This window comes from Hypomesus nipponensis, chromosome 27 (assembly GCF_054491055.1).
Source record: "Hypomesus nipponensis isolate SF chromosome 27, ASM5449105v1, whole genome shotgun sequence".
Taxonomy (NCBI): domain Eukaryota; kingdom Metazoa; phylum Chordata; class Actinopteri; order Osmeriformes; family Osmeridae; genus Hypomesus; species Hypomesus nipponensis.
This window is the reverse complement of record NC_140387.1, coordinates 733,442-803,048: the sequence shown is the minus strand read 5'-3', so window position 1 is coordinate 803,048 and position 69,607 is coordinate 733,442. Positions and strand designations below refer to the sequence as shown.

Here is a 69,607-nt window from a genome sequence, read left to right as displayed (position 1 = left end):
TCTGAATGAGTTCGAGTTTTCTTACAGCAAAATAATATTCCATACAGTTCATGTTGTAGTAATAGTTTTGTTTGATTCAATGTTTGTTTGTCAAAAGATGTATATTTGTTATTGTTCATCATTCTATGTTATTGTGACTGGCATCAAAGTATGCTACACGTTTTGCGTTCACATCAAACATTGTAAGAAAAAACGTAATTTCAGTTAAGCAATGTTTTGACGAGCCAAGTTCACGCATGCTTGGTCATTTAATTTGGTGGTGAGGGAAACGAAGCAGAACTGTGTTAAACAACGTCACATTCCTGTGTCTCAAAAACGTGGGGTCTTATGCCAAATCTTTCTCCGTCTCTCTCTCACTCTGTCGCAATCATCTTACATCTCTCTAACCCTCTCTTATGCCGCCTGTTCAAGGCGAGAATGTTGCGCTGTCATGCCTTCTCTCCGTTCTGTATTAAACGTAAGAATGTGCTGTGTCCCTACACGTTTCCGAAATAACTGGTTCAACGGTGCGTGCACCCATCAGTCTGCCTCTATCACCAGATTCGTCACAAATTCAAGCCGCGAAACATTCTACTATGCACGTACTTAGGGGTTGTTCCGAGGCAATAGCTTGATTTCAAAAGATATAGCGAAGAAACACCGGAGTCAGAGAGCTGAATCGACTGTTGTCAGAGATTCTGCTATATTGCAGTCAAGAGGAGCCCTAACAAACTCCAATTCAATTCAGGTTTAGAATGAAGTCTAATTCCCCGTGTGTGGTTCTAGACAGCAGGCTGGTCTTCTGCTATTAAGTTACTTATCAGTTGTTGCCTGGGATCCAAACGAATCTGAAAGGTCACGTTTTATTTGCTCTGCAGAATTCATCTGGACACCTAACACGACTTGTCAGTTGATTTGTTTCACACAACCATCTGGGAAGTCGTCCTTGGAAACAGATGGGAAAAGAGCAGGCATTTTCTATCACGCGCTACAACTCCAACCACTCTGTAGCTGCAAATACTTCATCCTGAAACACTGGTTGTGGCCACAACTGTTAAGACTCACCCATTCATCCAGATTTCCAGCTGATCCAGATCAGTTTGGACCAATCACAACAATCACACATTTCCTGTGTCTGCCCCCAGGACCACCATGCAGCCGGTAAAGTCTCTCCTCCACAGTGGGTACTTCCACCCCACCCTCAGATCCTGGCAGACCTGCGCCTCCCACCTGACTCCCGACAACCTCATCTACCCCATCTTCGTCACGTAAGGCTCCTCTGCTACATTCACTTTGACATGTTCATCACATTTGATTGGTTCAGCAGGTGTATGCTTGAATGCACCATGTAGAAAGTAGAGCAGAAGTTCAGGATCAGAAGTGTGGAGTTCTAACAGTATTTCAGAGTCCTGGCATGGTCTGTATTTACCAGGAACACTGCAGAGGAACCACCTCTCAGTTACCAGACACAGGGCACAATAACTTCAGTTGTTGCAATATTAACACCATTAGTACAATGTTACAAATACACATAACTCTTTGTGCCTACCCAGACACATTGAGCATGTGGGGTCACGTGTAACTGTGCTTTGCTACAAACACAGCCATGAGCTGTGGATGAGCTGTGTTCCCTCTCTCTCCTACACAGGGACAGTCCTGATGCAGTGGAGCCCATTGCCAGTCTGCCGGGACAGGCCAGGTACACGACCACCGTCTGAACAGAGGATCTGCTGTCTGAGCAGCAGCTGATGAGTGTCTACAGTGTGACCTGAGGGTCAGGGTGTTGCCCCCAGATAGACAGTCAACAGGGTGAGGCCTGAGTCAGGCCTGGAAGAAGATAAGCAGAGAATACGTTGGCTCCCTCCCTCCCCTCCCTCCCTCCCCTCACTTCCCTCCCCCTGTCCCATTTCCTCCCTCCACATTAATGGATGCTCACACTGGATGCACACACTGAATTTCCCGCATAACAGCGAGTCAGAGATGAGTGCCATTGACTCCCCTTCATGTGACATGTGATCACATCTCTGACAACAGTGATCGCAACATCAGCTCTCATAACCTGGGCCACAACACCACATCAGCTCTCATAACCTGGGCCACAACACCACATCAGCTCTCATAACCTTCCACAGTCACTGGATTATTTAAAACCTTTTGATCACTAATCACAAAGACGGATTTGAAATCATGACACACCAAGAGTCAGGGGTTTAAAAAGGTCTCTGTGTAACTCTTTCAATGACTGTGAGTGTTCTAGGTCAGATATTAGTAATCACACGCAGAATGTTGCTCACCACAGGTCACATCTTAGGAAGTTATTATAAAACAATTTTTTTTTATAGATAATGAAGATCCACATGAACTACTAATCATTTAAACAAGTGTTTCTAACAGAGGATGTTTCTAAGAGGGAGTGTTTCTAAGAGGGGGTGTTTCTAAGAGTGGGAGTGTTTCTAAGAGGGGGTGTTTCTGTCTGACGTGTGTGAGGTGTCTGTCCTCAGGTACGGGGTGAACAAGCTGGAAAACATGTTAAAGCCGCTCGTAGAGAACGGACTGAAGTGTGTACTGATATTTGGAGTGCCTGCAAGCATTGCAAAGGTAAAACTAGAATAACAATGTTCTTCTGATCACCTTCATCTACTGCTGAACTCTTGATGTTTGTACATCACTTTGAAGCATCTGCTAAATGAATCAAATGTAACATAATCTGATCAGTTTCTGAACAGCGTGAATGTTTTAAAATGTTGACTACATACAGCAGTGTTGAGAGGATTACTGTAAAAGTCAGATGGGTGCAGCTCATTGCTAGAGCAACTGACCGCAGATCGAGTGATTGCAGGTTCAAATTCTCCCGCCTTGGACAAAACTTGACATGACCTTTGACCCCCAGGATGAGAGGGGCTCGGGCGCCGACTGTGACTCGACCCCGGCGGTCCTGGCTGTGAGGAAGCTGCGGTCGCTGTTCCCAGATCTGGTCCTGGCCTGCGACGTCTGCCTGTGCCCCTACACCTCCCACGGACACTGTGGTGAGCCAGCACCCCTCCCTCCACTTCCTCCTCTCCTCTCCACTTCCTCCTCTCCTCTCCCTCACCTCCCAGAGACATTAAGACTTTATCTCTGCTCTCTCGTCTTTCCAAGGAATCTTGCGTGAAGACGGGACTCTGGATAACGCTGCCAGCTGTGAGCGCCTGGCGGAGGTGGCGGTGGCCTACGCCAGGGCGGGTAACTTTACTCTCCCTCCTCTGCCCACACGTCCCCCCTCCTCCCTCCACCACACACCCCCTCCTCTCTCTGCCCACACACACCTCCTCCTCCCTCCACCCAAACAAGGAATACCCGCCCCCATGTCAACACACCGATGACGATGTAAAGTCTGGAACAGTTAACGAACCTCCCCCTAAAACAGCCATACATTCCTTGACTCTAGCGAAACGCTCCTGAAACGGGGCTCTCAAACTTACGATCCTTGATTCTCTACTTTCTGGAAGCTCTGTTTGGAGGAAAGCGTCCACTAAAGGAATACACCTGTAACTAGTGTTGTTGTCCTCCAGGGTGCCACATCATTGCTCCCTCCGACATGATGGACGGACGAGTGGGAGCCATCAAACAGGCGCTGGTGTCCAACGACATGAGCAACAAGGTAGGTTGAGACTGCAGAGAGGACAGTGTCTAGTAACAAGGTAGGTTGAGACTGCAGAGAGGACAGTGTCCAGTAACAAGGTAGGTTGAGACTGCAGAGAGGACAGTGTCCAGTAACAAGGTAGGAGCGGTTTTGTTTAGAGTGCCATCAAGTTCTTACCTGTCTTCTCCTGTTCCTCAGGTGTCTGTGCTGAGCTACAGTGCTAAGTTTGCCTCCTGTTACTACGGGCCCTTCAGGTAAACACCTGCATGCTCCTGGTCCAGACAGCTGTGTTTGTAACACCTGCAGGCTCCTGGTCCAGACAGCTGTGTCTGTAACACCTGCATGCTCCTGGTCCAGACAGCTGTCTCTGTAACACCTGCATGCTCCTGGTCCAGACAGCTGTGTTTGTAACACCTGCAGGCTCCTGGTCCAGACAGCTGTGTCTGTAACACCTGCATGCTCCTGGTCCAGACAGCTGTCTCTGTAACACCTGCATGCTCCTGGTCCAGACAGCTGTCTCTGTAACACCTGCATGCTCCTGGTCCAGACAGCTGTGTCTGTAACACCTGCATGCTCCTGGTCCAGACAGCTGTGTCTGTAACACCTGCATGCTTCTGGTCCAGACAGCTGTGTTTGTAACACCTGCATGCTTCTGGTCCAGACACCTGTGTCTGTATCACCTGTGTGCTGAGCTGAGCTCTGCTGCGTCTGTCCACAGAGATGCAGCTCAGTCCAAGCCAGCGTTTGGAGACAGACGGTGTTACCAGCTGCCCCCTGGTGCTAGAGGCCTGGCACTACGAGCTGTGGTGAGTGTGTGTAGTGAACTCATCATGAGTGTGTGTGTGTGTGTGGCTGTGGACGCTGTGAGCTCATCATGAGTGTGTGTGTGTATGTGTGTGTGTGTCAGGAGCGAGATGTGAAGGAGGGGGCAGACATGCTGATGGTGAAGCCTGGCCTGCCCTACCTGGACATCGTCAGGGAAGTCAAGGACAAGGTCAGTACTCTCTTCTCACCCTGTTACAGTGGCCATGCTGCACCCTGCAGCGTCTGTGAGGTCAACAAGGCTCTGTGTGTGCGTGTGTGTGTGTGTGTGCAGTACCCTCACCACCCCCTGGCAGTGTATAATCTGTGTGTGTGTGTGTGCAGTACCCTCACCACCCCCTGGCAGTGTATAACGTGTCGGGGGAGTTCGCCATGCTGTGGCACGGGGCCGCGGCCGGAGCCTTCGATCTGCGCACCGCTGTGACCGAGGCCATGACCGCCTTCCGCAGAGCAGGTGAGGAGGAGGGGTGCTGGGGGGAGGTGGAGGGTGGTGAAGGGGGGAGATGGAGGAGGGAGGGGTGGAAAGGGGAGGGAGGTGGGGGAAATGGAGGAAGGGGGAATGGGGGGAGATTGAGAGAGAGCCTCCCTACTCTCATCTCCCTCTTAAATGTGATGTTGTGATTTCAGTTCCTATAAAACAGGCCTTTGCTCCTGCCTCTGTTTCAGGTGCTGACATCATCATCACGTACTACACCCCTCAGCTGCTCACCTGGCTGAAAGAGTAACGGAGCCTGTGATTGGACAGAGAGGTGGACCAATGACAGGCTTCCCTTACCGAGCCGTGCTTGGCTGCTCTACATCCACAGGATTCCTAAAGTTCTTTAATCCCTGACTTCATATCTTCATGGGTTGTCTATCTAAGTGCAGCAGTTACAATTTCTCTCCAAAGATGGGAGTATTGCGTTATAAAAAGATCAGCCGCTTTTATAAAATGTGTAAAAGGTTAGTGTTACTTGAACGAATTGAGAATGTACTAATCTGTGAATGGAGTTTTGGGGTCTTCAGGTGTTTCAGTAATGAATGATGTAATCCTGGATGTGGACCTCTGATTGTCATGTTGGCTTCATAACTGATGTGTTCCTGGTCTAAGGTCGGGTTACTTATCAACCCTGCAGAACAAGCATCTCCTGACCATGGCACGTAGAGACAAATCCAAGAAAAGATAATAAATGAAAGTTTATTTCGATTTTGAGTCAGTTACTGCTTTATTTCCCTGGTGATATCTCATAACGTACAGTACTGTGTAGAAGTCTTCGGGACCCAACATTTCTTTAATATTGTACCTATATATTTTTGTGTAACATATTGTGTGTCAGTATAAAAGTATTTGAGTTTTACTTATACTGCAGCTGGCTTCCTCCAGTTATTTTCAGTTGATGTTAACTGAACTCAAACACATTTAGTAATATTCACTAAACACAATCACGTTCTAATTACTAGGTGGAGTGGAGTAAAGTTATCCTTCTGAAGTTTAACTAAGACATAAGTACATTTAACTAAGATGTGCCCTTTTACACCTAAAGGCCGATTTATACTTCTGCGTCTCCGTTAACGGACAGACGCACGCACGGAGTCGGACGGACTGGTTGAATTTATACTACTCCAACGGCTCTGCGTGCTGAAAGCAATTCACAGGCAGAACAGTAGATGACGCTGCACTGCGATGCTACCTAGGTTATCGAAAGGTCGGAGCAGATGAACAAATGAACCATTTCATCAATAAAATAAGCACATTTTCAGCAACTACACTGCCCATTTCTCGTCACATTTTAATTCAGATGCTGATTTACATGTACTGTTTAGCTGAAATAAGAGTTGTAAAAACTTACAATAATGGCGGTCAAAGGATTCTGTTCTCTTGTTGGTCACGGCAACCCCGCCCCTGACGCAAGCGGTTCTTAATACGGACCAATCATAGCCAAGGGGTATCCTTAAAAAGACGCACGGACCGACGGACAGTCAAGGCCGATTTATACTTCTGCGTGATTATAAAATTCTAGCTATACTTTTGGCTAAAAGACTCAAGATGGTGTTGACTTCTATTATTGATGAAACACAATCTGGTTTCATGGCAAAAAGACATATTACAAATAATATTCGGCTGGTTTTGGACATTTTGGATTATTCAGACGTGATTGATGATAATGGTTTTATTTTGTTTTTGGATTTTTACAAGGTCTTCGATACTTTGGAGCATCAGTTTATTTTGCATTCTCTGAGAAAGTTTGGATTTGGTAATTACTTTTCTACGGCTATTAAAACTTTGTATATGCATAGTAATAGTTCTATTCAGTTAACAGGCGGCACATCGCCTAGATTGGAGGTGTCTAGAGGTATACGGCAGGGATGCCCTACCTCCCCCTATCTCTTCCTTTTAGTAGCTCAGCTGTTGGCTGACCATATTAAAGCTAATGCTGTGAAAGGTATTTCTCTACTTGGCAGTGAATTACTATTGACACAGCTGGCAGATGATACCACACTATTTCTGAAGAATCAGTTTCAAATTCCTGCTGCTATAAAAACAATTAAAGACTTTTCAGAGGCGTCTGGTTTACATTTGAATGTTAATAAGTGTGAACTTCTGTCTATCAAGGAGTGCACTTCCTCCTCTCTTTACAATATTCCAGTTAAAGATGAAGTTCTCTATTTGGGTATTGTAGTTACCAAAGACCAATATAAGAGAAGTCATTCCAATTTTTCCCCTGTTATTAAAAAATCTCAAAAAAGATTTAATCAATGGCTATTAAGAGATTTATCATTGAGAGGTAGAGTATTGATTACTAAGGCAGAGGGTCTCTCTCGTTTGACTTATGCAGCTTTGGCCCTGCATCTGGATAATAAGCTACTAAAGGAGATAGACAAAATGATATTCAATTTCATCTGGAAAAATAAGACACATTATATAAGAAAGACTGTTCTTATGGATTCCTATGAAAATGGTGGACTAAATGTATTGGATTTCGGTACTTTAAATAATACTTTTAAAATAAATTGGCTGAAACAGTTTTTTGGAAACCCCTCTTCAGTTTGGAATTTGATACCTCTCCATGTGTTGTCTAATCTTGGTGGCTTAGACTTTTTTCTTGCTTGTGACTATGACATTGACAAAATTCCTGTGAAATTATCTGCGTATCACCGACAAGTTTTTTGGCTTGGTCTCTCATATACAAACACAATTTTTCTCCTCACAACTATTTGATCTGGAATAACAAGAATATTTTATATAAACACAAATCTCTCTTTTTGGAAAATTGGGTCTGTAATAATATCTTGCGGGTAGATCAATTATTTAATGAGAAGGGTCGTCCTTTCACTTATGAGGAGTTTCTTGCTAAATACAGGATTCCAGTCACACCTGGGGATTATGCAAAAGTCTTTGGCGCAATACCCTCTGGTATTTGTATGCTTTTTAAATCTCAGCCAAGGGTTACACTCCAAAATTGTCCCCTTGTGCATAATCCTGTTACAGACTCCCCTATAGGCAAAACCTGCTTTTCCAATACTGGTAGAAATAATAATAGATCTATTAGAACTTTGTTTCAGAGAGATATAACTACGGTGTCTTATGTTATTCCTTACTGGAATCGTTTTGTCAATGATATTGTTTGGAAGAATGTATGGCTTTTACCTAATCTATATTTAGTCACAAATAAAGTGAAGGAAATTTCTTTTAAACTTATCCATAAATGTTATCCAGCAAAAAGCTATATTAAGAAAAGATTTAAGAAAGACATTGATGTTGTTTGCACTTTTTGTAATGAATGTGAAGAAACGGTTGTGCATTTATTCTGGCATTGTCCAATTGTAAAATAATATTGGCAAAATCTTTGTAAGTTTATTACTGAAAGTATTGAGGCTGATTTTTGTTTATTCTGGAAGTATGTATTGTTTGGGCTTTTTGACAGTTCCAGGAAAAACAACTGTGTATATATAATTAATCTTATTATTATTATGGCCAAGTATCATATTCATAGATGCAAATTCATGGGAAGAAAACCTTGCTTTATTGCCTTGAACGGAGAGCTCAGACAGTGTATTTTTTGAATAAAAAATTCTCTTAAACAAAAGGCCATTAAAACAGTAAAAATCTGTAGTAGTTTAAATATATTAATGTAATGGTTTATATCCCCTAGCATGATTTTTTTAGTTATGTTATTTTGTATTAATACATGTTTACTCCGAACGTAAATGATGTTTTTTTTTTTTTACTTTTTGTATCTTGTAAACTGCAATGCATTTGACTTTGTTGAAATTGCTAATAAAAAAAAACGAGGAACGCCCCCTCCGTCAAAAAATGGCCTCTGCGTGTCCACGTAGAGCCCTCGCAGAGCTCTGCGTGCGCCTTCTGATTTTCCTGACTGTCCGTCTGTCCGTGCGTCTTTTTACGGATACCCCTTGGCTATGATTGGCATTCTTGAGGATGAAACAAGTTAAAATCACACCAAGCTGCATCTTTGTGCACCAGAATGTTGCAGAGGCCTCAGCCGGCGAGAAAAACATGGAGGGAAGAATACATCTCCTGGGGAAATTAGATGCTATGGCTGTAACTGCAGCTAAAGAGGAGCAAATTGACTCTGTCACTGGCTTTGGTGATATAATCCAGTTTCATGTAAAACGTCACGTATTCTACTTCAAGAGCCTTCTAGAGGGAGACCCCCCGATGGCCCCTCCCAACCCCTCCTACAGCCAGAACGTTCAGGAGCTGAAGAACAAGGTGCTCTCCACTGCAAAGTGGAAGTCAGGCTGTAGATTTTCCACATTATCTGAAGTAAAACTACGGATCAGGGACCTATGGAATGGTCTTTTGAAGGAGAACTTTGTGTTCAGCTTCAGTAATACATTTGAAATGGTGTACAGTGATTTGGAAAAAAAGGTTTCTGAATGGTCCTGGAAACTGAGAAAACATGCACTGGATAAAGAGAACGAGTTGCTCAATCAACTTCACAGCAACGTCATCGAGGTCGTGAATCACAAAGATCTGATTGTTGATTTTGATCAAGTTTACAATCCCTTGAAAGGTGAAATAGAGACATACTTCACTTAGAAGTGAAAAGGGTGAAAAGGGCCAATTTATGTTGGATTTTAAAAAACACGTAAACCAAGCGTGGTGGAGATCACTGGATTCATTGCATTTGTTCCACAAAAATCCAGTAAACTGTATGAATCAGTGGACACAACAAGTGACAAACAGTGTCAACAGATATATCACTGGGAATGAAGGTGAAGGTAGAGATTTCAGTGATGGTGTTATTCATCAAATATTAAGTAACATAAAAAGCGAGATGTACAATTACGAAAAGTCAAACAAGGTTCAATTCAGTCAGGCCAGTTTTGGAAAGATACATATTATTTTTCTATTGAGTTCTGCACCACATCTGTAAACAGCAATGCTTCATTCAGGTATAAGACTGGTGTTTGGCCCTACAAGAAATACAGAGAAGCTGGTAAACCATATAATCGTTGGAGCATCGCTGCAGATGGTAGCAATCAGAGTTACTGGAAATGGTTCCTTTGTACATTTCAGTCTCAATGGGAGAAGAAGTACGGATTCAAATTTGCTGGTTTAGGTGAAATCCCTCAGAGCTGGAGAGAGATCACCCGAGAATCAGCACTGGAAGAACTCAGGTAACTTTCAAAATACCATACAGAAGAACAAACCATGACCATGAAATATGTCAAACTATTATAACTACTTGTACTAACTACTTGTAATTAATCACGTTCATCATGATTATTATATATTTAATTACTCACTTGTAATTAATCACTTTATTGTCATGATTATCAAACTGTGCTTAAACATTTACATTTATTCGTTTAGCAGACGCTTTTATCCAAAGCCACTTCCAAGAGAAAGCTTTACAAAAGTGCATAGGTCACTGATAATAACAACAAGATAGCCCCAAAAATATTGCGAGTAGCCAAAACATGAAGAACATATTTTGAACAACCAAAATAAGTGCCAATGGGAAGAACCATAAGAGCATGTAGTTAAACAAGTTACAATTAAACAACATTAACCGCTATAAGTGCAAGTGTTCCTGTGGAAAAACAAGCAACAATAAAAACAATATATCACAGCGATTACAAAAATGTAACTCAGTTACCACTAACCACAAGAGCAACAAGTCTCCAAGCAAGAGACATTGTGATCCTTGAGGAAACTAACATCGGGTCAAGCAAACCATTCCTAAGTACCATTAGTACTCCCGGAACAAGTGCGTCTTGAGCCTTTTCTTGAAGGTGGAGAGACAGTCAGTGTCTCTGATGGAGGTGGGGAACTGATTCCACCACTGGGGTTCCAGACAGGAGAAGAGCTTGTGTTGAGACCGGGTGGTCTTGAGCGGTGGGACCATCAGGCGGTTGTCTGAAGAAGACTGTAGGTGGCGGGTGGGGGTGTAAGGCTGGAGGAGAGACTTGATATATTTGGGTTCAGTCCTGTTCACTGCTCGGAAGGTCAGTACCAGGGTCTTGAATCTGATACGGGCCGTGATTGGAAGCCAGTGTAGGGAGATGAGGAGCGGGGTAATGTGGGAGCATCTGGGTAGATTGTAGACCAGGCGGGCCGCCGCGTTCTGAATCCTCTGAAGAGGGCGGGTTGCACATGCTGGGAGACCAGCGAGCAGCGAGTTGCAGTAGTCCAACTTGGAGAAGACAAGAGCTTGGACTAGCAGCTGGGTGGAGTGCTCAGACAGATATCTCTTGATCTTCCAGATGTTGTAGAGGGTGAATCTACACAACCGTGAGACTGCAGCAATGTGGGCCATGAGGGAGAGCTCGTCATCCATGGTAACCCCAAGGTTCCTGGCAGAGGATGAAGGGGTCACCGTCGCAGATCCCAGGGTGATTGACAGATCGTGGGAGATGGAGGGTTTAGCCGGGATGATGAGAAGTTCTGTTTTGGCGAGGTTCAGCTGGAGGTGGTGCTTGGTCATCCAGGCGGAGATGATTAAAGGCCATGAAGGCAGAACATTTGTAGATGTCCACCAGAAAATACTTTTCATATCACAGTTTGCGACATGAAAAGGGTCAGTAAGATGGACTGTAATGGTGTTCAGTTTAAGTTGTGAGATATCTTTAAACCACCGGCAGTCAGGAATAAATGACTGGACATCTATGATAACCAGGAAGACGTGAAGATATGTCAAGGTTGTTGAATAAATGACTCGCAGAAGCTATCTGTTCATGATTTAAGCTGTCGCTAATGTGACATAATAAGGGACCATTACAACTGTAGACAGCCAAGGGTCGCCATGTAACATTATAGTTGAGATGTTATTGTTCCATGGTAATTGGGGTATACATATTGTTGTACTGTGCCTGGTAGCTGAGATGTGGTGACTTAAGTGTGCCTGCTAAATGCAGATCATTCCTTGACTCTGATCACATAAATAATGTTATAACTCTGCACTTCTGAGCCCTGATCTTCTGTACTTTCTATATGAGATGTTTGTATTCTAGCTTTGGATAAGTGTCTGCTAAAGGAATACCCTGTAAATGTTTGGATTTGAAACAAAAAGTAAACCTGTAACTAAACGTTGAGATGTGTGTTTGCTGTGAACAACATACCTTGAAGTCTCAGAGAAGGGAGGCCGATCACATAAAGATGATATTATATTATATAGTTTATATATATGAGGATAATCGTCAAGAGACATAGATGATGTTGGCTATTTTGTATGAATATAGTATGTTGGTCATACATGTAGGAATATGCTACATTAGTTTATGCTACTGCTATATTATCCACAGTGCTGTATGTAATGTGAGGATGTGATAAGAATATTCTTGCTGCCTTGCGTGGGTTTTCAGCCCCTCCTCCTCCCGCGAGGGGAGTTTACAGACGGGGCGTCATGATCGCAGGAGCAGCTGACCTGCGCCGTCTAGTGGCGCACTGCGGGTGGTTCCAGTGGGACGGCCGTCTGAGGAAGGTTCATACTAACGGGAGGTTGTCTGAAGAGGATCCCGTCAGAGACGGTTGAAACTTCACCTCCTATAACACAGGAGAATAAATGACTTACAAAAAGCAGTGTCTAAAACCCATTATAAAATAATCACAATAGTTACAAATAAAAGTAAAAAGCACAAACACTACTTCGCTGGTTACTTATTTGATTTCAAACAGGTAGGCCTATTCGACAGTGTAAAACAGAAAGTCGTTACCCTTCAGCTGATACAGTCATCCTGTCGCTGGTTTGGATTTCCCTGAGGGACTGCAACAGGCGACCATCCTGTCAGCAACGTAGGATAGTGCTGGGGGGCGACAACACTCTTCACTAGCCTCAATAGTTTGATCTTATCCATCAACTCTTCCCTATAAGCAATCTATGATAATATTATCTATCTAAAGGTTGCCAGATCGATTCCCCGCTGGGCAAAATGATGATGTGTCTTTGGGCAAGGCACTTCACCCTACTTGCCTCGGGGGAATGTCCCTGTACTTACTGTAATTCGCTCTGGATAAGAGCGTCTGCTAAATGACTAAATGTAACTGCTCAGCGATGAAGATAGTGTTATGAAGACAAACCCAAAGTACTTTTGTAAGAGTTTAGCGCATGTTTATAAGGTAGGCTGAGACCACACGTCCCTTATCAGGTTAACCGCTTGATTAGAGACACCCAGTTTGCGGTATCTCTCTTATAACATTATTACAGAAGTGTAATAATAGTTTTGCATTAATATATTTGGTTCACAGTCAAAATCATGACGTCCACTGCATATCTATATTAAATAAGCTATGAAAACAATGTTCAGGATAATGGTGTTTTTCTTACCACTGAATATGAGTCAAAGCATGTCTGAGGTCCTCAAGTTTTCAGATTGTATTCTATTTAGTCCAAGGAGTTGAAGAAGGCAATATTTCTTAAGGTGTCTCAACTGCCAAAGAGAGCCGAAAACAACAAAAGTCCTCAGCACCAACTAATGAATTATTAAATTGTCTTCTTGTCTTACCATGAGGATCAGGTAACATAACACCACTTCCTCCAATAGATTTGGTGTCTCGCCGGCTTAAGAAAAGTAGCAATATTGCAATATATTTGACTTTATTGATATGAAAACGGCACCATCGTTTCAATGATTGATTAATTATCTTGACATTCAAGCAAACACAACATCCTCAAGTTTTTACGTCACATTATGAATTGAACGAGTCTCCTGTAATCGACTGTTGGCGTCTGGAGTGACGTCATACCAAGACAGCGGTAGGCGATTGGTTGTTTTCATCTTCGTGCTAACAGTACTAGCTCTAGTAGCTAGCGAACTGCAACTGGTAGATTTGGTTTCTAAAATATTGTCGTCTGACAGGTGAGTCATGATTTAGATTAGCAACAATAAGAGGCTTGTAAAAAGCCTAAATAAAGTAAGACATTCGATAGTCAAATAATTTGCGTGGCAAATCGCTATCGACGAGAGTAACGTCGAATTAGCCTACTGAGAACGATTGACAACTAGATTAGCCAGATGCTTCTATTGACACCTAAAATAGCCCTAGCACTAGTATTGAGGTTTCGCTAAAGTTTTGCCTTTCGAACTCGTTTCTAAAACATAGTTCACTGTACTTACTTAGTTATTTCATCAGCAATTCAAAATGTTATTAAACAGGGATAAGAGAGTGTCATAAATGTGTCTGTGTTGCTTTCAAATAAGTCTGTAGAAGATTAGTTAGCTGGAGCTACATACAGAGACCTTAATGCTACTGGTATTTATCTCACTTCTTAACTGCAGTGCCCACTACCATTAATAACTACCAGTCTCCACGAGACACAACCGTATATACATGATCTACAGTTACTTACAAAATAATTTAGCATTAGAAAGGCTAAAGCATGACTTAAATAAGCAGCGTGTAGTGATGATACCCTGGCATGCACGAGCCCAGCCCCCTCAGCTGTCGTGCTTAATATAGCCGGACCGAGAGGTGTCAGACGGGACCACACAGACCCGGAAACGGAGATAATTTGTTGCTATCCGAATTCCTCAAATGTGGTGTCATATACAGACCTTTCGATATATTTGGCTACGTTTTTACCACATGGCGTAGCTAATGTTCTAAACTACGCCTACCAGTATTCAGACGAGACGAATGGAATTCGCATGTGTTTGATTGAACACACTGAATGAAAGACTAAAACATTTGACCTTATTAATGATTTTTCTGGCGCTTTTATCCAATGTACGTTTGAGAAAGTGCAGAAGGAAATCAATAACCAAGTGTCAGCTTCCAGGTGTGTCCCTGACCCTGGCCCTGTCCCTGTCCCTGATCCTGATCCCGGCCTCACTGGGTACCTGCAGGATGCCAGGATGGAGAACGAGCCAGCCCTGCCTGACAGCCTGGTGCTGGAGATCTTCCTGCATCTCCCCCACAGCGCTGTGCTGAGCGCCGGCCTGGCCTGCAGACAGTGGCTGAACGTGTCCAGAGATGAGTTCCTCTGGAGGGAACTCTTCTACAGCTACTACCGCATCCCTCGCTCCGTACCCAGACACCCAGGTACCTACAACCCAGACACATAACACCCAGACACCTAGAACCCAGATACCGAGATACCTTGAACCCAGACACCTAGAACCCAGATACCGAGATACCTTGAACCCAGACACCTTGAATCCAGCTAGAATCCACACACACCTAAGATCCATTGTTATGTCCCTTTACTGTGCCTGGTTACTCACCGTGTCTCTGTGTCACACTGTGTGTGTGTGTGTGAACAGCGTCCGTGTCGTGGTACCGGGAGTTCAAGCGTCTGTTTGACTGCATCCCCTGTGAGGAGGTGCAGACCCTGAGGGAACACCACGACCAGGTGCTGCACCTGGCCTTCTCTCACAGAGGACACCGCTTCTCCTCCTGCTCCAAGGACTGTACCGTCAAGGTCCGCCCAGCCTTCCTGCTCTCTATATACAGTGTTATATACCCACACAGCCTCCCTGCTCTCTATATACAGTGTTATATACCCACACAGCCTCCCTGCTCTCTATATACAGTGTTATATACCCACACAGCCTCCCTGCTCTCTATATACAGTGTTATATACCCACACAGCCTCCCTGCTCTCTATATACAGTGTTATATACCCACACAGCCTCCCTGCTCTCTGTATACAGTGTTATATACCCACCCAGCCTCCCTGCTCTCTATATACAGTGTTATATACCCACACAGCCTCCCTGCTCTCTATATACAGTGTTATATACCCACACAGCCTCCCTGCTCTCTGTATACAGTGTTATATACCCACCCAGCCTCCCTGCTCTCTATATACAGTGTTATATACCCACACAGCCTCCCTGCTCTCTATATACAGTGTTATATACCCACACAGCCTCCCTGCTCTGTGTATACAGTGTTATATACCCACACAGCCTCCCTGCTCTGTGTATACAGTGTTATATACCCACACAGCCTCCCTGCTCTCTGTATACAGTGTTATATACCCACACAGCCTCCCTGCTCTCTATATACAGTGTTATATACCCACACAGCCTCCCTGCTCTCTATATACAGTGTTATATACCCACACAGCCTCCCTGCTCTCTATATACAGTGTTATATACCCACACAGCCTCCCTGCTCTCTATATACAGTGTTATATACCCACACAGCCTCCCTGCTCTCTATATACAGTGTTATATACCCACACAGCCTCCCTGCTCTCTATATATACAGTGTTATATACCCACACAGCCTCCCTGCTCTCTATATATACAGTGTTATATACCCACGCAACCTAGACAGGAGGTGTACACTATATACTCTCTCTATAGAGTAAATGTTATACCCCACATAGCACAGCTATGATATATACTGTGTAAGTGTATATATAAGTGCAATTACATATAGTCTCTCTCTATACATACATACATATAAATAGTACTACAGACCACCTGTACTTGTTGCTTGTTGCTTGTTACTCAGACAGCACTGTGTGTTTCAGCTGTGGGACACGGAGCGTCCTGATGGGAACATCTCACTGGTCCACAGCTGCAGCATGCGCCAGTTTAACTGGGGCTACACCCAGTTCTCCCAGTTCAACGCAGACGACACCCTGCTGCTGGTGTCGGGGGTCTACCTGGGCCCGCACCACTCCTCCTCGGGGGAGATCGCCGTCCTGAGCCTGGGTAGGACACACACATCTAGACACACACGTCTATACAGACACACACACACACGTCTATACAGACACACACACACATCTATACATACAATACACACAGATAAACACACGCATGTAACAGCACACAAACAGTCTCTCTGTCCTTCTCATTTCTTTCAGAGATGTTCCTCACATGTTTCTGTGTACAAATTAGGTCCGGCTCAATATTTTGTTCAGGAACATTGGACATGTGGTTCAGACATAACATCACCTCAGAGATCTCAGAAACTCGATTTTTCATTGCAGCCAGAAAACTGAAATGTTGTGAGAAACCTGATGCAGAGAGGATCTAAAGCTCTGAGTCATGAATGTTTACATGCTAGCAGTAGCCATCATAATGCTCTGGGTCATGACTGTAAACATGCTAGCAGTAGCCAGCATAATGCTCTGGGTCATGACTGTAAACATGCTAGCAGTAGCCAGCATAATGCTCTGGGTCATGACTGTAAACATGCTAGCAGTAGCCAGCATAATGCTCTGGGTCATGACTGTAAACATGCTAGCAGTAGCCAGCATAATGCTCTGGGTCCTGACTGTAAACATGCTAGCAGCAGCCAGCATAATGCTCTGGGTCCTGACTGTAAACATGCTAGCAGCAGCCAGCATAATGCTCTGGGTAGTACATATACTGTCAGTGTGTGTGTGTGTACATTTGTGTGTGTTGATGTCAGTGTGTGTGTGTGTGTATACACGTGTGTGTGTGTGTGTTCCAGACAACTACACGCTCCTGTCTCGCGTGAGGAACAAGCCGTACGACGTGTTCGGCTGCTGGCTCAACGAGACCCACCTGATCTCAGGGAACCTGCACTGGATAGGAAACATGACCTCCTGCTCGGTGCTCTGGCTCAACAAGGCCTTCCAGGTCCGGCACACAGACAGACACCCACACACACAGACACACACAGACACACACAGACACACACAGACACACACACACACACACACACACACAGATAGACACACAGACCTGTATTCACTAGTTCCACAGAGTGTGCTCTACCACTGAGCTGTGCCCGTCTCCTCTCCTGAACCACAGCTGCTCCTTCTCTCCTTCAGGATATCGAGTCGGAGAACGTGAACGTTGTGAAGCGTCTGTTTAAGATCCAGAACGTCAACGCCAGCACCATCAGAACCGTCATGGTGGCTCACTGCCGTCGCCATGACACCCCAGACCTCCTCCTGGACTACGAGGCCCAGTCCCAGGCCCGCTCCGCCCCCCTGCTGTTCGACGTGGGCACCCCTGACAGCGAGGAGGAGGAGGAGGAGGGCGGGGGGCGTCCCAGGGAGGTGAGGGGGCGACAGGCGTACCCCTCGGCCCCAGGGCTGGAGCATATCATCCAGGTAGGAGGGGGAGGGGGGGGCAATATGAACTGTCATATGGACATTATGTTATGAACGGTAAAAGATAACATAAATACATTAATGTGAATGTGGAAAAGAGTATGTTTTTTCTCTAGCGAATATTAACAAAAACAATCAATGAGAACTGTATGCACGACTGTAACCAATTCCTAAATGTATCTCTTTCTTCCTCATCTCTCTCCCCCCCCCCCCCCCCAGGGCGTGGCTGCCAGGGAGTTGGAGCTGGAGGCCAAGGTGGTCCGGATGATGAGTCGTGCTCGCACCAAGCCCCTGGACCCCTCCCTCATCACCCCCTCTGCCCCCGGGGAGGGGGAGGACAAGACCTACCTGCTGTTCACCACCGGCAGCCTCACCTACTCTCCTCACCAGATAGGTAGACCAGCCTCACCTACTCTCCTCACCAGATAGGTAGACCAGCCTCACCTACTCTCCTCACCAGATAGGTAGACCAGCCTCACCTACTCTCCTCACCAGATAGGTAGACCAGCCTCACCTACTCTCCTCACCAGATAGGTAGACCAGCCTCACCTACTCTCCTCACCAGATAGGTAGACCAGCCTCACCTACTCTCCTCACCAGATAGGTAGACCAGCCTCACCTACTCTCCTCACCAGACAGCTAGGGCATCCTACTGGGTTCTGCAAGAGAGACTCATAGCTGGTTCTGTGTGGTTCTGTGTGGTTCTGTGTGGTTCTGCGTGGTTCTGCGTGGTTCTGCGTGGTTCTGCAGGCATCAAGCGGATCCTGCCAGACCAGATGAGCACGAGTGGTCCTGTTCTGGGCGAGGAACGGAACTCGGACGAGTTCTTCGACTCTCTGGACCACGTGATCGACATCCACGGACACATCATCGGCATGGGCCTGTCTCCAGACCACAGGTACAGTAACTCTGGGCAGGTACAGTAGACCTGGACAGGTACAGTAGACCTGGACAGGTACAGTAACCCTGGACATATGTGGTTGTAGGTGAAGAGGTTATTAAGCGCCAGAGACCGTTTATGATCACACGCGATGGAGGGTTGCTAAGCGCCCGTCTCCCGTTGCCCAGGTACCTGTACGTGAACAGCCGGGCGTGGCCAGCAGGCTGTGTGATCTCCGACCCCATGGCCCCGCCCCCCATCGCCGAGGAGATCGACCTGCACGTCATCGACCTGAAGAGCCTGCGTGAAGAGAGGCGGAGCCTGCGGGCGCACCGGGCCTTCACGCCCAACGACGAGTGCTTCTTCATCTTCCTGGACGTCAGCAGAGACTTCGTGGCCAGGTAGAGGAGCGCCCATCGCTTCACTTTCCTGTTTGTTTAGGAAGATGTGCTGTGTGTATATTAATATCATTTTGTATTCATATCGGCACTTTAAGCCTAAATTCCAGTTTAGTACCCCAAAAACCCAGTTGAAAACCCCTCCATTGACCTCTCCGTCGCCCCCCAGTGGCGCGGAGGACAAACATGGCTACATCTGGGACCGCCACTACAACATCTGCCTGGCGCGCCTGCAGCACGATGACGTGGTGAACTCTGTGGCCTTCAGCCCGGCCGACCAGGAGCTGCTGCTGTCTGCCAGCGACGACTCCACCATCAAGGTGTGGCGCTCGCCTCGCATGGTGCGCCTGGCACAGACGCCCGCACGCCCCCCGAGGCCCCGGAACTTGCTCTCCTGGCTGGGCCGCCAAGGCAGCAGCCAGGCCAACGGGAAGCCTGGACCCAGTTAGACCAGACTGAGAGGGCGGGGGAGAGAGGGGGGCCTGGACCCAGTTAGACCAGACTGAGAGGGCGGGGGAGAGAGGGGGGCCTGGACCCAGTTAGACCAGACTGAGAGGGCGGGGGAGAGAGGGGGGCCTGGACCCAGTTAGACCAGACTGAGAGGGCGGGGGAGAGAGGGGGGCCTGGACCCAGTTAGACCAGACTGAGAGGGCGGGGGAGAGAGGGGGGCCTGGACCCAGTTAGACCAGACTGAGAGGGCGGGGGAGGGGGAGGAGGGAAAGAGAAGATAGAGGGAGGGAAGAGGGATAGTGAGAGAGGTGCTCCTGTCATCTGGTCAATGGGAAAACCTGGACCAAGTTAAATGGTACAGGTTGGAGCGTGGAGGAGGAGGATGGCAGGGGGGCAGTTAGAGGGAGACAGAGAAACAGAAACAGAGGGAGAGACAGACAGAGGGAGAGACAGACAGAGGGAGAGACAGACAGAGGGAGAGACAGACAGAGGGAGAGACAGACAGAGGGAGAGACAGACAGAGGGAGAGACAGACAGAGGGAGAGACAGACAGAGGGAGACAGACAGAGGGAGACAGGGACAGGTGCTTCTCTCAGGTGGGTGACACACTCCAGGAATGATGGTGTTGTGGTCAACAAGTGCCCAGTTTCAGCTACAACTCTTACGACTGTGAGATGTGGTGACTCAGCATTAGGAAAGACATGAGATGTATGTACCCTGTTACAGACACACGGGGGCGCTGTTGCTACACAGTCCTGCTGTTCTCGAGACTGGCTGAAGAGGGCAGAGTGCTGTCTAGGTCTGACACGTGTTCATACACAGTGTGTACCATGAACTGACTAGGATTCACTGGACCCAAGAAGAAGAAATTATGACACGTAATGTGCTCATTTCAAGGACAGTTAAGGAGCCGTGTACAGTAACATATATCACCTTATTTCTTGTGTGTTTTTGTTTTAAGGCTTTCAAACCACTCGTGCACGTAAGCACCAGTGTTTACAGTGTATCTTAGACGTTGTTATATACGTTAGAATGTGTTTGTGGGTCGGTGAGGTCATGATGGGAGGAGCTTTGGAGAGGTCAGAGTTCAGACTGGTCTCTCAGAGAACATCGATCCTTTTCACTTTGTTTCACATCACAGCGTTCTGTCTGGGAGACACAGCTTAAACTGCCATGTTTGTCTGATTCATATTAAACTGGTTTGTCTTAAATACCCAGAACTGTGTGTGGTTATAAGAGGTTTCATAGCCCTTCGTCTGAATATTCCTAAAGTGAAACTAATAAATGTCCAGAAAACTGGTAACCTTGGTGTTTTGAGGAATTGCACAGAAATAGTATAATTTTTTATGATTTGTTAACAATGTGTTTAATTCCATGTGTTGCATCAGTTTCTCACATAATTCTGACATGAAATCACAATAAGGCTGTGGTACTTTGGTTATTTATCAATGAAAGACAATCTTTGTCTCTCTGTTCAGAGCTGCATATTCTGTGTCAATTAAAACAACTTTCCTCCATTTAGAAAAAAAAGAAAAAAAGAAATGACCATTGTTTTGTTTTTTACGGAACACAAGTTTATTTGATCTCTTAAGAGTAATAATGTCTGGCTATAAGATCATATAACAGTAGCATGAGCTAAGCTGATAGCATATTCCTACATGTGTGACCAACATATAATATTCATTCAAAATGGCCGACATCATCTCTGTCTCTTGACGTTTATCCTCATAGATATAAACTATGTAATATAATATCATCTTTCTGTGGTCGGACTCCCTTCTCTGAGACTTCAAGGTATGTTGTTCAGAGCAAACACATGTCTCTACATTTAGTTATAGGTTCACTTTTTGTTCCAAATCCAAACATTGACGTGGTATTCATTTAGCAGACACTTATCCAAAGCTATAGCTTATAGGCTACATAGTTTTTATTGAAAGTAGGCCTAGGCCTACACCAGAAGATCAAGGCTCAGAAGTGCAGAGTTATAACATTATTTATGTGATCAGAGTCAAGGACTGATTTGTATTTACCAGGCACAGTGCAAAGTCACAGTGCAAAAATATTTATATTTCAATTACCATCGAACAATAACATCTCAATTATAATGTTACATGGCGACCCTAGACTGCCTACAGTTGTGACGTTCCTTTTTGTCACATTAAGACAGCTAAAATCATGAACAGCTAGCTTGTGCTAGTCATTTATTCAACAACCTTGACATCTCTTCATGTCTTCCTAGTTAACATAGATGTCCAGACATTTATTTCTGACCACTCGAAAAAGTAATCTCACAATTTAAACTGAATATCATCAACAACAACAATATCCATCTTACTGACTCATTTCAGGCCATAAACTGTGATATGAAAAGTATTTTCTGGTAGATATCCACTAATGTTCTTCCTTCACGGCCTGTATTCACAGTTCAATAATCATGACAAACAAGTGATTCATTACAAGTAGTTATAATAGTGGTATGTATTTCATGGTCATGGTTTGTCCAATACTTTCTGGTTTGTCCAATACTTTCACCTTTGCCAGCAAATGTCAATACTTTTTGCTGTGCTGTGAAAGTCTGTCTGCAACAGCATGGCTGAATGTTGCAAGAAGGGAAGAGAGTCTATTTTGGGATGTCCACCTTCTCCCCACATGATTCCCATAACCACTGCCATGTCCCTGCCCTGGTTACTGGAACACAGGTGGGCGCTGAACACTGAACTGGAACACAGGTGGGCGCTGAACACTGAACTGGAACACAGGTGGGCGCTGAACACTGAACTGGAACACAGGTGGGCGCTGAACACTGAACTGGAACACAGGTGGGCGCTGAACACTGAACTGGAACACAGGTGGGCGCTGAACACTGAACTGGAACACAGGTGGGCGCTGAACACTGAACTGGAACACAGGTGGGCGCTGAACACTGAACTGGAACACAGGTGGGCGCTGAACACTGAACTGGAACACAGGTGGGCGCTGAACACTGAACTGGAACACAGGTGGGCGCTGAACACTGAACTGGAACACAGGTGGGCGCTGAACACTGAACTGGAACACAGGTGGGCGCTGAACACTGAACTGGAACACAGGTGGGCGCTGAACACTGAACTGGAACACCATCAGATGTATTCAGTCACAACAAAGGCACTCACACACACACTTACTTTCTACTGTAACAAGCTTCTGCACCCTTCCACCTCCTTCCCCCTACATGCCCCATCCCTGCACTGTACTCAGGCATGCCCCCCCCCCCCCTGTAATGGCATTTGTTGACATAGTTGCAATATCTATGTTTCTTTAAGCTGTAAAAAGTAAGTTCCTTTGTTATAGACAGTCGAATGTAAGAAACTGAGGCTCTGTGGTGTGGTTTACTCTGTAGAAGGGACACTCAGATTGTCTTAAGGCATTTATGGTGTTTATGATACCTAACTAAGAGCCAGAGGGTCTTAGTTGGGTCTGGGGGTTGGGGAGATTGTTATCTCAGTTGAGCGAGCTGACCTAACCTTTTGGCCAAGGAGATGGCCAAGGCAGACATCCTGTTTGTGTATCATTAACCATCTCCAGAACTGTGGGACACTTGGTATGTCAAACTGTCACTGAGCAGTGCTGGCCAATCACAGAGACTGCTATATTGATGGATTGACCATCAGAAGAATCTTTGTTCTAAGTTTATATTCGGCAGGGTTTTAGGGTAGTTCTTCACCACTCTTATGAACGATCTGTGTGAATAGCACCTCCTTCATTAATGACTGATCAGCAAAGCTTTGTTTACTCTTAAGTTTGCGCAAACTAAATAAATTATATTGAAACCGCATACTTTGCCTATTCAGATGTACACAGTGCCACTTGAATTCTGCCTTTACACCCCCCACATGCACCATCCCTGCACTGCACTCAGACATCCATAATGTCCTCCTTCCTGACAGACTTTCATGCAACATTGACAACTTTCAATAAATGAAACTTGTATTCCTACTGTTTAATGTTAAACATGAATCACGCTGCCATAAAGGAAATCCCTGATGAGCACCATGCATAGAATCACCAAGTCAACATACCATATATCTTTTTAATAATGATCGTAAGCAACTAGTATAACAAGCATAATGTAATGAAAGACATGATAAAACATTCACACATCAATAGAGCCAAATCATATTCACAAGAAAGATTTATACAGGTGTATGCAACAAGATGTCTAAATAAATAAACATTATGCTGCATTACGAGTTATCATCTTACACACCCAAGCTATGTCAAAGTGCTATAGATAATAATAGATTACAACAAATCAAGATGGATAGATATGGTATAAGAACTTATATATATAAAGCCTACTTATAGGGAGTTTTGTTACAAGTGTTAGCTACTTATTACACAAATAGGCTGCATTAATATTCATCATATATTTATTATAATAATAATAATATTTAGCTAGTTATAATATATTAATCATGTGACCACCTCCACACACCTGTATGTGTGTATTATATACACATAGTTGTATAACTGGGTATGTATGCTTCAGTCATATTTATTAATTTACTTGTTTATTTAGCCGGCTAATAGGCATGGTTACTGTAGCACTAACTAGCCTACTGTACAGTAGTCAAAGAAAACTGTACAGTAAACTACTTGACACTATGTAATGCAGGCCAATGCTACTCAAGATACACTCTAAAGTACCCAGGTAGGAGAGTTGGGATGAATATGAAAGTGGAGACACATTGACAGACTTTACCAGAGCCTTTGCGTTTTGTTTGTTTCAAGGAATGACAGTGCCTTGTCTAGCTAGCTAGTTCACTTTGAGCAAATTTCAGGTTACAATGCTATGGGTGATGGGTTGCCGTTTGTTGAAATAACAACTTCCGCGTTGTGACGACGGCGTTGTCTCAACATCGACATATTCAACCTGGAGCCTCGCGGATACCAGGGTACCTAGGCAGCCTTGCCACAGGGCCAGCCCAGGAACCATCCCTCATCCACCGAACGGACGCAGGCTACAGCGTGATCATTCAACATCTTTGCTGATCTCATGCCTGTTACGAGGAGGTGCACAGGCGGGTTGGGTAGCCTACATCATGCATCATTCTCTTGTTCTAGAGCCAGTAAGATTCAGAAGATTATTGAGGGACTGGAAACCACATTCTGTACGTTAACAACCCTAGGCTTTAGAGTGAAGTTGGAAACCGATGGTTATTTGATGTTGAAGTCAGATGGTCTGACTTCAACAGCTGATGTTTGTTTTTATGAGGTGGGCTAAATGTGTTTGATTGTAGAAGCCCCACACTCAACCTTCCTCCTTTTCCGGGCTAAGGACCGGCTATTTTTTTTAGCTGCAGTAATAACTCCTTTACATATTATCTACTTTAAATGATTTAAGACTCAATCACCATTTAAACCTTCATCTTTGTCACTGTTCATCTTGGTTTCTTTCTACCTCTTTTCTGTTTGTTCGTTCCAACCCCAGCTACCGAACTTTCTACATATGGTCCTTCCTTCTCTCCCACCTCCATTCCATCCATCCTACTAACTTCCCATATTCCTTTTAGAAAAATCATATGTTTATCGTTCAGCCACCACATAGCTGTTGTTTAGAGGCTGAAGTCACTGCAATAGAAATGAGTAACAGGTGTCACACTTACAACCATCAATTCATTTTATATTTAATCTAGGCGGAGTTAAAACATAAGAATCCCTCACACTGTCACAGTGCTGGTCTCACTAAGTCTCTAGGGAGGTCTTCATACTAGAAATAATAAAGATACAAGTTCATGGACTTCCTGTTTGTCGTAATGAACTTCAGGCTTGACCTGGTAGTGAATCCTAATCCTAAACGGTTGTTATTAATGAGGGGTTTGCTGATGCGATACCCCCAACTGCCTCGACGACATCCTGAACATTCTTAGAGCTGACACTGAAGACTGTCGCGCCACGTAAACTTCACAAAGTCCATTTAGCCGGCTAAATAAACCATATAATTGATATCTAATAATAACATCAATAATATAATAATAAGAATAATTCTTTAATTGTTGGATCTTTTATCTCCATAGACTCCGCGTCTACAAACCAGTGAGATCGACGATGGCCTTGATGAAGATGGTGTCGTCCCGGAGGTACGAGCTTTTGCCCGTCAGTTTGGCCAGCGGGCAGAAGAGCGGGCAGCCGCTGGCGATGTTCATCTCGCTGACGGGCCGCTGGAAGGACGTGGAGCTGACGTCCGGCCGGAACGCGTCGATGATGTGCTCCCTGTTGTTCTGATCTAGCAACATCAGGGTCACCTGGGAGGCAGCAGAAACACTGTTACACACACACTGATCCTGGACTCTGACCACTGAAACACTGTTAGAACTAAGCTCTTCTGATCCTGGGTCTCCTGCCGTGCTTGTGGTCCTCACCTTCTGACTGAAGGGCCATTTGAGCAGAGCGTCACACTTGCCCCTCATGACCACGAAGAAGAGAGAGAGGTGAGTCCCTCGGCCTGTCCCATCTCCGTTCAGGTACAGCCTCAGACACATCTTGTACCCATATTTACTGGAGTAGAAAGCTGCACAGGAGGAGCGGGGAGGAGAGGGGTGGGGGAGAGGGAGAGGAGGAGAGGGGTGGGGGAGAGGGAGAGGGAGAGGAGGAGAGGGGTGGGGGAGAGGGAAGGAGAGGGAGAGGGAGGTCAATCAAGTCAGACATATAAGGAAACACGGTGAGTCAAACTGAAGACTTGTAGAGGCCATGTGTCACATTTAACCTACAGAGTTCTCAGAGTTCATGTCTGCATCAAAATTCAAAAAGTTCAAACTCCAGGATGTGGAGACCTGTTGAACTAGGTCAGTTCATTTCCTCAACTGTCACAGGAAGGCCTTTGAGAACATGACAGCAGAGAGACCTGCTCTCACCTGGAGAGAACATGACAGCAGAGAGACCGGCTCTCACCTGGAGAGAACATGGCAGGCATCCTCCCGGCTGTGGCGTCCTGCCTGCGCTTGGCGAAGTCGGAGATCTTCCAGACGAACACGCCGTCGTAGGTGCAGTGTTGCAGCTCCCGCAGGATGCGCTCGCTGTCGGCCAGCTGCAGCTCTCTGGTGTTCAGGGTCCTCTCCAGCTGGTGCACCTGGAGGAACAAGTACCTGGTCACCACACCTGGCTCGATGATGTCTCAGTGTTTACAGTGTCACTGTGGACAGGTCGTCAGTAAAGCTTCCAGATGGGAGTTTCCCAGCAGTCTTTTTTAAACCCACTGATTCAACTCAGAGAACAATCAGAAGGATTTAGTGTGTCATTACTGGAGCAGGGAGAGCTTCCTGTGGATCTATACTAACAGGACGTACATCCTCTGTACTGGGAGGTTCTACGCCAGCCTGGGGGGCAGCTTTCAGCCAGGGGGGGGGGGGGGGCAGAGGGGGAGGGTTACCTTGCCGCTCAGGGCCTCGATCTTGTCCTGGTCGAGGCGGTGCTGACGTGAGGCAGCCTCCAGGGACAGGGCGCTTCTCTCCACCTCCCTGTTCAGCACCGTCACTATGTTCTCCAACGCCACCACCTACACAACACAGCTCAGCGGTTAGAGCATCTGACTACAAGACAACAGAATCCCAGGTTCGAATCCAGCTTCAGGGCTCCTTTTCTGCATGTGTTCCCTTCTCTTCCCCTGCCTGCATTTCCTGTCACACTTAGAACTGTCCAAAACAGCATGAAAAATGACAACAAATATTATGTTTTGAAATCATAAAAAGGAAAGGGCCCACAACACAACAACTGTCTGGGCTTTCAGGACAACTTGTTATGTCAGTTCTGTGTATTTTCTCAACTCCAATTTACTTTTACCACGATTGTTATTATTATGACATCTTTTCTCTAAAGAGCAGCAGTGACCCACCTTGGTCTCCAGGCTGACAGAGTGCCCGGCGGAGGCCCCGGCCCCGGCCCCGGCCGAGCCTCCCTCCTCGGGGGCCCGGTAGAGGCCCAGCCCGGAGTCCTCCTGCCACTCTCCCGGCCCCGGGGCCTCAGCACGCGGCCGCAGCAGAGACAGCACCATGGCCAGCAGCAGACGCAGGTGCTCCAGCACACTGCCCTGCTCGTGGTCACCCAGGGTCTTCCCGTTCTCCATCTGGGGGGAGGGGAGAGAGAGGGAGGGAGAGGAGAGAGAGGGAGAGAGAGAGAGAGAGAGGGGGAGGGAGAGGATCACGGTCACATTTGTGCTCATTACCCTGCATCACCACTAGATGTCTCTATTTGGAGACGGCTTCATCCACTTCATGGAGACCATTATTATTATTATTATTATATTTTGGAAACTTGTGGCCAGGGCACATGACTGATGTCTTTATTCAGCTTTGTTGCTATGTTGCTATTATGTCTAACTATAGACCAGACTGCATCAGCCTGTTCATCACAAGACTGTGACACAGATGAGTTATTGTTGAAACATCACTCAGGGTATGAGTATGTGGTGTCACTGTAGACTAAATAACGTAGATAAAAGTAGGTAGCGTTATCTTCCAGGCCAAGGGAACATGACAGCTTCTTATCAGGTTACAGCTCTGTACTGTTTCTTGCTGTGCATCAAGGTTTCTTTATTGGTTATCAAGTTCAACAAACATCAAAATAAGAAACATTATAGTACAAAAATGTTATTAAAATATAGGGACTCCCAAGAGGGTCATGACAAAGTGCTTTTACACACACATGCACACACACACACACACACACACACACACATCCTCAAACACACACCCTTGTGATGACTGTGCAAGGCTTTCCTCTGAGCACTAATCAAGGGTGTAGATTTCATTAAACATGGGTGAGACATGTGAAAACAAACCTACGCCCTGCTCCTAATGCACCATGCCTGGGAGAGTTCAGAAAAGTACCCACCACTGTCTTGCAGCCAACCTCGCTGAAAGGACATCCGCTCTTAGACTTAGCACAGCTCCTGGCATGGTCACTCATCTACAGGGGTCACAGAACAGAAAGTAAAAGGCTAGGACAGCTAAGAAGTGTCTCATAAACACCCCTCATCTCAAAAGTGAAAGAAGATAAGCTACTCAAATAGATACTCAAAGCAGTAAATCTCCTTGAATGTGTAACCATCTATTACAACTAGCTCTATTATACAAGAAATACAACGTTGACTTCTAAAAATGAAAGTGTTGAACCCCACACACCCTGCAAGATAACGTCAGTTTAGCCTTGTATAAAGTATGAACACTCGGGCGCCAGTTGGCTGGCTGATAAGATCAACTATGGTACATTCACAAGTTCAGTAACACATCAGCAATTCAATAATGATATGTTTTTATTGAAGTAGGGCTGGTAGCAGAGCCAAGCCCAATTTAATGGAGGAGGCTGGTAGCAGATCCAGGCCTGGTGCTTGTAGCAGAGCTAGGCCTGGTGCTTGTAGCAGAGCTAGACCTGGTGCTTGTAGCAGAGCTAGGCCTGGTGCATGTAGCAGAGCTAGGCCTGGTGCTTGTAGCAGAGCTAGGCCTGGTGCTTGTAGCAGAGCTAGGCCTGGTGCTTGTAGCAGAGCTAGGCCTGGGGTCCTGAGAGGACGAGAGTGTGAATACTGGGATGCACGGGAATTAATGATGATTTGAAGGGTGCATGCATAGTTACCAGGCATTGAACTCAGGGTGTGGGGGAGAGTCCTAGTGGGTCACGACCGAGCAGCAGTTCGAGCAGATCCCCCGGGAAGCCTGGATAGACCACAGGGAGAAGCAGAGAAGCCTGGATAGATGCAGGGAGAAGCAGAGAAGCCTGGATAGATGCAGGGAGAAGCAGAGAAGCCTGGATAGAGGACAGGGAGAAGCAGAGAAGCCTGGATAGAGGACAGGGAGAAGCAGAGAAGCCTGGATAGACGACAGGGAGAAGCAGAAGCCTGGATAGAGGACAGGGAGAAGCAGAGAAGCCTGGATAGAGGACAGGGAGAAGCAGAGAAGCCTGGATAGACGACAGGGAGAAGCAGAAGCCTGGATAGAGGACAGGGAGAAGCAGAGAAGCCTGGATAGACCACAGGGAGAAGCAGAGAAGCCTGGATAGAGGACAGGGAGAAGCAGAGAAGGCTGGATAGATGACAGGGAGAAGCAGAGAAGCCTGGATAGAGGACAGGGAGAAGCAGAGAAGCCTGGATAGACCACAGGGAGAAGCAGAGAAGGCTGGATAGACCACAGGGAGAAGCAGAGAAGCCTGGATAGAGGACAGGGAGAAGCAGAGAAGCCTGGATAGAAGACAGGGAGAAGCAGAGAAGCCTGGATAGACCACAGGGAGAAGCAGAGAAGCCTGGATAGATGCAGGGAGAAGCAGAGAAGCCTGGATAGATGCAGGGAGAAGCAGAGAAGCCTGGATAGACCACAGGGAGAAGCAGAGAAGCCTGGATAGACCACAGGGAGAAGCAGAGAAGCCTGGATAGAAGACAGGCAGAAGCAGAGAAGCCTGGATAGATGCAGGGAGAAGCAGAGAAGCCTGGATAGATGCAGGGAGAAGCAGAGAAGCCTGGATAGATGCAGGGAGAAGCAGAGAAGCCTGGATAGACCACAGGGAGAAGCAGAGAAGCCTGGATAGAGGACAGGGAGAAGCAGAGAAGCCTGGATAGAGGACAGGGAGAAGCAGAGAAGGCTGGATAGACCACAGGGAGAAGCAGAGAAGCCTGGATAGACCACAGGGAGAAGCAGAGAAGGCTGGATAGAGGACAGGGAGAAGCAGAGAAGCCTGGATAGAGGACAGGGAGAAGCAGAGAAGCCTGGATAGACCACAGGGAGAAGCAGAGAAGGCTGGATAGAGGACAGGGAGAAGCAGAGAAGCCTGGATAGAGGACAGGGAGAAGCAGAGAAGCCTGGATAGACCACAGGGAGAAGCAGAGAAGCCTGGATAGAGGACAGGGAGAAGCAGAGAAGCCTGGATAGAGGACAGGGAGAAGCAGAGAAGCCTGGATAGACCACAGGGAGATGCAGGGAGAAGCAGAGAAGCCTGGATAGACGACAGGGAGAAGCAGAGAAGCCTGGATAGAAGACAGGGAGAAGCAGAGAAGCCTGGATAGAAGACAGGGAGAAGCAGAGAAGCCTGGATAGACCACAGGGAGAAGCAGAGAAGCCTGGATAGATGCAGGGAGAAGCAGAGAAGCCTGGATAGAGGACAGGGAGAAGCAGAGAAGCCTGGATAGAGGACAGGGAGAAGCAGAGAAGCCTGGATAGACCACAGGGAGAAGCAGAGAAGCCTGGATAGAGGACAGGGAGAAGCAGAGAAGGCTGGATAGAAGACAGGGAGAAGCAGAGAAGCCTGGATAGACCACAGGGAGAAGCAGAGAAGCCTGGATAGATGACAGGGAGAAGCAGAGAAGCCTGGATAGACCACAGGGAGAAGCAGAGAAGCCTGGATAGACCACAGGGAGAAGCAGAGAAGCCTGGATAGACGACAGGGAGAAGCAGAGAAGCCTGGATAGATGCAGGGAGAAGCAGAGAAGCCTGGATAGATGCAGGGAGAAGCAGAGAAGCCTGGATAGACCACAGGGAGAAGCAGAGAAGCCTGGATAGAGGACAGGGAGAAGCAGAGAAGCCTGGATAGACGACAGGGAGAAGCAGAGAAGCCTGGATAGATGACAGGGAGAAGCAGAGAAGCCTGGATAGATGACAGGGAGAAGCAGAGAAGCCTGGATAGATGACAGGGAGAAGCAGAGAAGCCTGGATAGACCACAGGGAGAAGCAGAGAAGCCTGGATAGACCACAGGGAGAAGCAGAGAAGCCTGGATAGAGGACAGGGAGAAGCAGAGAAGCCTGGATAGATGCAGGGAGAAGCAGAGAAGCCTGGATAGATGCAGGGAGAAGCAGAGAAGCCTGGATAGACCACAGGGAGAAGCAGAGAAGCCTGGATAGAGGACAGGGAGAAGCAGAGAAGGCTGGATAGACCACAGGGAGAAGCAGAGAAGAACGGGAAGGATGGGAGGGTGAAAACAACATTCTTGCACAAGGACCAGGGAAACAGAACTCGTAATTGAAACCGGTGTGTTTCGGTCGCATTCCTCCGTGCTTTCACTGGGCTGATGCGTGTGAGATGATTGGACTGAAGGAGGAGTTTTGGTGCGCTATCTTCCTCCCGAACTTCAGTTAATCTAACTCCATTTATACAAATTAGGCCTTGACAGGAAGGACAAAGAGCTGCAGTGACGCACAAATCCTTTTCCAGAGGGATCTTCTTTTTCCCGCAGTCTTTGCACTGTATGGGAAACTTAATGCATATCTCATCATGGGCCTAAAGTGCCTGTGGCCTGTGTTCACTAGTTAAGAAAACACAAATACATGAATGTTTTTTCTCTAGAGAATATTACAGCCCATGAGAACTGTAATCACAACTGTAACAAATTCCTAAATATATTACTTTCTTCCTCATAATCTTTCTACCCCCCCTCAGGGCGTGGCTGCCAGGGAGTTGGAGCTGGAGGCCAAGGTGGTCCGGATGATGAGTCGTGCCCGCACCAAGCCCCTGGACCCCTCCCTCATCACCCCCTCTGCCCCCGGGGAGGGGGAGGACAAGACCTACCTGCTGTTCACCACCAGCAGCCTCACCTACTCTCCTCACCAGATAGGTAGACCAGCCTCACCTACTCTCCTCACCAGATAGGTAGACCAGCCTCACCTACTCTCCTCACCAGATAGGTAGACCAGCCTCACCTACTCTCCTCACCAGATAGGTAGACCTGCCTCACCTACTCTCCTCACCAGATAGGTAGAGCAGCCTCACCTACTCTCCTCACCAGATAGGTAGACCAGCCTCACCTACTCTCCTCACCAGATAGGTAGACCAGCCTCACCTACTCTCCTCACCAGATAGGTAGACCAGCCTCACCTACTCCCCTCACCAGATAGGTAGACCAGCCTCACCTACTCTCCTCACCAGATCGGTAGACCAGCCTCACCTACTCTCCTCACCAGATAGGTAGACCAGCCTCACACACCCACACGCACCAGACAGCTAGGGCATCCTACTGGGTTCTGTAAGAGAGACTCATAGCTGGTTCTGTGTGGTTCTGTGTGGTTCTGCGTGGTTCTGCAGGCATCAAGCGGATCCTGCCAGACCAGAGTATATGTAGAATATATATATATATATATATATATATATACAGAGTATATATAGTAGAATATTAGCTATTAGCTGAGTAATGGGTGAAACGGGTGTCAATGTGACTGCATCTGATTGGTTAATAATGTTCTTACGCCAGTATTACATTGTGTTATTGTTTAGACTGATTTAGTAGGCAACTGTGTTTGCCGGTGAGTTTAACAAACTTTATACAATGGTTTTGACAAAATGTGCAACTAATTTTGCTGGCAACAACTGGTTTCTCGTTAGAAATAATATCATTAACTCAACTTGAAAATTCCAGCTAGTCCCAATTTAAATAATAAAGTTGAACAGGCTTTGGCCCTAGCCTGGTCCTAACCAGACCCTCGTACATTTCATTTGTACAGAGGGTCTGGGATCTCTCCATTGAGAAGCGTTAACTTCCTTGAAGGCAGGTCCTCTGTTGAAGTTTAAAACTATTGGATCTGCCCAGAGCCACTCTGATCTGCCATAACCAATCGCAAGCGTTCGCCTTAGCCAACTCCTTCACCACTACTGTAACGGAGCTAGCTGCCGTAGCTGGAAAATCAAACTTTTCCAGAACCCCGTGGGGAGGAGGGCCATAACATCATGGCCACCAACAAAACTCAGCAAGGAATGTTCTTGCTCCGGCTTTAACCTATGGATATTCGGCAGCGTTGCCACAACCGCAGAATAGCTTCGCTCACATCATTCTCCGCCGCCATTACTGAACTACTCAAACTAGTGCAAGACATTAACGTCATCGTTCTCAGCCACTCCCTCTGTTCGCTGATTGGACCTACAAAAAAATTTGTTTCTGAAAACCGACTTCAAAGTCAAACTCCCAGACCTACTACTGAAGCAAAATCAAAATTGAGCGGAAGTACGTAGGAGGGCAGAGCCAGGCTATTTTTGCCCACCACCTACCCGTTATGAACCTCCCTCAGACGGCCGTCCCGAGCGCACCACCCGCAGTGCGCCACTAGAGGGCGCAGTTTAGCTGCTCCTGCGATCATGACGCCCCGTCTGTCAACTCCCCTCGCGGGAGGAGGAGGGGCTGATAACCCACGCAGGGCAGCAAGAATATTCTTATTACATCCCCACATTCCATTTACAGCACTATGAACAAGTCTTAGCACTCAATTGTATTTTTTTCAGTAAAGTAAAAAATGCTTTAAGACAGGAAATATTTATGTTATATTTTTACTATTATTTAGATTCAGAAAAGGGCAATCTGGTTGTTTTCAGCAATTGCACAGAAAAACAAATATATTCTTTGGTGATTTGCAAACAATGTGTTTAATTCCATGTGTTACATCAGTTTCTCACATAAATCTTACATATACAATTTATTACATTACAAGGCTTTGGTTATTTATCCAGGAAGGACAATAATTAAATCTTAAGTATTACCAATAAGGCTGTAGGAAGTTAAACCAGGCTCTCTTTTCAGAGCTGCATAGCCTATTCAGTGTGAATTAACACAAACTTTCCCCCATTTAGAAATAAAAACGTTTTACATAACAAAATGACCATTGTTTCTTTTAAATGGAACACAATTTTCGTTGATTTTCACAAGAGTAATAATGTCTGGATATAAGATAATATTACAGTAGCATAAAATAATCTAGCATATTCCTACCTGTGTGACCAACATATAATATTCATACAAAATGGCCAATATAATCTATGTCTTTTGACATTTATCCTCATACATATAAACTATGTAATATAATATCATCTTTCTGTGGTCGGACTCCCTTCTCTGAGACTTCAAGGTATGTTGTTCACACCAAACACACATCTCTACAGTTAGTTAAAGGTTTACTTTTTGTTCCAAATCCAAACATTTACATGGTATTCATTTAGCAGACACTTATCGAAAGCTAGAATACAAGCTTCCACTCATGGTTAAAAGTAATCTCACAATTTAAACTGAATATCATTACAACAACAACCATCTAACTGTTCTTCTGTATTTGCTGGGACAGTTACTTGAGTTCTTGCAGTGCTGATTCTAGGGTGATAGATTCCCATTCCTTAGGGATGTCATCCTCGCCATCAAACTTTAATCCATTCTTTTCCTCCCATTCAGACTTATATTTACAAAGGAACCATTTCCAGTAACTCTGATTGCTCTCGTCTGCAGTGATGCTCCATTCACTGTATGGTTCACCAGCATCTGCGTAGTTCTTATAGGGACAAACACCAGTAGGACATTTGATTGTAGGCTGACATATGAACAAGGCATTACTGATTACAGCTGTGTTGCAGAAGGCAATTGAAAATCGATCTGTGCCTTCATAATGCATGCCACGTATAGCTTTAGATCGATGAAACATAACACTGTGTTTGCCATCATGGCCAGGGATGGTGTTTGTGCAGATGGCTTTGCAGAATGGGCACTGGGCCCAACATCCTTTGAAATGATCTAACATGTGTTTGGTGACTTGGTTTTTCAAAGTTGCAAAAGACTCTTTTCCTGAATTCTCCTTTTCTTGTTTTTCCATGTTCACTGCCATCTCTTTAATACATGTTGTGATCATGTCTTTGAGTCCTGTCAGGTTCTGTATATCTTCCTTTTCAATGCTTTTCAGATCCTCTCTTTTTATCACCATGTCTTTTTCAAGTTTCTCACAGAAACTGTCAAGCCATGTTTTGGCATTGCCACATTGTGTAACCACTTCTGATGTTACATCTGTATTCACTGTAAGAACCACAGTTTCCAGGTAATGTAGGTTTTCAATAAGCATGTTCTTCATTTTGTCATTTGTACAAAATGTCTCCACGTGTTCTTGGATGAATCTTTCAAAATAGATCTTTGGTTGGTCAATGTATTTCACAAAGTCTTCAAAGATGTTATTTTTGGCAAGATGTTTCAGGATGTGATTCTCCAGACTGGATCTGTTTCCATTAAAGACTGAGTAGTTGCATCTTAATAAATCACTAATCTGAAAACTGGTTTTCAGATTCATTTGCTGTTTGATTGATGGTTCCAGCTGTTTACAGAGGAAATCAGCAAAAATTGTGATGGAGTTTGCTCCTTTGCAATGGTGCTTAAACATCTGAAGGTACTGATCTCGTTTGCTTTTCAAGTATGTTAAAGGATGTATTGTTTCCCTGAATGATGAATGCATTTTCTCAAATGTTGGAACTGCTTTGATACACAGATGAACAGACAGGTCAGTTAGGTATTCTTTTGTGAATTCAACCTTATTGGACTGATTGAAACTGTTTATCTCAATTGTTATGATGCTTAATATTTCATGAATAAAGCCATCATTGAAATCGCTACCTATACCTTCCTTCTCAGTGATATATTTGTTGACACTGTGTGTCACTTGTTGTGTACACTGAATCATGATCTGTTTTAATCTGTCGTCTTTTTTGAACCAACTTTTCACTGTACCCAAAAACGAGTTGCTCAGATGTTTTTTATCATCTAACTTCAACTGGCCCTTTTCATTTAGTATCTTGTCTTTGATGTCCTTTTCTTTTGTAAATTTACCATGTAAGACTACTTCCACAACAGCTCTAACATTAACAGGATCTTTTTGAGTTTTTTCACTTGCCACTTTATTGCTCCAGTCCTTCCAGATTGAGTCAAACTGCTCCTCCATGTTCTTGTCGGTAAGCCTCTTGTTTTTTAGCTTGGATGCCAAGTTTTTGCTTATTTTGAGCAATTCTGCCTCATAGACAGAATTTTTTTGGTCAAGTTCTGATCTGCTTTTCCTCATTGTGATGTCATCTTTGCATTTATTTTGGATGTTTTCAATGAGCTCCTCATTTAGATTTCCCAACCGTTTGTCAATGGTCGCTTTCCATTGTAAAATGATATCTGGGTTTTTGTTTTTCTTGAAGTATGTGTCTATTTCCTCTTTCAAGGGATCGTATACTTGACCCAAATCAACAATCACAGTTTTCTGATCTTTCACGTCCTCAATTCTTTTGTTTTGAAGTTGGTTGTGCAACTTGTTCCCTTCTTCCATGGCATGTTTTCTCAGTTTCCAAGACCAATCACAAAACTTATTTTCCAAATCACTGTACACCATCATTTCGAGTGTATTTCTGAAGCTGAACACAAAGTTTTCCTTCAAAAGACCATTCCATAGGTCACCAATCCGTAGTTTTAGTTTAGATAATGTGGAAAATCTACAGCCTGACCTCCACTGTGCGATGGAGAGCACCTTGTTCTTCAGCTCCTGAACGTTCTGGCTGTAGGAGGGGTTGGGAGGGGCCATCGGGGGGTCTCCCTCTAGAAGGCCCTTGAAGTAGAATATGTGACTTTTTACATCAAACTGGATTATATCACTAAAGCCAGTGACAGAGTCGATTTGCTCCTCTTTTGCTGCAGTTACAGCCATAGCATCTAATTTCCCCAGGAGATTTATTCTTCCCTCCATGTTTTTCTCGCCGGCTGAGGCCTCTGCAACATTCTGGTGCACAAAGATGCAGCTTGGTGTGATTTTAACTTGTTTCATCCTCAAGAATGCCTGGACGCAAATCTGAAGGATGTCGTGCATTTCAGATGGGTTTTCCCCCATGATGTTGATGATGGTGATGTCCCCTATTCCGATAATAAAAGTTGCCAGTTCATTGTCATGACTGAGGGACGTATTAGTGCTGAGCTCTGGTGATCTCAGGCCCTCTGTGTCCACCACCAGAACATACTCATATTTCAGCTGGTCCACTATGGCTGGGTCCACCTTGATTAGCTGCATGAAGGCTCCTCTTGTGCACCTGCCTGCACTCACGGTGAACTGAAGACCAAACATGGCATTCAGTAGTGTGGACTTCCCAGAGCTCTGCAGTCCAAGAACCGACAGCACAAACACCTTCTTGTCTCCAAGTGTTTCAGTAAGACGGTCCAGGACAGCCTGAATCCACAACAGAGGCACGTGGGCCACATCTCCATCCATCAGCTCTAGTGGCAACCCAGACATCAGCATCTCAGCTCCTATTGCAGGAAGAGCCTCTATAAGTTCATTTGTCTCCTTCTGAAGTTTAATTGTAGCCTTGAAAACTTCATACATCTGGCTTATTTCTCTTATGATATGCGGAAGTCCAATTGTGGTAGCATTCATATTGTCAGATATTGTGTTCAGTATTGTTAGCAGCGGATCTGTGTCAGTTGATCCTCCTTTAACCTTGGGGCCACATTTATATGTTTCCCATGTTGAGCGGTACTCATCCTCAAGTCCTGAAAGTGCAGCCATGTTGAATTCGTACAGGAAATTTCTCAGCCACTGCAGTATGTATAATTTTGTCTCTTGTGAATGATTTGGGGATGTTAAACATTTAATAAATGACCTCATAAAATTATTGATCGGTGAAGCTGCCTTAAGTTGATCCTTTCGAATAACGTCCTTCTCACTCTTGATTGTGGCCAACTGACTTTCCAAACGTTTCGCTCCTTCGCATTTCAGACGATACTGATCCTTATCTTTCTGGCACCAATCATGCCACAGCTTTCCTTGGAGAGGTAAAAGTTTCTCCTTGAGACTCGATGATCTTTCCTCCCTCAACAGGGACATCAAAACCTCGGCTTGTTCACAACCATCTCTGCAGGATTCCTTGTCTTCGTCCACTTTAAACTGATGTTTTCTTGCTTCGTCACAAAATAGTTCAATGCTTGTCTTCTTTTTGTACGTGTTGACACAGTGTTGGATGTGTGATATTATTTCTTTGTTCAGCTCAGCCTCATTCCTGTTTTTGGCACCTAATCTCACCCTTGTTGGGTTTTTGGTCGGACATTTTTCCTGTGCGGCGGAAAGGACAATCAGAGGGACAGGAGACTTTGAAAGATTCTGGGAAATGTCTTTGTTTTTATCATCTAAGGGATGTTCTGAAACCAGAACAACATTCACAGTGCTCACTGACTGCATGAATTCAAGTTGCTGTGGATGGTCTCTGGCATCACCATGAAGGTTCAGAAAAGCCACACAATCGTCAAAAATGTCATCTTCCTTCCCCGCTGGACAGTACCAGGCGATCTCCACAACTCCGTCCATGAGGAGACAGTCTCGGGTGCTGCCTTCGGAATGACGATGGAAAAACACACTGTGCTTTTGTTTGCTAATGACACGGTTCAAGATCTGGGACTTGGAAATGGACGACTCTCCCAATCTGATGAAGGATACAACTGGCACTGGTGTATTAAACATGGGTCTGCTCTGGTATTTGCCAGGGCTGTCTGTTTTAGATTTACTTTGCCATGACTTCTTGATGTTCCGAAGAGACCAGAGAGGGAATTCTGTTTCCTGTGTAAAGGGGTTAGGTACCAGCAGGGGCAGGCCAAACTGGCAACTGGAGAGTTTAGAAAATATGTACTGCCTCAAAAAATCATCAGCACAGTGGAAGACAGCCATGTGAACATCCATCGGGTGAATGTGTTGCTCTTCAATGTGTACTTGGATGGTTTCCTCCCAGTTAAAAATATCCTCATTATCATCCTCATCAACAGCATCATGACTCTCTGAGACTGTGACAGTTGGTTCAGGTTTGCAGGACAGAAATCTAGCCCTGTAATCCAACATCATCAGTTTGTACAGATACTGAGAGCTCAGCTCTTTTTCTGTTTTAGGTGGTTTAACATCCTGAGATAAAGCATCGATCACTAGAACATCCCTTTGTTGCATGCGTTTGGGGAGCATGTCGCTTAGACCCAGTTTCTGGAGTAAATTCATACATCTGGTTGTTTTCTCATCATCAACGGCATCTCTTGGTTCCGTCTTCTCATCTTCACGCTTCCTGAGTTTTGCTGGAGGTTCTGGATCTGACATGTTTCCTTTACTACTCTTTGACTTCTTGCCTAAAGAAATAAAAAATACAAGATTACTGACTTTACTTATTGCCTGAAAGACATACTCTGTTTGAACTGCTGCCTTCTATATAGAACAATGAAAGCACGGACAAACAGACTAAAAAACTGTTTTCATCCCAGAGCCATAATCACCCTAAATGCTGCTGTACGTACAAACATTTAAGTGCTATATTTTAAATGTTTATTTGCAATCTTAGGGAGCTGTGCAATAGTGGAATATGATGGATGTGTGTGTGTTTTAAATTATAGGGCCCTATTTTGCACCCAGCGCAATTGACTTAGTCAAGGACGCAAGTGTCATTCCTAGTTTGCACTCGACGCAAAGTCGACTTTTCCCTCCACAGACGCACGTTGGAAAATTAGGGAATGACTTTGCGCTCCAGGGGGCGGTTCAGCGAAAAAAGGAGGCGTGTTCCGGCGCAAACATTCCCTGGTGCTATTTTGCAGTTTCAGTAAAACAATTCCGCCACTGACCAGGAAAAACGTAGTCTAAAGTCAATGGCGTAATATTCAGATGCTATTTTAAGGGCGCAAGCTTGGCCTGTGCGCACTGCTGGCGAAGCCAGGGTCTTCTTCCTGCATCCTGCTCATGTCAATGATTAAAAATATTTTCATGAGAAATCTCTATGTATGTGAACTTGACTTGTAACAACTGTGGCAATTTCCTCGGATGCCTGTTTAACCAAAGGTTAAGGTTTCTTCTCCTATGCCCATCAGAATCAGAATTCGGTTTATTCGCCATGTAGCCTATGTTACACAAACACGCGATTTACTGTGGCAGGAAGGTAAAAACAATAAACATATACGGGTATTTAAGTACAAAAGTACAATAGTTAAACTAATTCTAAGAACTAAACAATTTAAAAAATATATATGTAAAAATAAGAATAATAATTTGAATGAGCAGCATGAGTGGGCAACTTAGTACAATGAGAACTAGGCTCAAAGTCATTTATCCTGCCGGTAAAATAGCAACCACGCTGGAGTCCCGTCCACAAAGTTACTTGCGCTTTGCGTTTTGATACTTGCCTTTCAGATCGTTAAAATAGGGCCCATAGTCTTAGGGCCCTATTTTAACAATCTGAAACGCAAGTATCAAACGCGAATCGCAAGTAACTTTTTGGGCGGGACTCTGGCGCTGTTGCTATTTTACCGGCAGGATAAATGACTCTTGCGCCCGATGCAAATGTAAAATGGGTTGGTCTGAAGTAGCTACATTACTAATAGGTGTGGTTTGGGCCTAACGTGCAATAAACCGATCAGAGCGTCATCTCACATTCCCTTTATGAGTAGGCACGCTTGTTCCATGGCGGATTGCTATTATAACGGCGGATTTGCCAGGCGCACGCCAGTGGTTCACAACCGAGAAGACCGACGTTCTTGTCAGGGCCGTAGAAGTGACATTGTGTGGAGATGGGAGAAGAAACCCACCCAAATCTAGCTTTGGTGAAACAGGCGTGGGAGGAATTGGCCACAATTGTTACAAATCAAGTTCACATAGCCTACATAGAGATTTCTCATGAAAGTATTTTTAATCATTACATGAAAGAAATGTAACACAGCTAGCCATACAATAAATCTAAACAATTTAACGCAGCTTTGCACTTCGCAGGAAGAAGACCCTGGCCTTGCCAGCAGTGCGCACGGGCCCTTAAACCTTTTAATATTTTGATCATGTTTTATAAACTTGTGTATTTATTCAGTGCACCCGAGGAGGATTGCCTCCAATTTTGGTGTACAGTGTACAATGACAATAAAGATATTCTATTCTATATAATGCATGGAAAAACATTCCTCCTTCATGGATTGATATTATCTTAAGTCTGTAAAGGGAATTTTTCAACAGAAAAATCTTGGCCTATGAAATGCAAGATTAGGGGAAAAACAGGACATTTACAAATAGTAAAATAAAATGTCCATTCTGCATCACAGTGACGTGTGACTTCTTGGAGTGTGACTGTACATTCAGTAGTAACCCCTGAATGTCTGTAAATATCAGCACCGAGAACAAGCCTGGCATCGCCAGACTACATTTGTAAATGCAAATAGGTCTGGAACCTCTCAATTCATTAGGTTGGCTTAATAGTCTGAGATAAAACATCACTAGAACATCCCTTTGTTGCATGTGTTTGGGGAGCCTGTCGCTTAGACACAGTTTCTGCAGTAAATACATTCATCTGGTGTCTTACCAGTGATAATGGTTGTAGAGGCAGGTTCACTGTGTTCTCCTCCATGATCCAGCACAGTTGAGACTCCAACAGTGTAGTGAGTACCAGCTAGCAGGTAAGTCAGGGTTGTGCAGCAGTCTGCAGTCTGTGTCGTCTGGGACTCTGATCCTGGGCTGCTGTAGGTTATGAGGAAGTGATGTGGGATTGTCTCCATTCCTCCAGCCTTGGTCCAGCGCAGGGTCACAGAGGAGGGCTGTACCTGCTCTGTGGTCAAGTCAGCTGGTGGTGGAACTCCTTGAGTGAAGAGGATGCATATTAGAGATTTGACAGAAACATTTTGATATAGAGTAAACACTTGTTAGAGTTCTTGGTCTGACTTGGTATAATACATCTTCAACAAACAGAATAATACAGCATCATCATACATATAATCCCAGCTATTACTTTTTCTCTCCCGTACTTTTGCTATAATAGACCTTCAGAAAAACAACAAATGTAAAAATTCTACTTAAAAACCAATGGCTCTGGTGGTTTGTTACCAAGATGATAAAATAAATAAAAATGTCTCCTCAAAAGTTCCCGAAGAGGTTTTCTGTTGCGTAGTATACAGGAAGTACCTCACAGCAGTGTATCAGGTCAACCAGCTACACTAAGTACATACTAATAAATAAGACGTCTTACTGGTGAAGATGGTTGTAGACACAGCTTCACTCTGCTCCCCAGTTGTCAACACGGTTGAGACTCCAACAGTGTACTGGGTACCAGGTTGCAGGTCAGTCAGGGTTGTGCAGCAGTGTTCAGTGTATACGGCCAGCGGTTCTGATCCAGGGCAGCTGTAGTTTATGAGGTATTGATGAGAGAGCTGCAGTCCTGGTGGTTTGGTCCATCGTAGAGTCAGAGAACTGTCCTGTCTCTCTGTTGTGAGGTCTCCGGGGCCTGGGGCCGCTTGGAGAAAAATGACAACATTGTAAACTGGTAATCTTATTTTTTACAGTATGATAACATCAATGGATCATTTGTTTTTATGTATATATAATTGTGAGTTGGATTTAAAATGTTTTACATTTTTCTACGGCCGGGGAAACCAGACTGTGTGTCTGAAACCGTGTTGATGTGTAGTGCCTCCTGACGTGCTTCTCACAGTAGGAGAGACAGCAGGTGAGACAGGTCTTCACAGCTCTCCTCTCTGTGTCATCATCAGAACAGGGGTCACAAAGACCCTCTCTGGATCTAACATTGAGAAAACAAACAAAAGAATTACACTATACATGTGACAACCAGTATAGAGAATGTGAAGTTGACGTCACGCCGCATTGAATTCTTGGTAAATGGCAACATTATTGTGTTTTCTAAGGTTGTACCAGAGCTCAACGGACAACACAACATACATACAACATAGAGAGCTTTTCTGTTCTGACTATTATGGACATTGAGGCACCATTAATCATGTGTGATTTTTGATTATGTAGATGTAATAGTATGATCTCACATCTCTGTTGAGCCTTCATCTTTGAAGGTCATAGGAATATTCATGGGAAAGTTACTCTGCATTGATAAAATCCTGGTGGTTGATGATCCAGATCTCACAAGTGTAACCCTGCACATTTGAGTATTGGTTATAAAATGAACATATGAAAGTTGATTTCAAAATAAATATATTGCCATGAATAAAATAAATGGACTTACTCTTTTCCTTTAATTATGTTGTGCTGTCTGTATGCATGTTGAAGCTTATCTTGTAAGAAGATGACTTCATCCAAACTCAGGAGGTGATTGAATCCTTTACGATCCTTGCAATATCCCAACGGCATGATTATAGTAAGTATCAACAACTCTGCTTCTTCTTGACCACTCTCCCTAAATGTCTTCAACAACGCATTCAAGGACAGGGTGATAGTTCTGGTGGCTTCTTCCTTGGCATTGTGAACTTCAGGATCACCCAGTGCACCTGTAGCATCTTCCAGTTTCTTCTTGGCTCGTTGCAGATTTGTGTAAAGTTCAGGAAATCCAGCAACAGAAACCACTTCATACATTTCTGCTTCAGTTGCATGAGCCCAGTTCATGATTTCTGTTTGGTTAGGGAACGTTTTCACGTTGTGTAGGTCAGGCTCTATCAGGGAGCGTGTCAAAATTCTCAGGTTTGCTGCTGCAGAATCACTGTTTGTTGTAGTTACATTCAACAGGTATTCTTGGAGTGCCTGACTCGAAAGACAAACCTGAAACCATATGCCATGAGATCCAGTTTGTTCTTTCAAGCTTGTTTTGAATTTTAATAATTCTGACAAATGCTGTTCCCCATCGGAGACACTCCAGTCCTCTATTGATTGAATCATGTTCTGTGCACTTTCCTCTGCTGAAAGAACCTCTTCTCCCCACAATGGTATCCCCTTTTGCTCCGTGAGTTCAGTTTCATCTATAATGGAATTCAGTCTTTCCTCAAGCTCTTTCCAGTCGTGGGCTGTGTCTTCAATTGCTGATTCAATAGAGATTGACATTTTATCTTTCAACTGTGACTTAATCATCTGTAGTTTTTCACTTTTCTCCTCGACCGTAAGATCTTCATCACTAGATGCAGTTAAAACCGTAACAAACAGGAAGGCCTGGGCCTTTTCCAAACTCAATTCTTTCAGAGCTGAGAATTGACTGTACGCATGTTGAAGCTTATCTTGTAAGAAGATGACTTCATCCAAACTCAGGAGGTAATTGAATCTTTTACAATACTTGCAATATCCCAATGGCATGATTATAGTAAGTATCAACAACTCTGCTTCTTCTTGACCACTCTCCCTAAATGTCTTCAACAACGCATTCAAGGACAGGGTGATAGTTCTGGTGGCTTCTTCCTTGGCATTGTGAACTTCAGGATCACCCAGTGCACCTGTAGCATCTTCCAGTTTCTTTTTGGCTCGTTGCAGATTTGTGTAAAGTTCAGGAAATCCAGAAACAGTAACCATTTTATACATTTCTGCTTTAGTTGCATAAGCCCAGTTTCTGTCCTCGTTGGACAACTTTTTAAGATAATTTAAACCTTGTCTCACTTCCTCCTGTCTTTTAGAAGATTCATTTAGCTCATTGTCAGATTTCATGGTCTGATAGCTAAACATTGCTTCAAGAGCTTGTTTTTCCCATGTGTAGCGAACATGTTTTTCAATCTTTTTTTGCTCTATATTATTTAAATATTGTAATGGTGTCAAATTAATTATGTTTAATTCATCTTTAAACACCTGTAACCAGTAAGTTTCATCCAGTCCAAGATCCCTGAGTTTTACTGCAAGATCTGGAGGTTCTGGAACAGGAGATTCTGGATCTGACATGTTGTCTGGTCTTTGTCTTCTTGCCTAAGGAAATAATAAATACATGATTACTGATTTTACTTCTTACCTAAAGGACATATTAATGTATGGAAAACGTTCCTCATTTGAAGGATTTCTACTTTATATCAATATTGTGTATAGATTTGTAAAAAGAATTTTTCAACAGCCAATGGAAAATATAGCTGCAAGCAACAATGTGGGTTCCTACAAAAATGGCAACATATTATAAAAATGTGCATTGTAGAAGGTCAAGAGAGTTGGACAACAAGAGGCCAAAATTACTTCATGTTTGGCAAACAACAACAGGCTGAATGGAGATTCAAACTCAGGAGCATGAGGTTGCAAGTCAACTTCTCTATCCTCTCTGCCAGACATCAACTGTTGAGTTTTTGTAAATAGAAAGGGCACACTATTAGCTTTGGGACAAAGTAGCTGTAGTTCAGTCATCTTTAGACATATCAAGGTTAAATTATGCATGGTAATTCAGAATGATGTCATCTTGAATCCTATAAGGTTTGAAATATCATCAGTCAAAAGGACAAAAAGGACATTTGCGTTATTGACACATAGACAATGTGGATATTGAATTCAGCCAAATTGTCTCGTATTCAATTTTGCTAAATATTGCTTTGAAAGACATGTATCCTACACATCTACAACAAATGTAGGTTTTCTACACATATTATGCAAGAAATCCGATGCGCTGTCTAGATGAAGCGGGATCTCATCTACAGAGCACAAGTTAAAGAAGAGCCAGACCTAATCTCTCAGAATGAAACTGCGCTACTGTTATGATTATCAGAACCAGAAATCAGAAAGGGATTTATTCACCATGAAAGTTTGCACAGACAAGGAATTTGCTTTGGCAGGAAGGTGCATACAATAAACATTTAGGAATCTTAAATTTAAATATGTGGTCTAACTATACTAAGGATACATAAACTAGCAATACTAAGTGGAATACAATTAAACTAAAATATACAATAAAATATAAGTTGCCATAAAATAAAATATAAGTTGCCAATTTACAATAATGCAGCTAGACTGCTACTGTGATGTACCTGGATTCCTGTGTAACTAAATAGATAATAAGAATGAGAATTACTGAAGTCAGTTTCTGTATAAACACATAAGCTGTCTCTCCTGTGGCAAACATTGTTAGATTTGGCTAAGTTTAAACAACTCTGATTCAATCATATTTTGACATATCAAAGTGAAATTCCGTATGGTACTTCAGAATGATGTCATCCTGTTCAACTAGAAAGAAAATCAAAGATTAAATGTAAGAATAATCAAGATTGTAAATGTAAGAAAATAATGTAATGAGTAAATGTAAATGTAAAATGTCAGCAAACTGCAGAAATAGGAGGTGTGACCTGGAACCTCTCAGTTCATTAACAACAAGGGCAGACAAAGGCAACTTGATGCAGCTGGATAAAATGCAGCACTGATATCTAGTAAAACCATAACTGGTGTAACCCAGGAGTACAGGGCACAAAGTAATTCAATTTAAAAGAAAACATATTTATCTTCACAAAAGTGGCATACAATAGCTTTTGTAAATGTGTTGAATGGGAAACATTAATTGAACAAGGACGATAAAGATTCTATTCTAAGCTTAAACATTCATATGATATTTTCAATGTCTTATCTGACAATATATCTCGGTTTTGTTCCTTGTTCTGAATAAAACTATACAGACTAAATAATGTAACTGGTGAGTTATTTTATAAAAATGTAATTTACATTTAGCAGACACTCTTATCCAGAGCGACTTACAGTAAGTACAGGGACATTCCCCCCGAGGCAAGTAGGGGAAGTGCCTTGTCCAAGGACACACACCTTCTGATTCCCTCACCGTTGAGCCACCTGACTCCAAATTAGCAATGTCTTTGCCTGAAAGCCAACCTGTTTGCGTATTTAGGATATATCAGCATGTGTATAAGTATAGATTCTATTATCTACTGTCTGCCTTCATTGAACATCAATGTTGCAAGTGTTTAGTTTCAAAACTACTTCGTAAATACAGGGGGAGAAAGCAATTCTCATATCAATCATTGACTCAGTAGTTCGTCCACAACACATTCAATAATAAATGTCACGGTCAACAGGAATATCTCAACTACAATGTGTCAATAACATCTCAAGTATGCAATTTATGCATGTTTTTTAATGCCTAAAAAAGAACATCTGTGTTGTTGACATCTAACTCTGAGTTTTCCATTCCAGAAAGAGAAGTAACGAAAACATTTGGTCAGTGTCCATAGTAATGTTCTCTGTGAACTATACTCGCTAGCAGGTTTTCAATAACAAACTGCATTTCTACCTATCCCCTCCCACTTTCTGAGCCTGATACAGTTTGCAGACATGGGTGTCTTTTCCTGGTTCAGCCGACCAATCTCAAACAATTTTTTTTTAATTTGCTTAGTTATATGCCGGGAGAGGATGATAAGACTTCGATTCGATGTGCTTTAATTCCCTGATGAATACATCGTAGTTAACGTTACCATTTCCCGTCACACGCCATAATTTATTTTAGCAAAATTCTCAGCCCTTACATTGCTATGTAGCCCTTACATCGCTAATGTTACACACCGTGGATGTGCACTCAGAAATGACCAAATACTTTTTCGCCGGGAAATAAAGACAAATTATTGCAATTTTAGTTGGGTTTCTTTGTTGCCTACACATAGAAATCCCACAAGAGTATTTATATAGGCTATTGTTATAAATTCTTGTTTGAAGATGTTCACACAAAGAACAGTGAGACAATTGACATGGAGATGTGCTGTCACAAACAGGCGCGCCCGCAGACATTTTTCATAGGGGTGGCCAGTGGGGGCAAGGGAAAATCTTGGGGTGGCACACCAAAATCAAAACACATTTCAGGAATTATATTTTGCTCTTGTACTTAATAGGCTAGATGTCAATGTGAGCATTAATAATAGCATACTGATATACTATGGTCTTTTACTGGTAGGCTACCGTATTTTTCAGAAAACATGCCACATGTTCTATAACCCCATCCGACCAGCTTTGTGTTTGTAAATCGGATAGCCTACCGAAGTTGAATTATCCATTAGCGATGCTAGCTAACGTTGGTTTGGTAGCTGTATGGTCCAGGAACGGATAGAACAGCGTTAGCTGAGTCCTGCCTCGCTTGGTTGTCAACCTCTTTTTCTGCTACCTGTTCCACACTATCCTGCAAAACTGCTGACTCTGATGCTGCCAGTGTCTGGGCGTCGCTGTCATGTTCTGCCTCTGTTTTGTCGTGCTCCCTCTCTGACTCTACCTGTGATGCTTGCTCACTGACGCCAATGGTATCCTCATTTCGACAACAACATCGGGTTCGGAGCTAACACTCTGCTGCGTCTCCCCGGAACCACTTTTCTTAAAAAAAAAAAAGAAGCAATATCCGACGTGGACTTTCTTTTCATTGTCTGCAAATTGACATTCAGTTACTGATCGTAGCTAGCTTAGCTAACGCTATACAGTACCATCCCACAACGCCAGCGAACCAGATACTCGTAACAGTACCAAGTTCAACTACAGTTACGGGCCGAAACCACTAGCGTAAGGGGTCCCATTATCGTCCACCTAGCTCTCGACGCTCGTTAGAAATGTTACCAAAATGTTGTTATATTACAAATTAAAAACGTTATGTCACAGCTTTGTATGATAACATTCCGGTTTTTAAATCCAATCAGGATATGCCTAGAAAAGTTACTCTCCTGATTTTAGCAGTTAGCCAGGGGGTCCCATTATCGTCCACCCAACCACTTTCAATGGAGAAATGTCAGTTTGACGCTGCGGAAGGCAGATGCTACACATACGGTTTGAGAGCGTATTTACATACTCAAATCTCAAAATAAGAAGCTGTAATTTGGTGTGCAGCAATATAAGATGTGTACATATCGATGAGTTACTTTCTTTCGTTGCTGCTGCATATCTTCTTTAAGAAATTAACGGAAGAAACGGTTGTGGACGATAATAACTAAAGAGTGTATTTAGAAAAGCGTCTGCCTCAAAAACGACAAAAAGCGCATATGGAATTTAACAGAGCTGTACTGACGTACCATAGCAAACAATGGGGTTTTAAGTGCAATGTTTTAAAAATACACTCTCGGTGTGATCGGCCGAATTGCTTAAGTTGGTACAGGCTACTCTCTCTAGACTGAAGTAACCTTGTCTGAACTAGCTAGCTAGCAAGGCAAGACAGCCCTCTTAAAATACAGATTTAGCTATATAACTACTGTAGCTTACCAACGTGAGGTTGCCTACTGTAAATAGGTCATTTAAAATTCAAAACCAGGTTAATTAATTTTTGTACTCACTTTTTCCTTGAACTTGGTCGACGATCAACGATAAACTCCCGCTTCTATACTATGTATCAACCTAGGCTGCACTCTAACCTGGCCCAGTGTAACCTCTTGTGGGGGGAGGGGTGACAGGCTCTAAAGTGTGAAGATACGTGACAGGATCTGAGTAGGGAGATACTAGGATTTCTATGACGAAGTGTTTCAATCGTAGATTGTGGTTAAAATATGTTTAAAACGTTTTACGTTGATTTGTCCTACAGTGAAGTTGAAATCCCATTTTCCATAAAAAAAATAAAAAAATAAAAAATCTTGATGACGGACAATATGCGACTCGCGATGGGGGGGCCAGTGGGGGGCCAGCAATTTTGTCAGGGGGGCCGTGGCCCCCCCGGCCCCCCCGCTGATGGCGCCACTGGTCACAAAGTGGAGTGAGCCAATCACAGAGTTTGCTACATTGATTGATTGACCTTATAGAATGCCATTTGATCTAAAGTTTATATAAGGCAGTGCATGCGTGATAGTTCTCTATCACTCTTACGAACGATCTGTGTGGATGGCACCTCCTTTGTTAATGACTGATCAGCAAAGCTTTGTTTAATCATATGTAATTGTATAGTCTTAATACATTTTATTGAAACCGCCATCTTCGACTATATTCAATCTACACAGTCCAGCTAGAATTTTCTTTCACAAAATGCCATGTAATAATCTTTCTTTAAAAAATAATTTAAAATAATTCAAACTGAATGGAGGATTGCATTGACATTTGCATATTGAATTTCCATTTGACAACTGCTTTTCGATTTGAATTGCGGATTTCATGGCCGCTTTACACATTTAATTGCCATTTCAAAATGTATTACCATTTGAATAATGAGTCAACGAAACTTTGTCAAAAAGAAATGCAATGTAATAAGCTTTCATTAAAAATAGTTCAAACTGAATTGTGAATTGCGTTGCCACTTTACACATCAAATTGCCATTTGAAAAATGCATTTCCATTTGAATGAGTGAAAAAAACCTTGTAAATAAGAAATGTAATGTAATAAGCTTTCTTTAAAAATGTATTTAAAATAATTCAAACTGAATTGAAGATTGCATTGTCATTTGCATATTGAATTGCCATTTGACAACTGCTTTTCGATTTGAATTGCGGATTTCATGGCCGCTTTACACATTTAATTGCCATTTCAAAATGCATTACCATTTGAATAATGAGTCAACAAAACTTTGTCAAAAAGAAATGCAATGTAATAAGCTTTCATTAAAAATAGTTCAAACTGAATTGGAATTGCGTTGCCACTTTACACATCAAATTGTAATTTGAAAAATGCATTTCCATTTGAATGAGTGAAAAAAACCTTGTAAATAAGAAATGTAATAAGCTTTCTTTAAAAAAATATTTAAAATAATTCAAATTGAATTGAAGATTGCATTGTCATTTGCATAATGAATTGCCATTTGACAACTGCTTTTCGATTTGAATTGCGGATTGCATCCCACGTTGCACATTGAATTGCCATTTCAAAAGCATTACCATTTAAATAGAGTCTAAAAAACGTCCATATACGCTTAATTTAAATTGAAAGATCATCCTTAAGGACATAACTAAATGTTTATGTTAAAGCTCCAAGAAAACATTTCATACTTAAAAACGTCCTTTGTGTTTGTAATCAACACTATAAATAAAATGGATGTTTTAAAAACATAAGACATATACAGATTTGTCTAAAATCTCTAAAAATTCTTTACAATTGGAAGTCACTGAAACAGTATCTGACTTACCTTCTTGACTGTCCACCTCAAGACTGACTATAGTTGGATTGCTTTTGATATATATACAGTATACATCCCACACTGAGTTACTCTGTAACTCGGACAGGTGTACCATGGTCATTGATTAACACTGTATCCAGCCCATACTCCACCCCTTAATACATAACTACCTCTGGTAAATCAGGTCAGAATCAGAATGGGATTTATTCGCCATGAAAGTTTGCACAGACAAGGAATTTGCTTTGGCAGGAAGGTGCATATAATAAACATATAGACTTAAATTTAAATATATGATCTAACTATACTAAGGGTACATAAACATGCAATACTAAGTGGAATGCAATTAAAATAAAATATACAATAAAATAAAATTAAAATATACAAATAAAGCTACTGATGTCTATTCATCTGTAGATTTGTAAGAATGTGATCTTTGTAGTTTTATTTGAGTTCAGACAGCAGTCACCAACAAGGGTTCCAGTTGATTGACAGTTGTACATTTGGTGTGGAAGTCGCATTGTAATCTGCATATGAGTGGTCTTTCTACATAGGAAACAACCAGAAAATATGACTTTGCACAAACTAGCTTTTCTCATGTCTGGGCAAAATGGATTGTTGCTTAGCTGTGTGGTTGAAGATGTTCCTATAGGTTTTAGAAACGTCCACTTTAGGTGTCGTAAGCTCCAGAATCCACTGTCTGTGTTGTGAAAGTCTGCCACTGCATGGCTGAATGTTACAAGAAGGGAAGAGAGTTATTTTTATGATGTCCAACTTCTCCCGTTCCCATGCCCACTGCCCTGCCCTGCCCCCCATGCCCTGCCCTGCCCCCCATGCCCACTGCCCTGCCCCCCACTGCCCTGCCCTGCCCCCCATGCCCACTGCCCTGCCCCCCATGCCCACTGCCCTGCCCCCCATGCCCACTGCCCTGCCCCCCACTGCCCTGCCCCCCATGCCCACTGCCCTGCCCCCCATGCCCACTGCCCTGCCCCCCACTGCCCTGCCCCCCACTGCCCTGCCCTGCCCCCCATGCCCACTGCCTTGCCCCCCACTGCCCTGCCCTGCCCCCCACTGCACTGCCCTGCCCCCCATGCCCACTGCCCTGCCCCCCACTGCCCTGCCCTGCCCCCCATGCCCACTGCCCTGCCCCCCACTGCCCTGCCCCCCATGCCCACTGCCCTGCCCTGCCCCCCACTGCCCTGCCCCCCATGCCCTGCCCTGCCCCCCATGCCCACTGCCTTGCCCCCCACTGCCCTGCCCTGCCCCCCACTGCACTGCCCTGCCCCCCATGCCCACTGCCCTGCCCCCCACTGCCCTGCCCTGCCCCCCATGCCCACTGCCCTGCCCCCCACTGCACTGCCCTGCCCCCCACTGCACTGCCCTGCCCCCCATGCCCACTGCCCTGCCCCCCACTGCACTGCCCTGCCCCCCACTGCCCTGCCCTGCCCCCCATGCCCACTGCCTTGCCCCCCACTGCCCTGCCCTGCCCCCCATGCCCTGCCTTGCCCCCCATGCCTTGCCCTGCCCCCCATGCCCACTGCCCTGCCCTGGACCCCATGAGGTACAGTATAAGCCTGATCTTACAGACAGAGACTGTCTGATACTTCTGCATCCTTGCTAGTGTAACCGAGGCTAGAAGGAGAGATACCTTGCTGCTCAGGGCCTCGATCTTATCCTAATTATTATTATTATAACATTTTAGAAACTTGTGGACAGTGCACATGGCTGATGTCTTTGTTCAGACTAAATAACGTAGATAAAAGTAGATAATGTTATCTTCCAGGCCAAGGGAACATGATAGCTTCTTATCAGGTCACAGCTCTGTCCTGTTTCTTGCTGTGCGTCAAGGTTTCTTTATTGGTACTCAAATTCAGCATCAAAACAAATAACATTATTGGATACAAATGGTATTCAAATGTAGGGACTCCCAAGAAGGTCATGACAAAGTGCTTGTACACACACACACACACATCCCTTGTTGTCTTGCAGCCAACCTCGCTGAAAGGACATCCGCTCTTAGACTTGGTACAGTTCCTGGCATGGTCACTCATCTACAGGGGTCACAGAAGAGAAAGTAAAAGGCTAGGACAGCTAAGAAGTGTCTCATAAACACCCCTCATTTCAAAAGTGAAAGAAGATAAGCTACTCAAATAGATACTAAAAGCAGTAAATCTCCTTGAATGTGTAACCATCTATTACAACTAGATCTATTATACAAGAAATACAATGCTGACTTCTAAAAATGAAAGTGTTGAACCCCACACACCCTGCAAGATAACGTCAGTTGGCTGGCTGATAAGATCAACTATGGTACATTCACAAGTTCAGTAACACACTAACAATTGAAAAATGATATGTTTTTATTGAAGCAGGGCTGGTAGCAGAGCCAAGCCCGATTTAGTGGTGGAGGCCGGTAGCAGAGCCAGGCATGGCATGGGGTCTTGAGAGGACGGGAGTGTGAATACTGGGATGCACAGTGTTGGTGTGAAGGGTGCATGCATACTTACCAGGCATTGAACTCCGGGTGTGGCGGAGAGTCCTAGTGGGTCACGACCGAGCAGCAGCACAGCAGATCCCCGGGAGGCCTGGATAGACCACAGGGAGAAGCAGAGAAGAAGGGAAGGGTGGGAGGGGGGGACAATAACATGCTAGCACAAGGACCAGAGGAACGGAAGAGACGCCATACAGAGCTCGTAATTGAAACCGAGGAGTTTAGTAGTTCGGTCACATTCCTCCGTGCCTTCACTGGGCTGATGCGTGTGAGTTGATTGGACTGAAGGAGGAGTCTTGGTGCGCTATCTTCCTCCCAAACGTCAGTTAATCTAACTCCATTTATACAAATTAGGCCTTGACAGGACTAACTAGGATTAACGATGGTAGGCCTACATTATACCAATTGGGCCTTGACAGGAAGGACAGAGAGCTGCAGGGATCAAGCACAAACCTTTTCCCGAGGGATCTTCTTTTTCCCGCAGTCGTTGCACTGTATGGGAAACTTAATGCAGATCTCATCGTTGTTCAGAAACACAAATACATGAATGTGAATGTGGAAAAGAGTATGTTTTTTTCTCTAGTGAATTTTAACAAAGACAGTCAATGAGAACTGTATGCACAACTGTAGCCAATTCCTAAAAGTATCTCTTTCTTCCTCATCTCCCCCCCCCCCCGCTTTTCGATTTGAATTGTGGATTTCATGGCCGCTTTACACATTTAATTGCCATTTCAAAATGCATTACCATTTGAATAATGAGTCAACGAAACTTTGTCAAAAAGAAATGCAATGTAATAAGCTTTCATTAAAAATAGTTCAAACTGAATTGTGAATTGCGTTGCCACTTTACACATCAAATTGCAATTTGAAAAATGCATTTCCATTTGAATGAGTGAAAAAAACCTTGTAAATAAGAAATGTAATGTAATAAGCTTTCTTTAAAAATGTATTTAAAATAATTCAAACTGAATTGAAGATTGCATTGTCATTTGCATATTGAATTGCCATTTGACAACTGCTTTTCGATTTGAATTGCGGATTTCATGGCCGCTTTACACATTTAATTGCCATTTCAAAATGCATTACCATTTGAATAATGAGTCAACGAAACTTTGTCAAAAAGAAATGCAATGTAATAAGCTTTCATTAAAAATAGTTCAAACTGAATTGGAATTGCGTTGCCACTTTACACATCAAATTGCCATTTGAAAAATGCATTTCCATTTGAATGAGTGAAAAAAACCTTGTAAATAAGAAATGTAATAAGCTTTCTTTAAAAAAATATTTAAAATAATTCAAATTGAATTGAAGATTGCATTGTCATTTGCATAATGAATTGCCATTTGACAACTGCTTTTCGATCACACACACACACACATCCCTTGTTGTCTTGCAGCCAACCTCGCTGAAAGGACATCCGCTCTTAGACTTGGTACAGTTCCTGGCATGGTCACTCATCTACAGGGGTCACAGAAGAGAAAGTAAAAGGCTAGGACAGCTAAGAAGTGTCTCATAAACACCCCTCATTTCAAAAGTGAAAGAAGATAAGCTACTCAAATAGATACTAAAAGCAGTAAATCTCCTTGAATGTGTAACCATCTATTACAACTAGATCTATTATACAAGAAATACAATGCTGACTTCTAAAAATGAAAGTGTTGAACCCCACACACCCTGCAAGATAACGTCAGTTGGCTGGCTGATAAGATCAACTATGGTACATTCACAAGTTCAGTAACACACTAACAATTGAAAAATGATATGTTTTTATTGAAGCAGGGCTGGTAGCAGAGCCAAGTCCGATTTAGTGGAGGAGGCCGGTAGCAGGTCCAGGCATGGGGTCTTGAGAGGACGAGAGTGTGATTACTGGGATGCACAGGAATGAATGATGATGTGAAGGGTGCATGCATACTTACCAGGCATTGAACTCCGGGTGTGGCGGAGAGTCCTAGTGGGTCACGACCGAGCAGCAGCACAGCAGATCCCCCGGGAGGCCTGGATAGAGGACAGGGAGAAGCAGAGAAGAAGGGAAGGGTGGGAGGGGGGGACGATAACATGCTAGCACAAGGACCAGAGGAACGGAAGAGACGCCATACAGAGCTCGTAATTGAAACCGGTTTAGTGGTTCCGTCACAGTATTCCTGCTTTCACTGGGCTGATGCGTGTGAGATGATTGGACTGAAGGAGGAGTCTTGGTGCGCTATCTTCCTCCCGAACTTCAGTTAATCTAACTCCATTTATACAAATTAGGCCTTGACAGGAAGGACAAAGAGCTGCAGTGATCGAGCCAACTGTAATTGTCTAACCCTAACCAGCAGTAGCTGTCTCACCCTAACCAGCAGTAGCTGTCTCACCCTAACCAGCAGTAGCTGTCTCACCCTAATCAGCAGTAACTGTCTCACCCTAACCAGCAGTAGCTGTCTCACCCTAACCAGCATTAACTGTCTAACCCTAACCAGCAGTAGCTGTCTCACCCTAACCAGCAATAGCTGTCTCACCCTAACCAGCAGTAGCTGTCTCACCCTAACCAGCAGTAACTGTCTCACCCTAACCAGCAGTAGCTGTCTCACCCTAACCAGCAGTAACTGTCTCACCCTAACCAGCAGTAACTGTCTCACCCTAACCAGCAGTAGCTGTCTCACCCTAACCAGCAGTAACTGTCTCACCCTAACCAGCAGTAACTGTCTCACCCTAACCAGCAGTAGCTGTCTCACCCTAACCAGCACAAACCTTTACCCGAGGGATCTTCTTTTTCCCGCAGTCTTTGCACTGTATTGGAAACTTAATGCAGATCTCATCGTGGGCCTAAAGGGCCTGTGGCCTGTATTCACTAGTTCAGAAAACACAAATACATGAATGTGAATGTGGAAAAGAGTATGTTTTTTCTCTAGTGAATATTAACAAAAACAATCAATGAGAACTGTATGCACAACTGTAACCAATTCCTAAATGTATCTCTTGAACCCCCCCCCCCAGGGCGTGGCTGCCAGGGAGTTGGAGCTGGAGGCCAAGGTGGTCCGGATGATGAGTCGTGCTCGCACCAAGCCCCTGGACCCCTCCCTCATCACCCCCTCTGCCCCCGGGGAGGGGGAGGACAAGACCTACCTGCTGTTCACCACCGGCAGCCTCACCTACTCTCCTCACCAGATAGGTAGACCAGCCTCACCTACTCTCCTCACCAGATAGGTAGACCAGCCTCACCTATTCTCCTCACCAGATAGGTAGACCAGCCTCACCTACTCTCCTCACCAGATAGGTAGACCAGCCTCACCTATTCTCCTCACCAGATAGGTAGACCAGCCTCACCTACTCTCCTCACCAGATAGGTAGACCAGCCTCACCTATTCTCCTCACCAGATTGGTAGACCAGCCTCACCTACTCTCCTCACCAGATAGGTAGACCAGCCTCACCTATTCCCCTTTCCAGATAGGTAGACCAACCTCACCTACTCTCCTCACCAGATAGGTAGACCAGCCTCACTTACTTCCCTCACCAGATAGGTAGACCAGCCTAACCTATTCTCCTCACCAGATAGGTAGACCAGCCTCACCTACTCTCCTCACCAGATAGGTAGACCAGCCTCACCTACTCTCCTCACCAGATAGGTAGACCAGCCTCACACACACACACACACACACACGCACCAGACAGCTAGGGCATCCTACTGGGTTCTGCAAGAGAGACTCATAGCTGGTTCTGCGTGGTTTTGCGTGGTTCTGCAGGCATCAAGCGGATCCTGCCAGACCAGATGTCTGGTCCTGTTCTGGGGGAGGAACGCAACTCGGACGAGTTCTTCGACTCTCTGGACCACGTGATCGACATCCACGGACACATCATCGGCATGGGCCTGTCTCCAGACCACAGGTACAGTAACTCTGGACAGGTATAGTAGACCTGGACAGGTACAGTAGACCTGGACAGGTACAGTAACTCTGGACAGGTACAGTAGACCTAGACAGGTACAGTAGACCTAGACAGGTACAGTAACCCTGGACAGGTACAAAAACTCTGGACAGGTACAGTAACCCTGGACATATGTGGTTGTAGGTGACTAGGTTAGTAAGCGCCAGAAACCGTTTATGATCACACGTGATAGAGGGTTGCTATGCGCCCGTCTCCCGTTGCCCAGGTACCTGTACGTGAACAGCCGGGCGTGGCCAGCAGGCTATGTGATCTCCGACCCCATGGCCCCGCCCCCCATCGCCGAGGAGATCGACCTGAAGAGCCTGCGTGAGGAGAGGCGGAGCCTGCGGGCGCACCGGGCCTTCACGCCCAACGACGAGTGCTTCTTCATCTTCCTGGACGTCAGTCGAGACTTCGTGGCCAGGTAGAGGAGCGCCCACGCTTCACTTTCATGTTTGTTTAGAAAGATGTACTGGGTGTATATCATTATCATTTTGTATTCATATCGGCACATTAAGCCTAAATCCCAGTTTAGTACCCCAAAAACCCAGTTGAAAACCCCTCCATTGACCTCTCCGTTGCCCCCCAGTGGCGCGGAGGACAAACACGGCTACATCTGGGACCGCCACTACAACATCTGCCTGGCGCGCCTGCAGCACGATGACGTGGTGAACTCTGTGGCCTTCAGCCCGGCCGACCAGGAGCTGCTGCTGTCTGCCAGCGACGACTCCACCATCAAGGTGTGGCGCTCGCCTCGCATGGTGCGCCTGGCACAGACGCCCGCACGCCCCCCGAGGCCCCGGAACCTGCTCTCCTGGCTGGGCCGCCAAGGCAGCAGCCAGGCCAACGGGAAGCCTGGACCCAGTTAGACCAGACTGAGAGGGGAGTCTGGACCCAGTTAGACCAGACTGAGAAGGGGAGGAGAGAGAGAGGGGAGTCTGGACCCAGTTAGACCAGACTAAGAAGGGGAGGAGAGAGAGAGGGGAGTCTGGACCCAGTTAGACCAGACTGAGAGGGGAGTCTGGACCCAGTTAGACCAGACTGAGAAGGGGAGGAGAGAGAGAGGGGAGTCTGGACCCAGTTAGACCAGACTGAGAAGGGGAGGAGAGAGAGAGGGGAGTCTGGACCCAGTTAGACCAGACTGAGAAGGGGAGGAGAGAGAGAGGGGAGTCTGGACCCAGTTAGACCAGACTGAGAAGGGGAGGAGAGAGAGAGGGGAGTCTGGACCCAGTTAGACCCGACTGAGAAGGGGAGGAGAGAGAGAGGGAGTCTGGACCCAGTTAGACCAGACTGAGAAGGGGAGGAGAGAGAGAGGGGAGTCTGGACCCAGTTAGACCAGACTGAGAAGGGGAGGAGAGAGAGAGGGGAGTCTGGACCCAGTTAGACCAGACTGAGAAGGGGAGGAGAGAGAGAGGGAGTCTGGACCCAGTTAGACCAGACTAAGAAGGGGAGGAGAGAGAGAGGGGAGTCTGGACCCAGTTAGACCAGACTAAGAAGGGGAGGAGAGAGAGAGGGGAGTCTGGACCCAGTTAGACCAGACTGAGAGGGCGGGGGAGAGAGAGAGGGGAGTCTGGACCCAGTTAGACCAGACTAAGAAGGGGAGGAGAGAGAGAGGGGAGTCTGGACCCAGTTAGACCAGACTAAGAAGGGGAGGAGAGAGAGAGGGAGTCTGGACCCAGTTAGACCAGACTGAGAAGGGGAGGAGAGAGAGAGGGGAGTCTGGACCCAGTTAGACCAGACTGAGAGGGCGGGGGAGAAAGAGAGGGGAGTCTGGACCCAGTTAGACCAGACTGAGAAGGGGAGGAGAGAGAGAGGGGAGTCTGGACCCAGTTAGACCAGACTGAGAGGGCGGGGGAGAGAGGGGAGTCTGGACCCAGTTAGACCAGACTGAGAAGGGGAGGAGAGAGAGAGGGGAGTCTGGACCCAGTTAGACCAGACTGAGAAGGGGAGGAGAGAGAGAGGGGAGTCTGGACCCAGTTAGACCAGACTGAGAAGGGGAGGAGAGAGAGAGGGGAGTCTGGACCCAGTTAGACCAGACTAAGAAGGGGAGGAGAGAGAGAGGGGAGTCTGGACCCAGTTAGACCAGACTGAGAGGGCGGGGGAGAGAGAGGAGTCTGGACCCAGTTAGACCAGACTGAGAAGGGGAGGAGAGAGAGAGGGGAGTCTGGACCCAGTTAGACCAGACTGAGAGGGCGGGGGAGAGAGAGAGGGGAGTCTGGACCCAGTTAGACCAGACTGAGAAGGGGAGGAGAGAGAGAGGGGAGTCTGGACCCAGTTAGACCAGACTGAGAGGGCGGGGGAGAGAGGGGAGTCTGGACCCAGTTAGACCAGACTGAGAGGGCGGGGGAGAGAGAGAGGGGAGTCTGGACCCAGTTAGACCAGACTGAGAGGGCGGGGGAGAGGGGGAGGAGGGAAAGAGAAGATAGAGGGAGGGAAGAGGGATAGTGAGAGAGGTGCTCCTGTCATCTGGTCAATGGGAAAACCTGGACCAAGTTAAATGGTGCAGGTTGGAGCGTGGAGGAGGAGGATGGCAGGGGGGCAGTTAGAGGGAGACAGAGAAACAGAAACAGAGGGAGAGACAGACAGAGGGAGAGACAGACAGAGGGAGAGACAGACAGAGGGAGAGACAGACAGAGGGAGAGACAGACAGAGGGAGAGACAGACAGAGGGAGAGACAGACAGAGGGAGAGACAGACAGAGGGAGACAGACAGAGGGAGACAGGGACAGGTGCTTCTCTCAGGTGGGTGACACACTCCAGGAATGATGGTGTTGTGGTCAACAAGTGCCCAGTTTCAGCTACAACTCTTACGACTGTGAGATGTGGTGACTCAGCATTAGGAAAGACATGAGATGTATGTACCCTGTTACAGACACACGGGGGCGCTGTTGCTACACAGTCCTGCTGTTCTCGAGACTGGCTGAAGAGGGCAGAGTGCTGTCTAGGTCTGACACGTGTTCATACACAGTGTGTACCATGAACTGACTAGGATTCCCTGGACCCAAAAAGTACCATGAACTGACTAGGATTCCCTGGACCCAAGAAGAAGAAATTATGATACGTAATGTGCTCATTTCAAGGACAGTTAAGGAGCCGTGTACAGTAACATATATCACCTTATTTCTTGTGTGTTTTTGTTTTAAGGCTTTCAAACCACTCGTGCACGTAAGCACCAGTGTTTACAGTGTATCTTATTTGACGTTGTTATATACGTTAGAATGTGTTTGTGGGTCGGTGAGGTCATGATGGGAGGAGCTTTGGAGAGGTCAGAGTTCAGACTGGTCTCTCAGAGAACATCGATCCTTTTCACTTTGTTTCACATCACAGCGTTCTGTCTGGGAGACACAGCTTAAACTGCCATGTTTGTCTGATTCATATTAAACTGGTTTGTCTTAAATACCCAGAACTGTGTGTGGTTATAAGAGGTTTCATAGCCCTTCGTCTGAATATTCCTAAAGTGAAACTAATAAATGTCCAGAAAACTGGTAACCTTGGTGTTTTGAGGAATTGCACAGAAATAGTATAATTTTTTATGATTTGTTAACAATGTGTTTAATTCCATGTGTTGCATCAGTTTCTCACATAATTCTGACATGAAATCACAATAAGGCTGTGGTACTTTGGTTATTTATCAATGAAAGACAATCTTTGTCTCTCTGTTCAGAGCTGCATATTCTGTGTCAATTAAAACAACTTTCCTCCATTTAGAAAAAAAAGAAAAAAAGAAATGACCATTGTTTTGTTTTTTACGGAACACAAGTTTATTTGATCTCTTAAGAGTAATAATGTCTGGCTATAAGATCATATAACAGTAGCATAAGCTAAGCTGATAGCATATTCCTACATGTGTGACCAACATATAATATTCATTCAAAATGGCCGACATCATCTCTGTCTCTTGACGTTTATCCTCATAGATATAAACTATGTAATATAATATCATCTTTCTGTGGTCGGACTCCCTTCTCTGAGACTTCAAGGTATGTTGTTCAGAGCAAACACATGTCTCTACATTTAGTTATAGGTTCACTTTTTGTTCCAAATCCAAACATTGACGTGGTATTCATTTAGCAGACACTTATCCAAAGCTATAGCTTATAGGCTACATAGTTTTTATTGAAAGTAGGCCTAGGCCTACACCAGAAGATCAAGGCTCAGAAGTGCAGAGTTATAACATTATTTATGTGATCAGAGTCAAGGACTGATTTGTATTTACCAGGCACAGTGCAAAGTCACAGTGCAAAAATATTTATATTTCAATTACCATCGAACAATAACATCTCAATTATAATGTTACATGGCGACCCTAGACTGCCTACAGTTGTGACGTTCCTTTTTGTCACATTAAGACAGCTAAAATCATGAACAGCTAGCTTGTGCTAGTCATTTATTCAACAACCTTGACATCTCTTCATGTCTTCCTAGTTAACATAGATGTCCAGACATTTATTTCTGACCACTCGAAAAAGTAATCTCACAATTTAAACTGAATATCATCAACAACAACAATATCCATCTTACTGACTCATTTCAGGCCATAAACTGTGATATGAAAAGTATTTTCTGGTAGATATCCACTAATGTTCTTCCTTCACGGCCTGTATTCACAGTTCAATAATCATGACAAACAAGTGATTCATTACAAGTAGTTATAATAGTGGTATGTATTTCATGGTCATGGTTTGTCCAATACTTTCTGGTTTGTCCAATACTTTCACCTTTGCCAGCAAATGTCAATACTTTTTGCTGTGCTGTGAAAGTCTGTCTGCAACAGCATGGCTGAATGTTGCAAGAAGGGAAGAGAGTCTATTTTGGGATGTCCACCTTCTCCCCACATGATTCCCATAACCACTGCCATGTCCCTGCCCTGGTTACTGGAACACAGGTGGGCGCTGAACACTGAACTGGAACACAGGTGGGCGCTGAACACTGAACTGGAACACAGGTGGGCGCTGAACACTGAACTGGAACACAGGTGGGCGCTGAACACTGAACTGGAACACAGGTGGGCGCTGAACACTGAACTGGAACACAGGTGGGCGCTGAACACTGAACTGGAACACAGGTGGGCGCTGAACACTGAACTGGAACACAGGTGGGCGCTGAACACTGAACTGGAACACAGGTGGGCGCTGAACACTGAACTGGAACACAGGTGGGCGCTGAACACTGAACTGGAACACAGGTGGGCGCTGAACACTGAACTGGAACACAGGTGGGCGCTGAACACTGAACTGGAACACAGGTGGGCGCTGAACACTGAACTGGAACACCATCAGATGTATTCAGTCACAACAAAGGCACTCACACACACACTTACTTTCTACTGTAACAAGCTTCTGCACCCTTCCACCTCCTTCCCCCTACATGCCCCATCCCTGCACTGTACTCAGGCATGCCCCCCCCCCCCTGTAATGGCATTTGTTGACATAGTTGCAATATCTATGTTTCTTTAAGCTGTAAAAAGTAAGTTCCTTTGTTATAGACAGTCGAATGTAAGAAACTGAGGCTCTGTGGTGTGGTTTACTCTGTAGAAGGGACACTCAGATTGTCTTAAGGCATTTATGGTGTTTATGATACCTAACTAAGAGCCAGAGGGTCTTAGTTGGGTCTGGGGGTTGGGGAGATTGTTATCTCAGTTGAGCGAGCTGACCTAACCTTTTGGCCAAGGAGATGGCCAAGGCAGACATCCTGTTTGTGTATCATTAACCATCTCCAGAACTGTGGGACACTTGGTATGTCAAACTGTCACTGAGCAGTGCTGGCCAATCACAGAGACTGCTATATTGATGGATTGACCATCAGAAGAATCTTTGTTCTAAGTTTATATTCGGCAGGGTTTTAGGGTAGTTCTTCACCACTCTTATGAACGATCTGTGTGAATAGCACCTCCTTCATTAATGACTGATCAGCAAAGCTTTGTTTACTCTTAAGTTTGCGCAAACTAAATAAATTATATTGAAACCGCATACTTTGCCTATTCAGATGTACACAGTGCCACTTGAATTCTGCCTTTACACCCCCCACATGCACCATCCCTGCACTGCACTCAGACATCCATAATGTCCTCCTTCCTGACAGACTTTCATGCAACATTGACAACTTTCAATAAATGAAACTTGTATTCCTACTGTTTAATGTTAAACATGAATCACGCTGCCATAAAGGAAATCCCTGATGAGCACCATGCATAGAATCACCAAGTCAACATACCATATATCTTTTTAATAATGATCGTAAGCAACTAGTATAACAAGCATAATGTAATGAAAGACATGATAAAACATTCACACATCAATAGAGCCAAATCATATTCACAAGAAAGATTTATACAGGTGTATGCAACAAGATGTCTAAATAAATAAACATTATGCTGCATTACGAGTTATCATCTTACACACCCAAGCTATGTCAAAGTGCTATAGATAATAATAGATTACAACAAATCAAGATGGATAGATATGGTATAAGAACTTATATATATAAAGCCTACTTATAGGGAGTTTTGTTACAAGTGTTAGCTACTTATTACACAAATAGGCTGCATTAATATTCATCATATATTTATTATAATAATAATAATATTTAGCTAGTTATAATATATTAATCATGTGACCACCTCCACACACCTGTATGTGTGTATTATATACACATAGTTGTATAATTGGGTATGTATGCTTCAGTCATATTTATTAATTTACTTGTTTATTTAGCCGGCTAATAGGCATGGTTACTGTAGCACTAACTAGCCTACTGTACAGTAGTCAAAGAAAACTGTACAGTAAACTACTTGACACTATGTAATGCAGGCCAATGCTACTCAAGATACACTCTAAAGTACCCAGGTAGGAGAGTTGGGATGAATATGAAAGTGGAGACACATTGACAGACTTTACCAGAGCCTTTGCGTTTTGTTTGTTTCAAGGAATGACAGTGCCTTGTCTAGCTAGCTAGTTCACTTTGAGCAAATTTCAGGTTACGTTGCTATGGGTGATGGGTTGCCGTTTGTTGAAATAACAACTTCCGCGTTGTGACGACGGCGTTGTCTCAACATCGACATATTCAACCTGGAGCCTCGCGGATACCAGGGTACCTAGGCAGCCTTGCCACAGGGCCAGCCCAGGAACCATCCCTCATCCACCGAACGGACGCAGGCTACAGCGTGATCATTCAACATCTTTGCTGATCTCATGCCTGTTACGAGGAGGTGCACAGGCGGGTTGGGTAGCCTACATCATGCATCATTCTCTTGTTCTAGAGCCAGTAAGATTCAGAAGATTATTGAGGGACTGGAAACCACATTCTGTACGTTAACAACCCTAGGCTTTAGAGTGAAGTTGGAAACCGATGGTTATTTGATGTTGAAGTCAGATGGTCTGACTTCAACAGCTGATGTTTGTTTTTATGAGGTGGGCTAAATGTGTTTGATTGTAGAAGCCCCACACTCAACCTTCCTCCTTTTCCGGGCTAAGGACCGGCTATTTTTTTTAGCTGCAGTAATAACTCCTTTACATATTATCTACTTTAAATGATTTAAGACTCAATCACCATTTAAACCTTCATCTTTGTCACTGTTCATCTTGGTTTCTTTCTACCTCTTTTCTGTTTGTTCGTTCCAACCCCAGCTACCGAACTTTCTACATATGGTCCTTCCTTCTCTCCCACCTCCATTCCATCCATCCTACTAACTTCCCATATTCCTTTTAGAAAAATCATATGTTTATCGTTCAGCCACCACATAGCTGTTGTTTAGAGGCTGAAGTCACTGCAATAGAAATGAGTAACAGGTGTCACACTTACAACCATCAAGTCATTTTATATTTAATCTAGGCGGAGTTAAAACATAAGAATCCCTCACACTGTCACAGTGCTGGTCTCACTAAGTCTCTAGGGAGGTCTTCATACTAGAAATAATAAAGATACAAGTTCATGGACTTCCTGTTTGTCGTAATGAACTTCAGGCTTGACCTGGTAGTGAATCCTAATCCTAAACGGTTGTTATTAATGAGGGGTTTGCTGATGCGATACCCCCAACTGCCTCGACGACATCCTGAACATTCTTAGAGCTGACACTGAAGACTGTCGCGCCACGTAAACTTCACAAAGTCCATTTAGCCGGCTAAATAAACCATATAATTGATATCTAATAATAACATCAATAATATAATAATAAGAATAATTCTTTAATTGTTGGATCTTTTATCTCCATAGACTCCGCGTCTACAAACCAGTGAGATCGACGATGGCCTTGATGAAGATGGTGTCGTCCCGGAGGTACGAGCTTTTGCCCGTCAGTTTGGCCAGCGGGCAGAAGAGCGGGCAGCCGCTGGCGATGTTCATCTCGCTGACGGGCCGCTGGAAGGACGTGGAGCTGACGTCCGGCCGGAACGCGTCGATGATGTGCTCCCTGTTGTTCTGATCTAGCAACATCAGGGTCACCTGGGAGGCAGCAGAAACACTGTTACACACACTGATCCTGGACTCTGACCACTGAAACACTGTTAGAACTAAGCTCTTCTGATCCTGGGTCTCCTGCCGTGCTTGTGGTCCTCACCTTCTGACTGAAGGGCCATTTGAGCAGAGCGTCACACTTGCCCCTCATGACCACGAAGAAGAGAGAGAGGTGAGTCCCTCGGCCTGTCCCATCTCCGTTCAGGTACAGCCTCAGACACATCTTGTACCCATATTTACTGGAGTAGAAAGCTGCACAGGAGGAGCGGGGAGGAGAGGGGTGGGGGAGAGGGAGAGGAGGAGAGGGGTGGGGGAGAGGGAGAGGAGGAGAGGGGTGGGGGAGAGGGAGAGGGAGAGGAGGAGAGGGGTGGGGGAGAGAGAAGGAGAGGGAGGTCAATCAAGTCAGACATATAAGGAAACACGGTGAGTCAAACTGAAGACTTGTAGAGGCCATGTGTCACATTTAACCTACAGAGTTCTCAGAGTTCATGTCTGCATCAAAATTCAAAAAGTTCAAACTCCAGGATGTGGAGACCTGTTGAAGTAGGTCAGTTCATTTCCTCAACTGTCACAGGAGGGCCTTTGAGAACATGACAGCAGAGAGACCTGCTCTCACCTGGAGAGAACATGACAGCAGAGAGACCGGCTCTCACCTGGAGAGAACATGGCAGGCATCCTCCCGGCTGTGGCGTCCTGCCTGCGCTTGGCAAAGTCGGAGATCTTCCAGACGAACACGCCGTCGTAGGTGCAGTGTTGCAGCTCCCGCAGGATGCGCTCGCTGTCGGCCAGCTGCAGCTCTCTGGTGTTCAGGGTCCTCTCCAGCTGGTGCACCTGGAGGAACAAGTACCTGGTCACCACACCTGGCTCGATGATGTCTCAGTGTTTACAGTGTCACTGTGGACAGGGCGTCAGTAAAGCTTCCAGATGGGAGTTTCCCAGCAGTCTTTTTTAAACCCACTGATTCAACTCAGAGAACAATCAGAAGGATTTAGTGTGTCATTACTGGAGCAGGGAGAGCTTCCTGTGGATCTATACTAACAGGACGTACATCCTCTGTACTGGGAGGTTCTACGCCAGCCTGGGGGGCAGCTTTCAGCCAGGGGGGGGGGGGGGGGGGGGGGGGACAGAGGGGGAGGGTTACCTTGCCGCTCAGGGCCTCGATCTTGTCCTGGTCGAGGCGGTGCTGACGTGAGGCAGCCTCCAGGGACAGGGCGCTTCTCTCCACCTCCCTGTTCAGCACCGTCACTATGTTCTCCAACGCCACCACCTACACAACACAGCTCAGCGGTTAGAGCATCTGACTACAAGACAACAGAATCCCAGGTTCGAATCCAGCTTCAGGGCTCCTTTTCTGCATGTGTTCCCTTCTCTTCCCCTGCCTGCATTTCCTGTCACACTTAGAACTGTCCAAAACAGCATGAAAAATGACAACAAATATTATGTTTTGAAATCATAAAAAGGAAAGGGCCCACAACACAACAACTGTCTGGGCTTTCAGGACAACTTGTTATGTCAGTTCTGTGTATTTTCTCAACTCCAATTTACTTTTACCACGATTGTTATTATTATGACATCTTTTCTCTAAAGAGCAGCAGTGACCCACCTTGGTCTCCAGGCTGACAGAGTGCCCGGCGGAGGCCCCGGCCCCGGCCCCGGCCGAGCCTCCCTCCTCGGGGGCCCGGTAGAGGCCCAGCCCGGAGTCCTCCTGCCACTCTCCCGGCCCCGGGGCCTCAGCACGCGGCCGCAGCAGAGACAGCACCATGGCCAGCAGCAGACGCAGGTGCTCCAGCGCACTGCCCTGCTCGTGGTCACCCAGGGTCTTCCCGTTCTCCATCTGGGGGGAGGGGAGAGAGAGGGAGGGAGAGGAGAGAGAGGGAGAGAGAGAGAGAGAGAGGGGGAGGGAGAGGATCACGGTCACATTTGTGCTCATTACCCTGCATCACCACTAGATGTCTCTATTTGGAGACGGCTTCATCCACTTCATGGAGACCATTATTATTATTATTATTATATTTTGGAAACTTGTGGCCAGGGCACATGACTGATGTCTTTATTCAGCTTTGTTGCTATGTTGCTATTATGTCTAACTATAGACCAGACTGCATCAGCCTGTTCATCACAAGACTGTGACACAGATGAGTTATTGTTGAAACATCACTCAGGGTATGAGTATGTGGTGTCACTGTAGACTAAATAACGTAGATAAAAGTAGGTAGCGTTATCTTCCAGGCCAAGGGAACATGACAGCTTCTTATCAGGTTACAGCTCTGTCCTGTTTCTTGCTGTGCATCAAGGTTTCTTTATTGGTTATCAAGTTCAACAAACATCAAAATAAGAAACATTATAGTACAAAAATGTTATTAAAATATAGGGACTCCCAAGAGGGTCATGACAAAGTGCTTTTACACACACATGCACACACACACACACACACACACACACACACACACACACACACACATCCTCAAACACACACCCTTGTGATGACTGTGCAAGGCTTTCCTCTGAGCACTAATCAAGGGTGTAGATTTCATTAAACATGGGTGAGACATGTGAAAACAAACCTACGCCCTGCTCCTAATGCACCATGCCTGGGAGAGTTCAGAAAAGTACCCACCACTGTCTTGCAGCCAACCTCGCTGAAAGGACATCCGCTCTTAGACTTAGCACAGCTTCTGGCATGGTCACTCATCTACAGGGGTCACAGAACAGAAAGTAAAAGGCTAGGACAGCTAAGAAGTGTCTCATAAACACCCCTCATCTCAAAAGTGAAAGAAGATAAGCTACTCAAAAGCATGGCATGAATGTGTAACCATCTATTAAACCTAGCTCTATTATACAAAACATACCATGTGGAAACGAGAGTGCTGAAATAGTGCGCGGGAAAACCCCCACCCACCCGCCAGATAACGTCTGTTTAGCCTCGTATAAAGTAGGAACAGTCGGGCGCCAGTTGGCTGGCTGATAAGATGTAACTATGGTACATTGTACAATTGACCTTGACAGGAAGGACAAAGAGCTGCAGCGATCGAGCCAACTGTAACTGTCTAACCCTAACCAGTAGTAGCTGTCTCACCCTAACCAGCAGTAACTGTCTCACCCTAACCAGCACAAACCTTTTCCCGAGGGATCTTCTTTTTGCCGCAGTCTTTGCACTGTATTGGAAACTTGATACAGATCTCATCGTGGGCCTAAAATAAAAAAACGTTTCAAATTTAGTTTGGGGAAACCACGAGACAGGGGAAAATGTTCAGTTATTAAAGCTGTCCCACCCACATTTGAAAACAGACCACACGGTCCTTCCAGGAGGGATGGGTCAGGCTAACTTTAACATAACTTTAAAATACATTTAAATAATTGGACATTTGCTTTCCCCAGTAAGTTCAGCCACTAAAGCGAAACCATACTGCAGACAATCAATAGGAACGTCTGCGATAAGCTAACCAGGGCCTTGCAACCTTGCAGACGAGATAGGCGCTCCCGCCCCGGATAAGGGCCAGAGCTAGCAACTGATGTAGCTAGATTTAGCCACAAAAAATCTGATCTAGTTTTGAAGTTCCTAGAGAAGCACTCTGACCTTGATCTCCTTAAAAGGGAATGTAACTTTGCAGAACTTGCAGTTGAGAGTTCTCGCTTCACATTCCCTGTCGCTGTGTCTC

General features: G+C 44.9%; 7 protein-coding genes and 1 long non-coding RNA gene across 11 annotated transcripts in view; 3 read left to right on the top strand and 5 right to left on the bottom strand.

Annotated features, from left to right (window-relative positions):
- The window catches only part of alad (aminolevulinate dehydratase), a 6,038-nt gene extending 429 nt beyond the window's left edge, over window positions 1-5,609 (top strand). Inside the window, exons 2-12 of the mRNA XM_084693953.1 lie at window positions 1,125-1,247; window positions 1,628-1,678; window positions 2,481-2,577; window positions 2,870-3,005; window positions 3,118-3,201; window positions 3,531-3,619; window positions 3,800-3,855; window positions 4,320-4,407; window positions 4,509-4,595; window positions 4,748-4,877; window positions 5,090-5,609. Of these exons, the coding sequence (XP_084550079.1) occupies window positions 1,132-1,247; window positions 1,628-1,678; window positions 2,481-2,577; window positions 2,870-3,005; window positions 3,118-3,201; window positions 3,531-3,619; window positions 3,800-3,855; window positions 4,320-4,407; window positions 4,509-4,595; window positions 4,748-4,877; window positions 5,090-5,148 (993 nt within the window). The 5' untranslated portion in view covers window positions 1,125-1,131 and the 3' untranslated portion in view covers window positions 5,149-5,609. The remainder of the gene's footprint in view (window positions 1-1,124; window positions 1,248-1,627; window positions 1,679-2,480; window positions 2,578-2,869; window positions 3,006-3,117; window positions 3,202-3,530; window positions 3,620-3,799; window positions 3,856-4,319; window positions 4,408-4,508; window positions 4,596-4,747; window positions 4,878-5,089) is intronic.
- A 5,923-nt stretch (window positions 5,610-11,532) lies between these two features.
- Window positions 11,533-14,373, bottom strand: LOC146220227 (uncharacterized). Of its 2 annotated transcripts, none has more exons than XR_014750956.1 (4): window positions 14,221-14,373; window positions 13,198-13,300; window positions 12,587-12,676; window positions 11,533-12,416 (listed from the first exon to the last, which is right to left on the bottom strand). It is a non-coding gene; the product is annotated as an uncharacterized LOC146220227 (long non-coding RNA). The 2 variants fall into 2 exon arrangements; XR_014750957.1 differs by having other exon boundaries at window positions 14,284-14,373.
- Window positions 13,625-19,717, top strand: fbxw5 (F-box and WD repeat domain containing 5). 3 transcript variants are annotated; one of them, XM_084694208.1, is made up of 10 exons: window positions 13,625-13,729; window positions 14,643-14,912; window positions 15,134-15,291; window positions 16,354-16,537; window positions 17,286-17,434; window positions 17,629-17,913; window positions 18,133-18,307; window positions 18,664-18,811; window positions 18,982-19,194; window positions 19,361-19,717. In XM_084694208.1, the coding sequence occupies exons 2-10, from the start codon at window positions 14,726-14,728 to the stop codon at window positions 19,638-19,640; spliced, it is 1,779 nt and encodes a 592-aa protein (XP_084550334.1). In that variant the 5' UTR covers window positions 13,625-13,729; window positions 14,643-14,725; the 3' UTR covers window positions 19,641-19,717. The 3 variants fall into 3 exon arrangements, with proteins under 3 accessions (XP_084550334.1, XP_084550335.1, XP_084550333.1); XM_084694209.1 differs by having other exon boundaries at window positions 13,630-13,729; window positions 14,717-14,912; XM_084694207.1 differs by having other exon boundaries at window positions 13,636-13,729; window positions 14,650-14,912.
- A 3,979-nt stretch (window positions 19,718-23,696) lies between these two features.
- LOC146220223 (TNF receptor-associated factor 2-like) lies at window positions 23,697-54,098 on the bottom strand. Its single transcript, XM_084694131.1, has 7 exons — window positions 54,048-54,098; window positions 28,510-28,584; window positions 27,512-27,742; window positions 27,050-27,175; window positions 26,572-26,749; window positions 26,043-26,191; window positions 23,697-25,925 (listed from the first exon to the last, which is right to left on the bottom strand). Exons 2-7 carry the CDS (start codon window positions 28,582-28,584, stop codon window positions 25,707-25,709), a joined length of 978 nt encoding a protein of 325 aa, XP_084550257.1. The 5' UTR covers window positions 54,048-54,098; the 3' UTR covers window positions 23,697-25,706.
- Window positions 34,698-39,101, bottom strand: LOC146220225 (interferon-induced very large GTPase 1-like). Its single transcript, XM_084694081.1, has one exon. It carries the CDS (start codon window positions 39,084-39,086, stop codon window positions 34,698-34,700), a length of 4,389 nt encoding a protein of 1,462 aa, XP_084550207.1. The 5' UTR covers window positions 39,087-39,101.
- LOC146220224 (interferon-induced very large GTPase 1-like) lies at window positions 43,380-44,660 on the bottom strand. Its single transcript, XM_084693775.1, has one exon. It carries the CDS (start codon window positions 44,658-44,660, stop codon window positions 43,380-43,382), a length of 1,281 nt encoding a protein of 426 aa, XP_084549901.1.
- Window positions 54,099-56,543: 2,445 nt separating the features above from the next.
- Window positions 56,544-58,376, top strand: LOC146220222 (F-box/WD repeat-containing protein 5-like). The gene is made up of 4 exons (XM_084694245.1): window positions 56,544-56,745; window positions 57,318-57,459; window positions 57,725-57,922; window positions 58,088-58,376. The coding sequence occupies exons 1-4, from the start codon at window positions 56,544-56,546 to the stop codon at window positions 58,365-58,367; spliced, it is 822 nt and encodes a 273-aa protein (XP_084550371.1). The 3' UTR covers window positions 58,368-58,376.
- A 5,331-nt stretch (window positions 58,377-63,707) lies between these two features.
- Window positions 63,708-69,607, bottom strand: part of LOC146220221 (TNF receptor-associated factor 2-like) — a 12,763-nt gene continuing 6,863 nt past the window's right edge. The window contains exons 5-12 of the mRNA XM_084694130.1: window positions 69,526-69,607; window positions 69,065-69,139; window positions 68,566-68,640; window positions 67,552-67,782; window positions 67,090-67,215; window positions 66,602-66,779; window positions 66,052-66,200; window positions 63,708-65,936 (exon numbers count right to left, since the gene is read on the bottom strand). The exon at window positions 69,526-69,607 is cut by the window's right edge and continues 80 nt beyond it. Coding sequence (XP_084550256.1) covers window positions 65,718-65,936; window positions 66,052-66,200; window positions 66,602-66,779; window positions 67,090-67,215; window positions 67,552-67,782; window positions 68,566-68,640; window positions 69,065-69,139; window positions 69,526-69,607 — 1,135 coding nt within the window. The 3' untranslated portion in view covers window positions 63,708-65,717. The remainder of the gene's footprint in view (window positions 65,937-66,051; window positions 66,201-66,601; window positions 66,780-67,089; window positions 67,216-67,551; window positions 67,783-68,565; window positions 68,641-69,064; window positions 69,140-69,525) is intronic.

Bases quoted from the DNA above. Each gene is read 5' to 3' on its own strand.
- fbxw5 (XM_084694208.1), top strand. From the start codon at position 14,726: ATGGAGAACGAGCCAGCCCTGCCTGACAGCCTGGTGCTGGAGATCTTC. The intron at 17,435-17,628 runs GTCCGGCACACA...TCTCTCCTTCAG, and splicing joins GGCTCAACAAGGCCTTCCAG to GATATCGAGTCGGAGAACGT. The intron at 18,308-18,663 runs GTAGACCAGCCT...GTGGTTCTGCAG, and splicing joins CTACTCTCCTCACCAGATAG to GCATCAAGCGGATCCTGCCA.
- LOC146220223 (XM_084694131.1), bottom strand. From the start codon at position 28,584: ATGAGTGACCATGCCAGGAGCTGTGCTAAGTCTAAGAGCGGATGTCCT. The intron at 26,750-27,049 runs GTAACCCTCCCC...TTGTTCCTCCAG, and splicing joins TCGAGGCCCTGAGCGGCAAG to GTGCACCAGCTGGAGAGGAC. The intron at 26,192-26,571 runs GTGAGAGCCGGT...CCTCCTGTGCAG, and splicing joins GCCTGCCATGTTCTCTCCAG to CTTTCTACTCCAGTAAATAT.
- LOC146220225 (XM_084694081.1), bottom strand. From the start codon at position 39,086: ATGGATGTTCACATGGCTGTCTTCCACTGTGCTGATGATTTTTTGAGG.
- LOC146220224 (XM_084693775.1), bottom strand. From the start codon at position 44,660: ATGTATAAAATGGTTACTGTTTCTGGATTTCCTGAACTTTACACAAAT.
- LOC146220222 (XM_084694245.1), top strand. From the start codon at position 56,544: ATGTATCTCTTGAACCCCCCCCCCCAGGGCGTGGCTGCCAGGGAGTTG. The intron at 56,746-57,317 runs GTAGACCAGCCT...GTGGTTCTGCAG, and splicing joins CTACTCTCCTCACCAGATAG to GCATCAAGCGGATCCTGCCA. The intron at 57,460-57,724 runs GTACAGTAACTC...CCCGTTGCCCAG, and splicing joins GGCCTGTCTCCAGACCACAG to GTACCTGTACGTGAACAGCC.